Source organism: Ornithodoros turicata, chromosome 2 (assembly GCF_037126465.1).
Source record: "Ornithodoros turicata isolate Travis chromosome 2, ASM3712646v1, whole genome shotgun sequence".
NCBI lineage: Eukaryota > Metazoa > Arthropoda > Arachnida > Ixodida > Argasidae > Ornithodoros > Ornithodoros turicata.
The window spans coordinates 141993479-142065567 of NC_088202.1; the positions used below are offsets into that span (position 1 = coordinate 141993479).

Genomic DNA, 72089 nt, shown 5'->3' on the forward strand with positions numbered 1-72089 from the left:
CAAAAGGTACAGGTGGAACCCGTGGGGTCTGCCTGGCTGCAGATACGCCGTTCGGGCTTGTCTCTGAATATGTTGGCCCCGCTTGCAAATGTGGTGCGGGCGTGGATTACGACGGAAGGCGTTACATGCAGTAGAATGAGGTCAGCTTGTGTGCACCCCACAGAAAGAATTTGAGGAGAAGCAGGGCGGATACGACGAACAGGCGTGTCGCTGTCGTATATTTTGGCACAGCGGGCTCTAAGCCTGTTATGTGGCGAAGCACAACTCTAGGGTGTAGATGGGCATGCCGCGGAAGTACACCCGATAATTCTGTCTACACCTTTATTAATCGACAGAGAATCGACAACGTGAAACACCGTCACTCGAATTCTTCGATTTCCTCGCGAAAGTACCGGTCGTACTCTCTCTTGTAGCAGGGCAAACTGTGTCGCTCGGATACCATGACGTCCGGAGAGTTTTGGAAGCCGTCCTTGTCGACGCATCGACAAGACGAGAACGTGGTGCATTGGAGTGGAAGGTAGTTCCCGTTGCGGGCGCATCGATGTCGCAGGAACGTCCTTATCAGCATGGTCATCGGAACTTCCGCGTTGCTCAACAACTCCTTTTCACGCAAGCAATCTGAAAACATGGAAGTCAAAAGTAGGTATAGATTGTCGCGTGTACCTATAGGCTCCAACACCGGGAACTTGCTGCGTGACCCGTGAATGAAGGGAAGTGATGGTGGTGGTGGTGATGGCGAAAGGGCTTGCCGTTGTCGGCCTCACGTATGTGGGCAACGTCACGACTGACGCCCTGGGGAAATGTGCGTCCTGGGCCGACTTCTAGGGGAACTGTGCCGACATATGTCTGAAAGCGTCTGAGGAAAACCCAGGAGAAACCCCAGACAGCACAGCCGGCACCGGGATTCGAACCCGGGTACCTCCCAGTCTCGACGTGACATGGCTAGCACTAAATTAAACTAAACTAACTAGCACTAAACTAACACTAAAGGGAAGTGATGTGTGAATGAAGGGATCATGTAACATAGTAGCCGGGGCCAATGAAATACAGACGGACGAACACACCACTTGTGCCTCACAATACCCAGTTGCATATTTCAATTAAAGGCAATCCGTCTGCTGGTAGATTTCTTGAGTGAGACTGGTCTCATTACCGTATTGTGAAGACTAAGTGCGAACTCCATTTTAGTGTGAACTGCTGACACCGTATTTTGTAGATGTGAAGTGTGCGATATTGTTTTCCCGTTCTATTGATTGTGTGCCTGTGAGTATGTGAGGGATCCCGCTGTGATTTGTTTCGATTGCTGTATACAGCTCTTGCAATGGAGCAGGTAGCACCCATGGTGGGTTGCTGAAAGCTCCAGGGTTTACTTTATTCTACTAATTTATTAACTAACTGAAGAAGCAATGAGGTGACACTTAACATGGCCCCGAACCCTCTCACATTTGTCCAGCTGTCCATCGGGAGCCACCATGCAAAATAATTTCGGTCAGCGGTGTATTATAGCTGCGCAATCAGATATATAAAAAAAGAGTAAAGAACGGTCGGAGAAAGCTGCTGCGGACGGCCGACACGACTCCCGCGTGACGTACAGAAGTCCCCGTGCTTTTTTTTTATTCGTTTCCTTCTTTTCAGCACGCGCGTCACTGTGTGCGGCTCTACGTCACGAGTCACGTGCGCCCGGGGGACCACGTTACGTCATGACGTTCCGTTGTTCTCTGACGCGCTCTTTTCAAGAGTGGATGAAGTTTTAAAAGTGCGCAGAACAGATCGCCTAGCACGCCCTCCGTAGGTCACATGCACTCGTCGCTCTTTCGCAGGAGCTAACTTTATTCGTTAGAGAATACGCCACAGCGAAAAAAAATAGATGAAAAAGGGACACCTCTGTGCTCTTTTAAATAGCACCAACAGCAGTTGGTGATCCCACTGCTTGTGCTTTTTTATCTATCAGCTACGCCATTCTTCATCGAAGATGAGCATGACTTGGACCTTCGTTCTGGAACGCCTGGATGGTAGCTTTCTACTGGGTTCAACAGTCGGGAATATACAGTGAACCCTCGTTATTATGACCACGGTTGTTCCCGAAAAGTTTGGTCATAATGCGAAATTGTCATATTAACGGGAGGGATTTGCAGAGGTCTCACTGCATTGTTCCCCAAGAGTACGGTCGTAAAGCGCGTATGTCAGATTATCGGGGGTCATATTAACGAGGGTTCACTGTAATGCAATGCGCATAGTTCTGTTGTTTTGGGTTCTTTTACGCTGCTTTTGTTTTCGGCCTGTGTTGTCTATTATAATGGCAGCGATGACAGTGCTTGCAGAGTCGACGTGTCAGCGGTTATGGACACTCTGTGCCGACAGTACTTACTGCAAGTCATCTCTTGCTCTTCCAGTGAATACCGGGGAACCGTGTCTTGATTGTCGTAGGGTCTCCCATCCGGTCGAACGCAGTAACACCTAAGAGAAGCGTAATCGGGCTGCAGTCAACGGCTCCGGTTTCGTTCCACTTCATTCATTTTCAACTTAGTGTGGTCTGTGTAGTTTGAGATCTGGCATTCCTCCGATCCCTTTATCCGGATGGGGAGCTCGAATTCAATGTACGATGGAGCACTGCGCTCGCGAAAATAGTTATGCCACTATCAGACTTTACTGAACTTTCAGGATTTTTGCTGTGTATTTCAACTTTACCGTCACAAAGCCCTGTGATGAGGAGACAAACAAAGTGGCCTTTATGAACGTTTATAGATAGTTTCTGCTAGACACGTACGATGATCGATTGTGGTGCGCACACAGCGTAAGAATGATTGCGGAAACGCAATAGTAAAACATAAAACATAGTGATAATATAAAAATATCAGTAAAAATATAAATATAATAGTAAATAACATTATATAATACTAAAACATTAATAGTAATAGAATAGTATATAATATGATAAATGATTACTCGACTGTGATTTGGTATCTTTGTTGTCACGTAACAGCGTTGAGGTTCACAGTTTCTATCAAGTGCTGTTACATACCTGTCATCCTTGCACTGTTTTGGAGCATAACTTCCGTCTGGATCGCAATGCGGCGTATCCATACCAACAAGCGTAGTGTCATTGTCGCTTCGCATCTCTTTTTCCATCGCTCTCAAGTTCAAGAAGTCCACTATGCAGCGCGGCATCATGTCGTCGTATCGCTGATCCTTCATGACTGCAGTAGTGAAATCGAGACTATTGTTGAGACGAGAGTGACTAGAGATGATGCCGTTCCTTGAGGTTAAGGGAAGACAACGACGAACAAGAAGCAATAGGAAGAAAAAAGAACGCCGTGTATAAGCTTCACCTTAAAATATCGTCACGGTTGAACGCACGCGCACACTGGGCAACACAGTGCACGGAAACGTTAACGTGTGCAACCGCCCGTGGCTCAGTGGTTAGCGTGCTAGCCATGTCACGTCGAGACTGGGAGGTACCCGGGTTCGAATCCCGGTGCCGGCTGTGCTGTCTGGGGTTTTTCCTAAGTTTTCCTCAGACGCTTTCAGACATATGTCGGCACAGTTCCCCTAGAAGTCGGCCCAGGACGCACATTTCCCCAGGGCGTCAGTCGTGACGTTGCCCACATACGTGAGGCCGACAACGGCAAGCCCTTTCAACATCACCACCACCACCACCACCACCTTAAAATATCGTCACGGTTGAACTCACGCGCACACTGGGCAACACAGTGCACGTGTTAACGCGAGCAAACGTTAACGTGGGCATCCGCCTAAGGGAGAGGGAATTTAAATAAAGTAGGTAATGGTGACATAAGAACGGTCGTTGGAGAAGACATGAGCGGTATCTGATGATCCTGCTGTTCCTGACACCTGTGTCCATTGCTGCCTTCGAACTCGTCCCTGTCGTCAAATCTCCGTCCTTGGCACGAGGTACAACGACGTCACGAACCGTCTACTACGTCAGACAATTCACGTACCTACTGGAGGCCGTGCGGTCTTCTTTCCTAGCAGAGGGATCAGATCTCGCTCCTTGTCACTCAGTCTCCCCAACTGGTCATCCTGGCTGCTGTCACTTGAACGCAGCCTTCACTTTGGTGGCTGAGATGGTTTTGCCGATGGGCGACGTCGTTGGTAGTGAAATGTCATGTCTGCTGGACTCACGCTCGGCTTCCCCTTTCGTAAGTTTCCCTCCACAACAAGTCAATGCCACAACAGCACTTTATGACCGTGATAATTTCCATTTTGTTTTCTCCTGGATTGACTCCAGTCCAGTCCAGAACTTGCCAGTAAGAACCGAATGGGGCCCGCCTTGTTGCGAAAGGGATTAGACAGGCACAGTTTTGTGCCCTGGCTGTCAGATGGCTCCACCAATAGTATTTGCGGGCACAGAGACAAACTGGACCCTAATCCTTTTCCCTCTAAGTCAGTGACGATATTCTGAAGTGAAGTGAAGCGCAGCGAAACTTACTTCGGACGTAAAACTGTCCAAGTACAGGATATCCTTCCTATGATACGTACCACATGGTAGGGACAATAGAGAATTCCGTCGCGGTACGGGCTCTCCATCTAAGCTGCCGTCTTCCTTGAGACAGAAACAGTAGGCGTCCGTACACTGCAGAGGGTCAAGGTTTCCGTTACGAAGGCATCGAAGTCTCTGAGCCGCATTCAGGTCGAGAGCCTCCTGCTGGGCAACAAGTCGGGAACAATCTGTGAAAGGAACGCGAAAATAAATGCGCAGCAGCCGCCTCGTCCTTAACCACAAACGGATTAAGTGTATTACATATACTGCTGAAACCGTTTTTGAACTCGCAGAAGAATTTAAGACTAAGACAATGATAAGTCGAGCTGGAATGTTGCCTATAGGGGCTATAAAGCTTGTAGAACTGCTTGTGTGGCTCTTGCTAGCAAAGTTCTGCAAGTCAGTACGGTATGCCACAAATATTTGCCCACACAGGCGTAGACGGCGTCTCCGTCACGTTCCTCTTTCTGTTGCTCGCGCTCTCACATCCGACTACACTACGGGGTTATTGGTCAGGGGATTCCAGAGTTTGCACGCCTCTAAGCGTTTCATCGAAATTTGTAGTACATTCAGTATCTTCCAATGACACAATATGAGCACAAAACGAATCCTTGCAGCCCCGCACTTCTGAAAGTAGTAATAAATAATAACCATTAATAAAGAATCGCGGTTGATGTTCCTGTACACTCTTAAAAATGAACTTCACCACATAGCACGCTCCTAGCCAACCATCACCCCGTATGACGACGTTCTCGCCCTAGATTTGTTGAAAACGGGAGGAGGAGCCTATTTTGTGCCATGCATAATGGCACAAAATAGGCTCCTCCTCCCGTTTTCAACAAATCAGGGGCAAGAACGTTGTCATTCGGGATGGTGGTTGGCTAGGAGCGTGCTATGTGGGGAAGTTCATTTCTAAGAGTGTAGAGGTCTGTCTTCGCAAACGGACACACAGATCCTGCGTGCGAGCCGTATGTGGTTAAGCGAGTGTCCACAATTACACCCGGTACAGCGTCCCCCCCCCCCTCCCAGTGACATAACGACATAACGAGAGCTTATTGGATATCTCTAGGCATGTCGCGGGCGCTAAACATTGCAATGAGCGTCATCGCATGCTGTGGGGAGGAATACAGTCTAAACATATTAAAATTAAATAACTGATTCGAGGTGAGAGGGAGGCCTACACCTTTTTGTGCCAATGATCATACATCCAAATTGACACAAAAAGGCGTGCGCCCTCCCTTTCTTCGAATCAGAAGCGATAACCCTATCATTCGTGGCAATGGTTGGCGCAGAGCGTGCCACGCGGGGAAGCTCGTCGGTTAGAGTGTAGTATGCTCGCCGACGCTCTGGACATGAACGGTCGCCAGCAGCGACGTTCACTGAGGAGCATCTTCTCTTGCCAACCGTCAGGCAGAGCAAGAAGACCACAGCGGGAGGCATGCTTGGGGGCCTATTGCCACAGGGAAACAGGCACAATCAACTGTATCGCACAGTATACAGGCGTTTACACTCCCACGCAACGCACCCCTTTCAGAGAGGCTCAGCAAGGAGAGCGAGGGCAGACGTAGAGGAGTGCACGGAAAACGCACACCATGGACAGAGGCGGCCTGATGCTCAACCTTTCGTCGTTTCGTAACGAGCGATAAATGCATCACTTTCTTTTGAGTCGTCACGAGCGTCCGCCCAAAGGCCAATCGCAACATCTATCTAGAGTCAGCAAAACGGGTGTGCGTACGTGCCGTCGCCTGAAGTTTGGAGCCCACTTACGTAGAAAAATAACGATAACGAACGTCAGGGTCACTTCAGCGTTGGGCCCCTGGAGCCGGGAGATGCTTTCTCATGAATCGCGTTTGAGCCAGGAAGGTCACTCCCGGCGTCTGCATCTGCAGCAAGCCCAACCCCTCGGAACCCATCTGGTATGAAAATTGCAGCATGACGGTGTGCAGGGTTATGTCCGGGGTGTTGGAATTTCGTGTGTATGTTTGTGGTGATGGTGGGGGAGGAGGTTTCGTACAGGGTGTGCATTGTGAAAGCATGTCTGTTGTTTGGTTGAGTGCACGTTCCCAGTCGAACATGTGTGGAATGTCCTCCGACAACGCGTGGAACAACGTCAGCCGTATGCAAGAAGTATTCAGAAGTTGTCCAGAGCATTTGTGCCAAAGTTGTCGAACAATCTGGTTTGCAGCATGCAAGCACGGCGAGGCGCATGTGATGTGTTGCTGTGCGGAGGAACTGTACAGCTCATTCCAGCTACAAGCCGCCAGATAGGGCAAGGATGAATGATGCATGTTCATTCGACGCCTGCTGGAAGAATGCACACCCTCAAAATCTTAGCTTATCATTATCGTTAAACTTCGCGAAAAAAAGACGCCGTTGACGTCGAGAGGGATTAAATGTCGTTTAAACTCATGGAGGTAAGAATTTTTGAAATGTAATGTGGGCAAGCTTTCGCTTGTCCCATCCTACAGTTGGCAATGGAGGTAAGAAACCTCTGAGTTCCCATAAGCCCTTGCGCGCCACAGGTGGCGCTTGCTTTATTCTTGAAGCGTGATGTGGGCAAGCTTACGCTTGTCCCATGCTACGGTTGGCATTACCAGAAGGTTATAAACACGAAGGGCCGTGGGACTCCTCTAGCGGTCGCTCCTGGCAATGACACGCACATCTAGTTGCCCGGTCACGTGATCTCCACGTTTCGGTGTTATGGCGGTCTGCGCGGAGGATTTGAAGTTTAGCAAACCTCATCTTCAGCAAACCTCTGCCCTCTGGCCTTCGAGGAGTCCATTTGCACAACACTTTGAAGGTTATGGGGTATTTCAACATTTGCCGCGAGATAAATCACAGCAAAAGTTCAGCAAAATAGAAGAGAAGCTGTAGGCAATGTCACGATGACGTACGTACGTCTCCTAGCAAATTACTGATCCATTGCTTCCACACTGAGATAGTCTATTTTGCGTTTCAACGGGTATGATAACTTCTAACTCCAAAGCGGTTATGAAAGCGTAAACAAGTTATTCGGCCGCTGCTCGTCCCTGTATTCACGTAAGATACGCCACGGGCATGGAGGACGCCATGTTCGATGACGTGTTGCCGTGACGTTTATGGGTCACGTGTGTGGGCAACTAACCACAATGCCATACGCGGATCACAGCACGCTCCACTTGCATTGAGAGAAGCGCTTAGGGCATCTCCTTAGCTGCTTACCCACATGTTTAAATGTGTTTAAGCGTGCGGAGCTGTTCCTTCTTGCACCACCCCCGACAACACGTCGAGCGTATCCAACTTCTCTAGTCTCTAGTTCCAACGTCTCTAGTTCAACGATTGTTTTCCCTCGGTTACTTACTGCAGTTCATGCCTTCCGCTTCCTGATGAAGTGCCGTGCCAAATATCCTCTCACCTCCATCGCCTACGCAGTGACACCTATGAGAGAATCGGCAGAGTTTCGCCAGCGTAGCAGAAAGTAGAAGCGATTGCAACGATGTTTCCTACATGAGTCCCTTCTTGCATCTTTTGGGACGATAATCGCCGAAGAAGTCGCAGTCCGGAGCCGGTCTGCCATAGGCCATCTCGAAACCCGGTCCTTTCTTCAATTCTTCTTGCAGTTCTCGCACGCAAGGTTTGGATGTTTCTGGAAACAGCATAGTGTTTTATTTATGGACTCTGCTTCACGAAGCCTGACTTCGAGAAATATATTTGTAAATATTTTCGAAACAATAATGCACGCACTCAGTGATTCGGACAAGAATGCTGATAATGGTGGTTGCGTACGGTTGTGGGTGGTTTGTGTAACTTATTGGAAGTGTCAGTGAACGTAAGGGATGAACGGTATAAAATGTTCTGTAGCGGAGCTGACGTCACCATCGTCGGCTGCACACGTCGTCATCTCGCGCCGGCACGAACGGCATTTCATTAAAAGATCACTTGGGTACTTGCCACCATCCTGAATGATCATGATCCTTTGTGTCCCAAGAGTTCTTATAAGTAGTCGGCCCACATCCCCCCCTGCGAAAGCTGTGACGTTGCCCGGCTAAGAGTAGCCGACTAGGGCAAACAGTTCCATCATCATCACCAGCACCGGTGATGATGATGATTCGGGTTTTTATGGCGCACGGACAACTCAGGTCATAGTGCGCCAGATCATCACCAGCACCATCTTACAAGTACACTCTAAGAAAAAAAGGAGCACTTTTATTGGGGACTAAATGCATTGCCACAAAAAATAGTCCCTTTCGGGAGTAAATGCACGGGAGTAAATGAATGTCACAGTGTAGAGACTGCATTTCACACGCTGTTGTAAGAGTCCCGGGTACATAATTCGTGTGAATGCATGAAAATACTTTGAAGCAAACCGTCAACTTTGATATATCAAGTTATATAAACTCTTACGCCATATATAGGGCACAATTTGCGAAGAAAGATGCGCTAACTGTTTCTTACTCTGTGTGGCTGGAAAATTCCTACGTTGGCTGAGTTATACAGCTTTATGCCATCACATTGACCAATGGCACATATTTACGTAGGCTATTGCATTCAGGAACCATTCGCGAAGTTTAGTGACAATTTGCAGTCCTGGGGAGTAAACGTCGGGACTAAATGTAGGGTTAGGGGACTAAAATGGGGAGTAATTGCAGTCCAGGGGAGTAGAGGCTGCAATTACTCCCCGTTTTACTCCTTTTTTTCTTAGAGTGTAGCAGAGTACACGATAACTATACTGTATTAATTAATTGGCTCAGAAAAACACCACACACAGGTCACATCTGCTACGCATGTGTCAGATAACCTGTCATTTCTCCAAAAGATAGAAAGAACACACAGCTCTTCGGGAGCACGTATGATATTTTTAAACATTGCTATTCTCTACATTTCGATTAAAACAACGCTACGTGGCGCAGTGGTAGTGTGCAGTGCGATGCCGCATACAATAACGTTATGGCTTCCTTGCAGGCAACTGCACCTAGCGGTACCATGAGGCTGAAGACTTGGCAGGTGAAACAGCAGCAATTTCTTTACGTGATGTGCGCTGTTTAGAAGCTTTCCAGTCCTGCTATTGGCTAGACTGTAAAGTGTAAACAGCGCTCGTTAGCGCGTCGACGGTGGTTGGAAAAGAAAACTACTTCGAGAGCGTGCTCTACATACAAGAGGTTTCTTTCCTTGTGTCACATTGCGGTGCGCTATTCAGCAGCTAATCGCAGCACCATTCTCATCGGTGGTAGTGACGCTAAACCATGGGTGATGGCGTGTTCAAATCCTACCAACAGGTGCACTCCCTGAAAATTTCCCAGGATTTTGCCTTTGCGGCAAACTTTCCAGGCGGATGCCTGCACAGTCCCTCCTACCCCGGACGCATACTGACGCCCCCCCCTCTCCCCACGCCTGTCTCCAACTCCCTCCTGATGTCCTCCAATGACCTGTTCACCAGTCGGTCCCATACAGTTGCTTCAGAGTGTTGATATGGGACAAAACGAAAAAGACAGAAGAAAGGACTTACGTAAGGTACACCTCCCTTTAGAACAAGTCATCGAGTGGCCACATTCTTGACTTGGCAGTGAGGCTATCTCCGTGTTGTGACAGGGACTACCATCGGCTGAATCGAAAGGGGCACAGACTTTGTAACGCATCCCCACTCATGACTCCTTTCTTAATTTCCTGCTCCTTTTTCTCGGGCACCATCACATTTACCTTGCGTCTTCACGCAGATCGGACAGCATCCGCACGTCGTCGCATTGTCGATGAGACGGCCCGCCCCGCAATCCACGGACTTGCACTCCTCCATGCACGCACGCGGAGAGCAGGCGAAAAATATTTGGCCCTCCGCAAGAGTCACCGTCAGGAATACGAGGAACACTTCGCCGCTCCAGTGCATCTTGTACGACACCTTGAGTGAACATCTAGAGAACACCTGCATAGAAAGTATGCAGCCGTCCGCACCCGTTTCCCAGTATAGCCTACGGCGCTGCCTTATCTTATCAGTGTCGGATTTATGATGGGTCGCTGTCACAGCCTTTACTGTATATTATAGGATTGAGATAATAGAAAGGATGTCCTTCTCGTACCACGGTTTTGTATAACTCAAAACTGGAACAACAATGCGTCTAACACCATTGGGCCATGTCAGTTAAGGCGAGTTCCCACATATAGCGCTTCCCTCTATAGGGCTAGAAAATAGCGCTCGAAACCAGCGCTGTTTTTCCGTTTGCCGTTCTCACATACAACCGAGCACATAGCGCTATCCTGCTGGGGTCACGGGATATCTTTTTGCCACGTGATGCACCGGTGCTACCGTGATTGCTTACTGTCGGCGTCGGGTATCCGCAGCATCAAGGGGGATGACTCTTTCGATGCTGTGATCGCGATACCAGACTTATAACCAACACCCATGCATTGGTAGATGAAACTCGTGGCCATTTTCGCGTCGTCGTCGTCGTCGTCTTCCCCCTTTGCTGCTTCGAGTGATCGGAAGCAAAACAAACCCCAGCTTTCGCGACGTCACGGCTGAAAGAATCTCATGATTGGTTAACGCAGACTCATTGCTCAATATAGCGCTAGAAAAGTTGACCGGGGCTCTACTTCGACAAGAGGGGTTTTATAGCGGTTCGTAGCAATGCGAGGAGGAAAATATAGCGCAATTTTCTAGTGCTATGTAGCAAAGCGCTATATGTGGGAACTGGCCTTTAGGATAGTTTCGCGCATTAACAGTTTCAAACTTCGGGCGTAATAGGGTTTATTCACTGACGTCACCTCGCCACCATACTGTAGGTCCCTCGAAGTTATTTACCCGCATTCGTACGCTGCGATATGCTTTGTGGATTACTATTAACGTCGAAAACATGGGAATTACTTGGATATGCTGCAAATCGCACAGCACAATAGTTTTCAAACGCCAAATATACGGTGACTGCGATGCGGGTAATGACTTGGAAGGGACCTATACAATATGGCGGCCTACGGCAGAACATCTGCTTGCTAGCGACAGTGGCGGTCTCCTACGGATGACGTCATGTGAATAAACCCTATGAACTGACCTCATGAAAGTGGAGATAGGGTGCTCAGCTTTGGCCCTCTAAGGCGAACATGAATAAGGCCTTTGTAGTCAACATATAGCGTGTCATGTGTCAGGCAGTTCGTGCGCTTTTGGGAGGGACGCTCATGTATGGACGGACACTCTCCAGATTCCATCAGGGCCATGCATAAACCTACGCTTGTCGGAAGAATAAAAGCAGAAATATCGAATCAAGTGCAACGCGTGCCAAAACTGCCAAATGTACCCTAGGGGTAGTGAGCGGTGATTATTTTGCTAGATGATAAATCGCGCGACCCGTAGTAATGAAATGAACAAAGTTTTTATTTCATATATTATGACATGAAAGAAAGCAAGTATGAAAGCATGAAAGCACGATGACTCTATAGCCGTGTTTACGCAAAATATAGACGAATTTGAAGACAGCCTTTCTGAGAAAAAACGCTGCCCAAAACAGTGATTCTCTCATACACTACTTCAAATATACGGTGATTGCTCAGAGGAATTCACGAACGTAACGAAATGCATTATATACATCCAACGAAAGGCTGATATTATTATGCCTGTTTTACTATTCAACTTTTTATAATACCGAACCCAGCGAGTGTATTTAACAAGATTTGGGCAGGTTGGTACATGCTTGTCATGTGCGCGGTGAAACAAGAAGATTTAGGCTCGGTTTCACCAACACCAGTTAACATTTTAACCGAGATCAACGGTACCCTAACTTGAGTTGAACGCTTCATTCTGCTTCACTAAAAGGAGCTGTTGTAACTGAAACGTTCATCACGTCACGAACTAAAATTTGTAAAAAGAATCGAGTCTTGACTTCAAGCAATCCTTGATCTCGGTTCAAGGTTAACCAGCGTTGGTGAAACCGGGCCTAAGAAACACAAGGACAGCCTCGACTTTCAACCTCTTTACCTCATTATTGAAAACAAAATGGGGAATTTCATCGCCTGGGGTGATACTCACCCCATTGCTGGCGGGAATGTGGTCAAATGGAATAATGGGATCGCGTCACAGTCAGGACCGAAGACCTACGGCGTCCAAAAACTTTAGGAGTGCTTTTAGGGCAGAGTGTTGGTGGGTGGATTCGGCCATGGACCAGGGAGAACAACATGAAAAAAAAAAAAAAAAAAGACGATATGAAAACAAAGCAGTGTAAAGTATAATTGTTTTTACTTTGAGCTATTGCCATGAACTGGCCAATGCTTCTTGCCGATTCGGTGCTCTCGTTGACGGGTAGGCAGTCATAGTGTCTGATGAACTGAGCATGCTGTGCCCGTTAAACACGAAGCAAAGCGGCTCCTGAACGGCTCCAAGTCTAATAAGCGTTCCGAGATGTAGTAAATACGTCTGCATGTTAGAGAATGGATCTGAGGTGTGCCTTATAGGCCATGAATTTGGTTGTCAAGTGATATGTTCCAGATTTGGTTTTAAGAACTACAGATGGTGGTGGTGACGAAAACCGGCTTGCCGTTGTTGGCCTCACTCATGTGGGCTGCTTCACGACTGTAGCCAGGACGAGATGAGATGATGTGATAAGAACTACAACTTTCTTGAAGCCTGGACATTTTCCGTTGCAAGTTCCTAGTCAGGTCTTTTGAAATTGTGACACATAAATACTTGAAACTGCAATGGATTCCCGGTCCTGTGGGCCTACACGGTAACTAACGCGGGGAGATGCGGCTGCACGACGTGGTGCACAAGTTGTGACCCCTGTCACTGTATATCTGCTCCTTACCTGTTTCTGCCTGCCATCTGCCTATCCGCAGCCAGTGTGCCGCTCGTGCCCAAGCGTTTAGAGCTGAGGCTGCCACTTCAGCCACCTGCAATCAATCGACCCCTCGGTGGACTTCTTTATTACGTGTCGCTGCACTCGTCACGAGGAATCGCTCCTCCATCGCCTCCGTCTGAACGTCGCCTGCCCACCGCTGCATCTGTTCAAAATGGGTCAATCCAGCACTCCCCTGTGCACTAGTTGTGGCGTGGTGGCTGATATTCCTCACTGCATCCTACACTGTCGGCAACACCTTCTGCACCGCGACGTCCTCTGTCGTCGTGTATCCCAACTTGGCTACAGCACTATAACATTGGCAACCTTCGAAGAGGACGAAACCCGAGACAGGGGAGAAGACGCAACACACACATACACAAACAAACAAACAAACAAAAACAAAAATTCTAGTCTAGTTCTGCACCAGCTAGTCAGCACGCTTTACCTCTTTTCATTGGCTACATTACTGGGTCCCATTCCTCAGCCGACCCAATGGGCCATCACAACTCCGCTCCGCCGCTTTCTCCACGTTCTGAACCTTGTCAACTCCTTGTGATTGCTTGACCGTGTCTGTGAGTTTTCAGTTTTTTATCTGTACTTCCTTCCTTTCTTTTTTCCTTCCTTCTCTTCTTCTTCTTTTTTTTTTTTTTTTTTTGAATAGCAAGCCGACCTCTGCCTGACTGACCTTTCCTTTTTTAAAATAAATCTTCGTATCCCACCCTTGAAATTGTCCACATTCAATAGATCATGAGTCTTAATCTTGTAATCAAAACAAATAACTTCCTTTTCTCTAGCAGGCTTTCCTTTTGTATATTCATGCACTTACATTTCTTTCTCAATCAACACCATCTGCCGAGAGGCACGCCTAGAAACAATTTTTTTTGCAGGCAATCGTTTAGTGGGATTTGATTGGCAACGGAACGAATTGGGGCAGTGTAACTTTTTAATTAATACAGTGAATACATTCAACTACAATCACGTAAGATAGTGGGACCGCGTGATATGAATCCGTGAGAGGCCCCCTGAAAAGTTATCGGCCCGACCCATTTCAAGATATAAGAACACAATCTCGTCATTCTACACGACTACACACAAAGAGCGAGATCAAGGAGACCAAGTTATAAGTTGGTAACCCGAAGAGTTAATTTTTGCTCGGGCTATCGCCGAAATCAGGGACGCGTTCCTCGCTATTTCGTAGCTTCGCAAGTTCGATTTTGCTCCGCATTCGCCTGCGCTGCTCCGGAGATCGTTGAATGGTGAGGGGCTTGTGAGCAGTCAGGTTGCAGATTCCCAAGTATGCGTTAAGTCCACCCATCACCATAGCAACAGGTGAGTTACGTGACAAGCTTCGCGGGTTGAGCGCTGAAGTGCTGCTCCCTGTTAGCCCGTGCCTGTTAACCTGTGATCGTCGGCGTTGGGAGAGGAGATTGAACGATGAAAGCATGTTCGATGTGCGACGTTTGCGTTGGAAATGAATCTTTATGTGATCTCAAATAAAGAAGGCAACGTTTGATAACGACCAGGTGCACAAGTACCGCACTAGTAGTATAACTATGCAGGGTGTTGCAGGAGAGAGTGACCCCTAATTATTTAAAAAAAATCTACGTGAGATAAAAATGGGAAACCTTCTGCATGACATTTGTGAAGGTTTTTGCTACCCAAACACGAGGTTTGTATGAGTGTACCTCATTAATTCGGATAAGTGTCTTAATTGAACTCGAAATTTTCCTGAGGGAAGGTAGATTTTTTGCATTAATTTGAAAGTCCGTGGCCACCACATGCTATTCCAGTCGTAATTTAAAGTTACTTCAGCTATTCCCCAATTATTTGACACCTGGAAAACTTGCCATCCCTGGAAGTGCGCTTTTGGAGAAGGGCGGGGACCGGGCGCAATCATGCATTTTGCCTTCGCTAGCTTATCCGTTCGCAGCCATCAGCTAATGACAGTCACCGACATCGGATATGCTGTCCTGTCTTCTGTGTTGTCCTTTACTGCGTCTCATACTATAGGCGGGGCAACTTGGCCGATCCTGCGCCTTGACGAGCGATGGTCTTTCTGGCCGTTGTTACGTGTTTTCAGGTGTCAAATTTTTGTGGAAACATTGTGAAAGATCCTGTATGCGTGACAAAATTTTGAGTTCAGTTCAGCTAATTAGACTAATTAGTGAGGTAAACTAACACCTGTTTGGGTGGGAAAACCTTCACTAGTGTCGTGCAGAAGGTTTCCATTTTTAATCTCGCGTAGATTTCTTAGTAATCCTGTGTATACAGGGAGTGACTTTTTCGCGTTAAACCCGACTCTGCACGGTTATTCCCCCCCGAACTGACCTCCGACCAATTCAGGTTAAACCGAATAAGCTTAATCTGGCTTACTGAAAAAGGCAAGAGAAAAGGGAAAGTGGCGCAAATGAAGAAGGCCGACTGCACTGAGCTTCGTGATTGGGGGAGGGGGGGGGAAGAAACGAAGAAAGAACGATGAAAACGGCACGAGGACCCGGGAGGTCACAGCAAATTCACCAACTTAGTGGTTGCAAGAAACCGCACGAACAGCTGCAGGACTTCTATATACGTGTACTTGCATTTTAGCGCAGGCCAGGCACCCAGGACCTTCCTCACCTGAAAGATAATGCTGTACGGTTGTTCTCAGCGTTTTACTTACTGCTGCTGCTATTGGCTTCAGCGGTACAATTTACAGCAATGTGTGAGCGCTCATCTTGTGAACATATCAGCTGTCTTCGGTTGGGCTGCAGTTGGTGATGTAGCGCAAGTCGTGCACCGTATTCCATTCAGCGGAGGTCCAATCTTTACACTGGACAGGATAATTCGATTCGAGAAGCGCCGCATGAGTGCAGCCACGAGTAGACAAAATGGTGCTCCTTCTGCGACGCCTGCGCAACATTTCATGAACGGTGCAGACGGCAGGCGACGTCGCTGTGGAGTGAAGTGTGTGCCGACGATATTTTATGATTGATCAGGTGTTTAGGGGCAATCAAGGTGGTCGATGGTACAGGGCTCTTGTTCCCCAGGTCAATGAATAAGACAAGGGTTATTCAAAACGGATAACCTGGAAAAGCTTACCCGTTTCTATTCGATTGAGGTCTAGTGTAGTTTGCACGAGGGCAACACCTATCGTGCACTCCTTGCATTCATGCACTGTTATTGCTCCTTTACACTGCCCGGTGCACTTTTTGACTAATCGAAGACAGTTATCATAAACCTAATGTCGGTATTACAGTAAGACATAATAATGGAATAAAGTTTGAGCTTGTATTACACTCTTACTATGGATCGACAGTGCGGTAAAGATAGACGCAACGTGTAGTTTTGATCTATAAATCTGTATATATTTCAATAAAAGAATGCCAAGGTAGCTGGCGCCAGTGATATAGGTCATTCTCAGACAAATTTGATAAGAAAATGTAATCGCTGGAACCGAATCAGAATCACTTCCGTGCATGGAGATGCCGTTTTGGACAAAGAGAGAAAATTTAGAGGTGTGCGCCGATGCGGTCATAGACCTGTTTGTTTCTGCCGACCAGGTGGCACGACCCAGAAGCAACTTCAGCGCCCCCAAAATATGCAACGCGCGGTAGCAAGCAGACGACAGCGGCACTTTCAAATACATGGTCTCTAGTTGTTTGCACTTGGCAGGATGCACTCCTTTTTCTGTGGATTTCCTCCAGGTTTTATAGCTTTCCTTGGCACCATGCCCCTTGAAACCCCATGGAAAACTGAAAACCCGTTAACCTACTTACCGTTGGGTCCGTGGCCCTTGGGCCCCATATGGCGCTGTGCCCTACGCCCAGCCCTCTCCTTCCGATTTGTTTCGGTTTCGGTTTCAGTTTCAGTCTGTCTACTAACGTCATGATGACGTTTCCCTGGTAGAGGTCTATTCGAACGCTTTACACCTTATACCCTGTGGGTGCACAATGGTTCAGCTTCTTTTCAACGGCAGCGGTTCTTACTTCCTGAATAAAATACCGTCATTGATCGAATATCATGTTTTATGGCAAAAGATGCCATGAAGGAACCGGAAAGAAAGCAAGAAAATATGTGGACGTGAGTGAAAAACGAATTAAAAGTAACTTGGAACTTAGTAACTTAAGTTACTTTGGCAAAGTTACCTGAAAAAGAAACGAGTTCCTCTGAAAGTTACCATGGCGCAAAAGTACCGAGTTAAGTTACAAGTTATCAAAAAAAGAAAAAAGAAACTTAGTTAGAAAGTTACAGTAACGAGTTACCTCGAACTCTGCAACTAATACTGAGCTGAACTGCGTTATGGTCCGGCGCTACGAAAAGCATGATGTTCGGCTATTTTTTCTCATGGGATAGCCCCTGAATATTCCTGCCAATTATCATTAATTTGAGTAAATTAGACACGCCATTCACATTGGTTGGGTAAAAAAGTGACCTTTACTTGGCAAATTTCCGAGTTCAGTTCGCAAAAATTTACATAATTAAACTTACGTTACACGGCATTCACATCAAGAGGTGGCAAAAACCTAGTAAGAACAAATGCCGTTGACCGCATGATTCTATACAAGCGCAGAAAGTTGGGCTAGTTGGTGAGACAGCATACTGCAGATGCTTGTGTTTGTGTGCTTCCTTCAGTCCTTGTCTTCCGCGTCCCAACATCTGCAGTATGCATGATTCTATATGTGGTGTAGTTTTTTTATTGTAATTCAATGACACGTTTTCTAGGACACCCTATATGTGCATGGGAGCACTTTAACAGGGAGTGTTTCCCTCTGTCTCTTCCACACTATGCATTTGTGTATACGATGTGTGCATCATATAAAAAAACAATCAACAATAAAATTGTCGTCAGTTAAGTAAGCTGACAAACACGAGTCGTGTATATGGTGTCACATATTGCTTTAATGTTGCATGGGCTCATGCTATGAAGATGCTATAAGTTTCGGTTCATCACCTACTTGTGGTTTGTCGAAATTTTCGATGAAGGTGTAATTGCTGCACCCCATATCAGGATCCTCCCTGCAAGCTAGCGCCCACGCGTTCATTTTGTCCCACGTAACTGTGAAATTATCGCCATACCATTTTATCGTGTAGGCTTTGAAGAAATTCTGAGGAGGAAGGAACTGCCACTTCTTCGGCTCTTTTTTGTTGATCCCGTACTTTTCACATTTATAACCGTGTAGAAAATTACCTGAGTGGCTGCAAATACAAAGAGAAGCAAGAAAATCACTGCTACAAGCACGTACCCAAGACCAAGGTTATGCAAATGATACTGATTTGAAATGTTTGTTGTATGGTAACCACGGACTACCAAAACTACAGACTCACAGAATGGATGCAAGTAGTCAATACCTTATGCACTCTATCGGATATGTGTATGCAAAGCAGTGAACATGCACGGCGTCGAAAAATACTTGGCCGAACTCGTAGGAAAGTCTGGTGTTGTCATTATAGAGGCAGTTGAAGAGTTTCATGTCATCTGAGCAGTTTGTTCTGAAAAATCATGTGCATTACGTCACAATGTAATGCCAGGTTTCGTTCTAACTTTTGGGCATCACGTTGGTTACGTAAGACACACTGTATTTGCCAATTTACACTTACATAGTATATGGATACGGATTCTTCAACTGACTCTTCTCGTGATATCCATTTGCCAGTATGTAATCTGTGGCGTTATCGTGTTGTTCGCAGCACTTGTCTGTAGACACACCAGATCCATACGGCTCCTTAGCAGTGGACATATTTCCAGCGCCACACCATTTCGTACCTGGAGGGTTTGTGGAAAGGGGACGTCAAATACACGTGCATGAGATTCGAACCTCTCAAAGCGTATCTTCATTGTGACTAATCCTGATATTTGGAGGATTGCGTATTTGAAAAGTATCGCCAGACCTTGTACGTCTAGGCGACCACAAACAACAACTTTATTACGAGACGGTAGCTACGATTACGCAACGCTGGCTAAGCAATCGTACCAAGTAAGCAACACGCTTAGATCGTTTTCATTTATGTCCAACAATTTGAACGCTTCGCATCTTAGTCCCTGTGGAGGCACATGGTTTAGCTTCATTTCAATGGCAGTTTGCTTCCTGAATAGAATACTGTCATTGACTGAATATCACGTTTTATGACATATGGCATGAAAGAACCGGAGAGAAGCAAAAAAATATGTGGACGTCAGTGAAAATCGAATTAAAAGTAAGCTTAGCTTACTTAGCTTAGCACTTAGCACTTACAGCTTAGCACTTAGCTTAAGTTACTTTTGCGAAGTTGCATGAAGAAGAAACGAGTTCCTTTGAGAGCTATCACTGCGCAAATGTACCGATTTAAGTTGCAAGTTAGCAAAAAAGAACTTAGTTACAGTAACGAGTTATTTATAACGAATTATCTCGAACTCTGGGTACGTTGTCACGGAAGGTGTGCCAATTTTTCAGCGTTTCCTGTCCCGCTTTTGCCCTGATTTAAGTAATATTTTTGTCCCCAGCTCTACACATCACCACTCACTCCACAAACCATAAGGTAGTACTCGTCACTTTAAAGTAGCTTGCCATATGTCAGCAATAACAGTCAACATCCACACACAAATTTGCGTTACACAGTCGGAACTGTCCTGTATTTTTATTTCTCCCGTTTACAGCAAACAATGAAGCGATGATATTGTGATAGCTTCTCCATGTACTGAGTAGTTTTGAAACACACGTCAACCACAAAATTACCTTGTTACAACGATAAGTATTAATAGGGTTCCAACCCAACCATTCTATGCGAAAAGTGAAAAAAAAAAGAAAAGAAAAAGTAAAACGATGGCTGAGGTGATGTTCATGCTCCTTCTTTGACGCACTTGCAACCAGGCTATCATCGACGTACGCGAAACAGAAGCCATGTCCGCTTAACACATCGCCGATTAATCTCTGGAAGGCATGAACCGTGTTACGGTGGCCAAAGGGCATGCGGACATACTCAAAGCGACCGAAAGGTATGCGTTCCGCGCCAGGTCGAGCTGGTTGACCATCGCCGACTGTCAGGATAAAATAAAAATAAAATCAGACTTCATCGTGTTGGTAAATTACCATCAGGACTCATTCATCCATCTCATCCATCAGGACTACCTTCTAATAAAAATTCTGAGCTGTTTTCTCAGCGATTTAGGTGTACGACTACAAAATTTGTAAAATCGCGAAAATCCTTGAAAAGTGCATATTTCAGTGAGAAAATTTTCAACTGCAATAACAAACTAGAAAGACGTGCCTTATATACAACGGTAGAAGAGTACCTCTTTTATGTGCGAGGACAAAAATTAGAAAATAAGTTTTTGTTAAATTGTAATTTTTTTTTCTCTGTGGCATGCTTGCGACGTAGGCTTCCCAGTGCGGTCATCGAGTATGAGCGCACCTTGCTCCTGCTCACCTCGAACAACATAGTATAAAACTGAAATTATTGCGACTGAGATGCTGGAGACTGTTCTCTAAGCTAATTAAGTCAACATTAAAAAGGTGATCTGCATATTGACTTTTTTCGACAGTCTCACTGTCGGAGTCCGCTGAGGTCAGAGTTTGTTGCGGTACGAACGTGAAGCAGATGAGCTCGGAGGCAATCTCCCGCGCTGCGCTCCCATTCGTGCGCCTGGCTTATGTCACAATGATGTTACTACCGGTGGGGCTACTTTAGCTGCAGAGGGGGTGAGCAGGCCTTAACAATTCATTTATTTAATATGTAGCCTGTTTCCAGAAGAAACCTTGGCCAAGCAGACTATGATGCGGTGCCGAACATTACCATATAGGTCCCATACACGTGTAATGGATGCAAGAGTCCCTTTAAAGAAAAAAAATAACTTTTCAACACTATACGTACTATCTTATTTTGTAAATCCCCTCCACACTCTAACAAAGCAGCCATTCACTCCGGCCGTAGAAGCCCGTACGGACCCTTTCTTCCCTCCGGGCTGTTGACCCACAATTCGCATGAACCTTTAAACACGTCACACCTAACCCTTTAAATACCACGCCAATGATGAGGACGGTGCCCAGAAGAAGAACAGTTTCTGTTCGAAATATCGGCGGCATCTGTCCTGAGGCAACTCCCTTCCTATATCTTATTTTGTAGTTTGATCCTGTTCCACTCATCTGTAAACCCATGATTTTGCGTGCCCCATTTACCTGACATTTATGCGAACATTTGAGGAGAAATTTGCATAGATCGAGAAGTTACCCGTCAAAAAGAACTCGTTACGAGTTAAGTTACTGTGTGAAAAGCATAACTAAATTAATAACGAAGTTCTTCAGCCTGAAATGTAACTCGCAGTTACGGAGTTACTTAAAAAAAGAATGAGTTACTTCCAAGTTACTTTGGACACAAAATAGCACTAAACAGGTGCAGCGCACATGAGCAGTTTAGTTCGACCTTGAGTTGCCTGCGGAGGAGTGCAACACGCTAGATCGTTTTCGTTTATATCCAACAAATCGAACGCTTTGCATATTACTGCATGTGGTTTCTTACGGCGTGTGGACGCCGGTCACTACTCGCAATCTTCAACGCATCCTGGCTCTCAGGCTCCCTTCCAATGGAGTGGAAGCAGGCAATGGTGATCCCCATTCTCAAACCCGGAAAGTCACCGCAGAACATAGACTCGTTCAGACCGATTGCCCTCACAAGTTGCGTTGGGAAAACCCTTGAGCGAATGGCCTACTCACGCCTGACCTGGTACCTAGAAAGCACGGGGTACTTCCCGGAAACACTGGCTGGGTTCAGGCATGGAAGATCTGGCATAGATAACGTCGTCGACCTCGTTTCTCGTACGCAACAAGCTCAATCCGACGGCTAGCTTACCGCAGCGGTATTCCTGGATGTCATGAAGGCTTACGACAGCGTACTGCACAGTGCTGTCGTGGCGACGCTGCAGCAGGCTGGCGTGGACGGTAGCATGCTCCTCTGTATCCAGGACTTCCTCTCGTCACGGTCCCTCTTTGTTCGCACCTCTGATGGTGACACCCGATCCTTCTCCGTCTGCCGCGGGGTCCCACAAGGCAATGTGCTTAGCCCTCTTCTTTTCAACATCATTATGGCTTCCCTACCAGCCCTCCTACGCGATCACACCAATATCACAGTCTACGCGGACGACATGTGCCTCTGGACGTCCAGCCTGCGCCGCGATGTCATCCAACGCCGTCTCCAAGGGGCCCTCGACACGGTCGTAGCATACCTTTGTGATCGTGGGCTGTCTGTCTCCCCAACCAAAACTGTCGCCATGGCATTTACCCGCCGCTCCTTCCTTCGCTTCCCACTCCACGTCGCAGGATCGCCAGTGCATTTTGCATTGAGCTACAGGTACCTGGGCATCATTATCGACAGGGGCCTGAAGCAGCTCAAATATCTCTCTTCTAAGGTAAACAACATCGTCAGCGTTCTTCGTCGCGTCTCTGGAATGTCGTGGGGCCCTACTTGTGCTGACCTTAAGTCTGTCCACTGCTCCCTTGTACTTGGAACGCTGCGCTACAGCCTCCCCATTTTACATGGACTAAGCAGAGCTAGTGAACGGGAGCTCCTCAACCTCCAGGCCCGCAGCCTTCGCGTCTGCCTGGGCGTCCCTAAGACGACAGAGACCGTCTCCGTTCTCGCAGAGGCGAGGGAGTCACCGATGCCCACCTTGCGTGACAAGGAGACCCTCCGCATCTACACAAGGTACCTGACACGCCACCCGCACCACTACTTGACAGATATCGCCATGGAGTGCCCATCGTCCGCTTTCGGGTCCTGCGTTCTGCGACTGAGGACGTCTATTCCCTCGCCCTCCAACATGCCGTCTTCCCCCTCCCATGTGGACCCTCGCTACTCCTCCCGTGTACTCCAGCATCCCTGGCACCTTCAAAAAAGGCGACCACCCTCCAGTCGCTTTGCTCCAACTCGTGCTGGAACACCTTAATAACGTGCACTCCCGAAGAATAGCGATCTACACGGACGCGTCGGTCTCCGCGGGCACCTCAACTTTAGCCGTTGTTGTGCCTTCAGAAAATTACGAACTAGCGCTCAGGCTTCCTCACGAGACATCCTCCACCGAAGCAGAGCTCGCCGCCATCAATGAAGCCCTGAGACTTATATCAACAAGGCCCCCAAACAACTGGACTGTGCTTACAGACAGCAAGGCGGTGCTGCAAATATTATCTTCTCCTTGCTCCAAGATCGTCACAGACATCTGCTCCCTAGCCCTCACGACATACAGCCGTCTCACCGCCTCCGGCCACAGCGTGTGGCTTCAATGGGTCCCCAGCCACATCGGCCTGCCGGGAAATACCCGCGCTGACGCTGACGCGAGAGACGCGCACGGGGCAGCTGCTACCACAATGACCACCACCATTCCTCTCACTCCATCGGCCTGCTTGATACAGATCCGCTGCCAGACGTCTCGCAGCACCCTCGCGTTTAGCTCAAACGCTGTAGCGGCAAACACGTTCCCCCACTCCATCGACCCGAGGATAGAACTCACCCTCTCCCAGCGGCTGTCGCGACAGGAGGAGTCGATCCTCCATCGCCTACGCCTCGATGTTGCCCTGACCCCGCTGCTCCTCTCTAGGATGGATAGACGGACGTCCCCGATGTGTCCCTGCTGTGCTGCAGTCGCCGACACACGCCATCTATTGCTGCACTGCAAGCGGTACGCCGGCCCCCGAGCCGCCCTCGCCTCAAATCTCACTTCCCTAGGCCACAGGGAACTTTCCCTGGCGACGCTGCTGGGACCTGTTCGGCACTCCAGACAGTGGGCAGTCACCCGAGCCCTCCTGTGTTACCTGAAGGACACTGGGCTGCTCAGCAGTCTTTGAGCCTTGAGCCACCCCATCAGCCACCCCATCATCCGCTGCCACTTTCTCTTTTCCTTTTCTGCTTCTCTTTTCTCTTTCTTTCTCTGTTTTTCTTTTTTCTCTTTTGGGAATAGCAAGTCGGCCTTGGCCTGTCTGACCTTTCCTCCTCTCTCTACCTTTAATAAACATATCCCCCCCCTTACTGCATGTGGGCGCACAATGGGTCACCTTCATTGCAGCGGTTCTTATTTCCTGAATAGAATACTGTCATTGGTTGAATATATGACGCTTTATGGCATAAAACGCCATGAAAGAACTGGAGAGAAAGCAAGAAAATAAGTGGACGTGAATGAAAAGCAAATTAAGAGTAATTTGGAACTTAGCTTAAGTTACTTTGGCAAAGTTACCTGAAAAAGAAACGAGTTCCTCTGAAAGTTAGCTCGGCGCAAAAGTAATGAGTTAAGTTACAAGTTACCAAAAAAAAGGAACTTAGTTACAGTAACAAGTTACCTCGAACTCCAGAAATTTGAACCTAAATGAGCCGGGCTATACGACGTTTGCACAGTTATAGTAAGGCCAAGCTCCATTTTTATGCTCGTGTTGCATCTATTCTGCTCTCAATTTTCGTCGCGGAATGCCTCTCCGGGAATTGAAATAAGTTACAAATAAATAAAGATTGAAGCCCCACTTGCCTGGATATATGAAGTTTCCATTCGTATTCCATTTCACAAATGCAACCATCTGTGGTATAGGGCCCGTCAGTGGATTAATGCAGCTCTCTGTGTACTTCCCAGCATTTTTAATCATAGGTTGGGTTGCAATGTATGTTGACCCGAGTGCTAACTTCTGCCCAAAAATGTTTAAACTGCAATACAGATGAGGGATCATGTTAGATGATGAGTGAGAATCAGAGAAATTCTTTTATCAACTCTTCAAGCGCGAACCTGAACTCAAGAACACAATGTTATTAGATGAAAACAGTCATGAGTAACCAACCGTGTCGCTATGTCGTACCAAACAGGCCTAGTTGGACGTTCTACGTAGTCATGAGTAAGTAGCATTAAAAATTCAGTGGCGATTTAATGCCAAGTGTGAGATAAATGCGTCAGCATTGAGAGCATTGTCCAGTCCATGCTTGACTTCCGGGTGTCCGCTTCTTCCGGTCTGAACCCCACTTCCGGTTGTCCGCCTATCGTCTATACTTGATATCCGGTATCTACTTCAGGTCTAACCTGACTTCCAGATGTCACTTCCGGTCTATACTTGACCTTCAGGTACTTACTTTCAATGACATGAAAAAAAAAACTTTAAGTACCGAAGGTAACCGTAGGTAACCTGTGGTAATCTTGAAATTCATTTACTCTAAAATGTCAGTCACATTTTCGTACATGACATGATACTTCCGTGACCGATACCTCGTTGATGGAAAGACTTCCGTTGCTTCAGGGTGAAGAATTTATTGGTATGAAACATATGAAAAAATTGTGGTTACCAAGCGCTGTGTAACCTTAGACACCTGTGGAAAAACAATCCTTAAATCTGCTGTGTCAATCAAAAAGGGTAAAAGCACTAAAATACACCTTGTGCCATGAAAAACAACAAAGCTAAACTGTACACAGGATGTAAACATGAAGCAACATATATACAAAGTATGGCACCAAAATGTGTTTGATATGTGTGTGTCCCTTCTTAGTGCTTGTCAGGATTGTACTGTTACCACCCTTATCCTTTTCAATATCGTAGTCCAACATGCCCAGCAAGATGTTTCACGCAATATAATAAGCAGGGTGGGACTTGCTCAGATAAGATGCTTTTCTGAATTCAGGCGATATAATATGGGGTGCTAGTTGTGGAGAAACATGCATTTCATGCGAAATTCAGCACAAAAGGAAGAGATAGACGCAAGATTTGATACAGAATTTACAGTTTCTTTTACTCTTCGACACGACTTAATGCGATACTCGTATATAACTGTACGATTACATCAGCAACGGCTTCGTGATTCCTGGCTATCTGGCTACCGTATGAAAGTGATAACCAATTCCCCTCAAGGAAATTGAAAAGCCACGTAGCTGTACCTTTTGCCCGTTGGAGCAGGAAGTTGCATAGATAGCATAGGTTTGGGGAAAAGAGGATGCTCCATAATGCACTAGAACAATGTGGTAGTGCACGGGGCCTGCTGCTCGGCAATACATGTCCCAGCTCCTCTGGCTACAAAACGTGCAGAGGCAGCTGTTGTGCTGTTGCTTGTGAAGTGGGCGTCTGTCAAGCACTGAATCGAGAAGCTGCTTGTAACTGATAACGGCGTGATCGTCGCGACCAGTTTCGTATCCGTATCTCCAGTATGCAGTGTCATTGCAACGGATCCATAGAATAAGGACCATTGTCCTCTATTACTGCATCACTGCAGTCCTCGAGGAAATCTCTGGATAGCGACGACAGGTAACATTCGCTCGCGTCGGTTGGTTCTTGGATAAATACGTTTCCACGCTTTTGAGAGAGGGATTAGCGGAATACATACGACATCTAGCGTCTGCTGTTGTCGTGTATTCCATCAAATAACACCCGAACAACGCCTTTCTATATGGAAATGCGATGGCCCGCCGTGGTTGTGAGAGCGCGCGGGGACATCGCTTGGTGATTGACGGCTCCCAGGTGGCCGTCGCGGGTGTTGATCTAGTTTGTAAGAAACACTTGTTACGTTCCCATTCACCCTGATTTTTCTTCTCCCCCTCACGATACTACTAAGGTCGTTTTCGTCTTCTCACCACAACTGCTGGTGGTCTTCCAATGTGGGGCGGAGAATGAAGACACGAGCTGTAGCTAGGAAAGAGACGTCCCATTGACGTCGCGTATCCCTGGAGAATCCGAAAGTATGTAGTATTGCGTGTTCTCTCGAAAATTCGTAGACGCGCGTAACGTCCACCAATGACATGTACGAATATTTTGCATCCCTAGTTTGTGTTCGACGATAAATTATAACACGATTTACCACGCAAGTTATTCCCGGAAATCGATGTGTCCTGCGTCCTTTGTGATTCCGTGCTTTATGACGAACAGTTTGAGATGTTCACTCAAGATTTAAGAACAGCTTTTTCATGTACTGAGCTGCTACCAATACTGCTTCGCGACTGTTAGACCGTATTCCAAGACGCAGGCTAAGCCGGACCGCGTGGTGATTTCGCCCTGAAAAGAAGAGCAAGCTCAACTCTAACCCCCATCTCCTCCACCGCGCACGCGGATTTGAGGGGAGACTGGAACATTAAATACTTTCTTACAAGGATTGGAGAGGTCCGGAGCTCCCTTGTTCTAAGCCTTTGCAGTTTTTGCTCATATTTCGCATGAGCGGCAGAGTAATCAGTGTGCCGTTGAGGTAGTACCTGGAACCAACAATTGTTGCACAGCATAAGAATCGCCTACGTACAGCTAAGATTGATCGTGTTAGGCAGGGACAAGTGCTTATACACCTCGGAGGCACAGTGCTAAATAATAAACTGGACTTGTATACTAATACACCAAAAGCTTCCGCGGATGCAATGACATGGATTGGAATAACAGAACTCCGCAAAAGCGTAACATTGAAAGTCTTCTCGGCTCAGGCTTCGGAATTCGCCACGCGGGAACGTTGCGACAGTGAGTGACCGCACCATCTCCTTCCACAGTTTACTAAAACCCTCGTCAGTCTCGCGCTTTGTGATATCTGCCATACATACCATGTAGCGTACCTAGCCGGTGGATACCAGCGTCCCGTAGCCAAGGATAGACAAAGACAGATAAACAAAACACAACATGATGGCTCAAATTTGCCATCTTTTTAACCATCGTGTTGTGTTTTGTTTACGTGTTTTCGCCCATCGCTCAGAATTGCCTATCACGGAGTTTATCCAATAGCCTGTCTGCATCTACGCGATTCTGTCTGCTACCACCAGCATCTAGAACAGATTAAAAAACGCTTAAAAATACACCTATCAAGGCACATTTTGTACAGGATCGAAGTTAAAGAGTGTCACAAGGGAAACACTAATAATGAATCAAGGGAAAGGGTGCAGGCTAGCTGGTACAGATCCACGAAGAAGACCGAGAGACACGGACGCACAAGACGACACACGTAGAACCTACGTGTGTCGTCTTGTGCGTCCGTGTCTCTCGGTCGTCTTCATGAAAGAGTGTCATACCGACGTATGGCGGGCCATAATAGGCCACCGACCAAACCCTCCCCGGACACAAGGCCAGCACGGCAACATTACTGAAGCACATGACACATCATGATCTGGAACACTGCTTGCATTAGCGAAAAAAAAAAAAAATACGTGTCCAGCGTTGCACAGGTAGGGGAGTGGAGAATGTTTGTAGGGGATAACCGTTAATTTGGAATCCTGTAATAATAAACACGATGCCCCCCTCCAGTCTCGTTATTGCCAACGTCACCGTGACGTGACCATGACGTTGGTTGATATGGCGTAGCCAAAACAACGCGGGCGGAGAACACCGCCGTTTCACTAAGCCGTATTCCTTCACGCTTCCTTGTCCATTATGTCCAGACCACTGGTCTCCATAGAACTCCCATAATAACTAGAAACCAAGCCAGCGAAGGGGGGCATCTCAACATGTGAGCCGCCATGATCGATACGGTAGGCCTAGCGTGTTACGAAAGCTGGCACCTACGAATTCCCTGCGCTGTTGTTTCATGTTGCAGCACAAGGTTTAAACCGTACCATACTCATTCCCTAGAGAATCCAAGCGCACAGGCGATGGCAGACAAAACAAACACACTTCGCATACGGCATGGCACGCGGAGCAGAGCGGAAGCGGAAGCGACTTGCATTGGATTGGATACCATTGCGCCGAACGTGCCTGGTCTTCACACGTGGAAAGGCTGTGGCGGAATCCGGCCCAATCCACAATATCGATCATGGCGCCTCTTGGACTTGGACAGTGGGAGAGGGTCTTGCCTCGGTACAACTCATTTGCTCTCCCCCATCACTCTCTCTCCCAGCTTTGCTTCTAGCCTTTCTACTTATGATTTCTATGCTGGTCTCAGCAGCCTTTGATGGCGCTGCTTTAGTGAATGCAAGGCGACGCCCACGCCGCTGCATGTCGACACTTTCGACGCCTCCACGGTTTTTATGGGTTGCGCCGTGAAGGGTTGCCCGTCGTTCCCCTCGTTTACTTACGTGGTATCAACGTGACATAAAACATAGTTGTGTCTTACTTTCTCTTTGGTCTGTTAGTCGTCGAACATAGCACATGTGCACATCCCACAAGCATGAGAACAGCGATGAGAAGGGAATGCCTGATCGCAGATGTCATCTGAGCAAAGGAATGGTAGGTAGAATTAGGCCAACGCGCAAAACACGGGTCATATGCTTTAGTTGCGTCATTATATATAATTGGGGGTTTACGTCGCGAGACAACTGAGAGTTGCGTCATTGTGTTACTTTTATGTGCCCCTGCATACCATTTCTTTCGTACACTTAGGAAACAGAACACGATCCTATAGTCGACCGTCATACCGGAACACATGGTTGCATAAAATTGCTTGTACATCAAAAGAGCAAACCAGTGGCGGCAATTCAGAAGACGGGCATGCGACACATTACGCGTGACGTATGCTGTGCCCTTCACGTATCGCGCGAAGAGCGCCGTGCATGTGTTTTATCGCTTTCTCGGCGAGTAACCCCCCCCCCCCCCCACACACACACACACTTCGTTAGCTCCTTAGACGTTCCTCAACATGTTCAAAACGGGTGGCTTGTGCCTTTTTGCACTTGTGGCATTTATGTACTTGTGTTAGTTTGAGGTCCGAAGGGATAACGTATCATTGGGAACAGTAACATTGTAACAGTATTGTGCAATGATCTGCCTGCAGCGTGTTATACCGTGAAGGTTTGTTTTAATAGTGTAGATTAAGGCGCTTTACGCAGGGTACCATTAAAGAGTGCGCATGTCGAGCATACTGTTTTAAGTTCTTTTTTTTAAACATCGCTTTATCGAGTGGAACACTATGGTTGGCATTGTGCGCGAGATGACTTCGAGCCAGTTTTTTTATTCACTCTTCCAATAGCGTCGAGTTGAGGCTATACTATGTCTAAATAGATACATGAAGGGCGAAGTTTTAATTAAATTGCCATGATAACTGTGAATTCAGAAAGAATTGTACGGTAGGTAAGAATTGTACCGTAAACTGCTCAGCAGAGACGTCAATAAATAATATCAAATTCATACCTTGATAATTGTTGCCGCAGATAACTGTTGTAACCTTGATTACTGTTGCAGTTGCAATTTCCACTTCAAACGTCCGAGATTGGATATCACGTTCTCTCTAGTCCCTTTCACGACCAACTGTATTGGCTACGCGACCATAACGTACACTCTCACCCCTGCGCCGCCCTCTTTATGTTTCTCCTCAGTGCCACTTCGCGATGTGGCGCTGATAGCGCGCCATACTTTTCTGTGAACTTGCGGCCGGCTCCGTCCGTGCGCGTCTGAGTTTGCGGCTTTTACAAGTATTTGCAGTTGCGTCAGTAGTGCTTTCTCGGGTAAATGACAGATACATCATATGCTAAACATCGTTAACATGGTGTACTGCGTTGTTCCGCAGTGCAAAAGTCAAATCATTAATGGAACAATGACGCAAAAATTTCCGTCGGAGATCGCCCATACAGTTAACCCTGATATTTTCTTTCAACATTCTTGAGAATCAGTAAAAGCGGGATTGGAACCAAGCACCTCCCAATTACCGTCCTACAGAATAATCATCTTCCATCATGTTAACCATGTGCTTGCCACGTTAATAACGAATTGATGTCTGGACATTAAGCATAACGTATCTCTCAAATGCAGTTCCGTATAATTGTAAGTGATTGTGTCTACGTTCCATTGTGTGTTTTTATTATATCTGTGTAGCGAAAATTTTCGTGTAAATGCTTTCGAGTGAACCTTTTTGCTTGATAGCGTCTCTTTGTACATATCCATCAAGCTCCTGAATGTATAGAAATGTACGTTTGTACAAACGCGTGCTTTTAAATAATTGTACCACGAAAAGACAATTACTCACTAAATATTTTGACCTTATAGCGGGGTGCGGCTTAAGCTATTGCTCACTGTGCGGTACAATCGTACAGTTTTCACGCCTTTTTCCATTCTCAACTTTTAATATCCAAACCCCAAATGAGCAGCTGTACGGACACTATGTAACGCGCGTTGAGCTATACAGCAGGGCGGACATATTTGTCCTGCAGAGAAGAAAGAGCTGCAAAAGCTTTTTTTTCATCGTCAGTGAGGTTACTTCCCACAAGGACCACAACAGTGATGAGGAGGAATTGCAGAATCGCCGATGTCACCTGAGCAAAGGAATGGCAGGGGAAATTAGGCCTTCGCGCAAAACACGCGTCACTTGCCTAGCTTTGTCATTGAGAGGATATTTTTATGTGCTTCTGCGCACCCTTCCTTCTATACACTTCAGCAACGAAATTTCATCGCATAGTCGAACATTTGTCCGTCTCGTCTTGTGACTCTCACCCTCTCAATATGACAAAATTGCTTGGTCCAAGACCAAATCCAATCCGTCGAAGCTCTTCCTAAAACAACGTAAGAATTCGGTCTTCACTGTGAGGTGGCCATTATTCCAGTTGCCACCACGAACTGCCGCCAGTAGTGTGACAGAGTGTAACGGAAGAAGATGAGGACTGGCCGAGAAGCACGGCTCGTGTGTTTGGTCTTCGTCTCGCGAACCTGAGCTCAGGCTGGTCGTTCAACTGTGAATTAAAGGGTTTTTCTACTTGTTACAATTTGGTGGCAGCGGTGGGATTAGATGTCTACGCCGGCCGCCCAGAGCCTCTCCCTTGCTCCCGGGATCGTCCTTCCAGCACCGTATGATGGTACCAGCGATTTCACGGACTGGGTTAGGCAATTCGACACATGCGCCACAGCAAATGGTTGGACTGACGCCAAACGTACAGCGTATCTACCAACTTGTCTTCGTGGCAGGGCGTTCCGTGCCGTCACTCATCTCCCGACCGACGATGCACGGGACTACACTGCCCTGAAGACTTTACTCGCTGCCAAATGCACGTCACCGGCTTCTCGGGATTTGGCATAATTTACCTTCCGTACCAGAACATATCTTCCTGGTGAGCCTTACGATGTGTACGTCTATGATCTCTTGGATCTCTTCGCTAAAGCATATCCTGATGTGCCCATGGAAACTGGCGACGCGATGACACAAGACCAGTCATCGGACTCCCGTCCTCACTACGAGAAAAAGTACTCCTGTCGAAGCCTCAGACGCTTGAAGATGCTCTGGCGCTCGCTGTTCGAGTTTCTTCCCTCTGCACCGCCTCAACCGCTTCGGTGTCACACGGCCGCCACGCAGCACGCTGGCGTCACGCCCTACGACCACAGTTGACGAACGTGTAGATGACATAGCCAGTCAGCTGGATGCACTGGCCAAAAAGGTCTACGACCTCCTCTCGAGGTGCTTTAACTGTGGATCGCCGAGCCACTTTGCTCGTGACTGCCCGAACCGGCGCAACGCCCACCGGGCCCCAACGCAGCGGGGAAACTAGAGCGTGTTATCCGCACCGGCCCTCGGATAACACCGCACGAAGACACAACACGGGCCACCGCCTTTTCGCTTTCAACACCATCGCTGTGCCCACAGCAGCATGAACATGCCCTCCCTGTTTTGCAAGCCCTCGTCCAATGCACGCCGGTAACGATGCTTGTTGACACTGGCTCTGCCGTCACTATTCTGGGCCACTCTTGGTGGGCCACTCTCCCTGCAGATCGACGCCCGGCCTTGTCGTCCGGTGCCCCTCATGTGCGCGCCCTTAACGGCGCTGCCCTCGATGTACGCGGTGCGTGCACAGTAGAGATCACTGTGGCCGGCATCTCAGCAGAACATTCGGCGCTCGTCGTGGCTGGCATCGCTCACGATTGTATCCTCGGCATTGACTTCTTGACCCTACACCGATTTCGCTTGGATTTTAATAAAGGTACTTTGGAAACGTGTTCTGGCCCGTGCAAATCTCCATCAGATATTAGCTGGGGTCAACTTTCTGTTGCCCTGGCTGCGACGGTCACTGTACCTCCACGCACAGAGATGTTCCTCACAGACCATGTACGCTCTCCCAGCGAGATATTCTCTCATCGGAATTATGCTCAAGCCCTCTTTGAGCCGCCATCCGACCTCTTCCAAACCAAGGGTGTTATTGCTGCCACTGCAGTCGTCAACTGCACCGCACCAATTCCAGTCTGCGTAGCCAACGTGTTTGAACCGAAGATACTCTACAAGGGCATGACCCTTGGGCGTCTAGATATTCCTTCTCACGTCGCTGCAAATTCTCATGTATTTGCGGGTGCCGAAAGTACCCCTGTTGTGTATGCAGCGGCTCACCACATCTCACAGCCTCGCAACCTTGCAGACTCGCAGCCTCGTAAACCGTGGAACCGTACCCGTCTAGCCGCGCTCGTCAAGACCACGACCACGGTGTATGACACCCTCGGCTCACCCCTACTCGCCCTTTTGTACAGCTTCGAGGACGTCATTTCCCAAGGGGACTCTGATATCGGACGGACCACTCTGGTCACGCACCAGATAGAAACCGGCACCACACCGCCCATAAAACAGACTCCTCGTCGCGTACCATCGCACTGTCGGCAACTCGTCGAGCAGAAAGTAAACGAGATGCTCGACATGGGCGTTATTCGACCCTCCAGTAGCCCTTGGGCAGCACCTATTGTACTGGTCCAAAAGAAAGACGGCACCCAAAGATTTTGCGTCGCCTGCAGACGTCTCAACGCGGTGACCTGCAAGGACGCATTTCCTCTGCCACGCATAGACGATACGCTCGAGCTCCTCTCCGGTGCAACGCATTTCAGCACAATGGACCTTGCGTCAGGCTACTGGCAAGTGGAAATGGACCCCGCATCGTGAGACCGTACCGCGTTCACTACAGATTACGGCCTGTACGAATTCAACGTCCTTCCGTTTGGGCTCTGCAACGCCCCAGCCACCTTTCAAAGACTCATGCAACACGTTCTTGTTGACCTACCATTCTGTATCTGCTACCTTGACGACATCATCATATTTAGCACATCAGAATCCGAGCACCTACAACACTTACGGGCCGTTCTCCTGCGCCTCCGTGAGGCCAACTTGAAGCTTAAGCTTTCCAAGTGTCGGTTCTTTTGCGACCAGGTCTTGTACCTCGGGCACCAGGTATCCCGCCACGGAGTATCCGCTGACCCCTCCAAGATAGAAAAGGTAATGACATGGCCTACCCCTCAGAGCACCGCGGACGTCCGCTCCTTTTTAGGCTTGGCATCCTATTACCGCAAGTTCGTCCCAGCCTTTGCTGCTATAAGCGCCCCACTCAACAAACTGCTCATGAAGGGAACCTCTTTCAATTGGAACGAACTTTGCGACACCGCTTTCAGAGAGCTCAAACGTCGCCTGGCGTCTCCTCCTGTATACTGGCATAGCCTGATTTCTCCCTACCTTTCATCCTGGACACCGACGCCAGTGACGCCGGTATTGGCGCAGTACTTTCTCAAGTCCAGGATGGTAACGAGAGAGTTATCTCATACGGCAGTCGGACACTTACGAAGCCTGAACGTAAATACAGCGTGACTCGCAAGGAAATGCTCGCTCTCGCCTACTTCACGAAGTACTTCCGCCACTATCTTCTCGGGTGCGTGTTTGTTTGTCGCACTGACCACAGCGCACTACAATGGCTTCAGAGCTTCAAGGAACCAGAGGGTCAGCTTGCCCGGTGGATCGAAATACTGGCGGAGTTCGATTTTAAAGTGGTACACCGGCCGGTTCAGCAGCATAGCAACGCGGACGCGTTGTGAAGACACCCAACACCGCATATTTGCAACGCGCCACCCCCCACACCAACGGCCAACCACGCAATTTCGGGGCACGAATTCTCACACCAGCAACTCTGTACAGAGCAGCGCAATGATCGGGTACTCGCAGAGGACATCAGCGGATGCTCTCAGCAACTTCCTACGACTTCCGTACGTGACGTACAGGCGCGCTGTCTTCTTCGACACAGGAAGAACCTCCTACTGAAGGACGGCTGCCTCATTTGGCGCCAACCTGGAGCTCGAGCGCCCATCCCAGTCCTGCCTACTGCGATGCTCCCTCAAGGCTTAAACGCGACTCACGATGGCCCAGACGGCGGCCGTTTTGGCGTCAAAAAGGCGTTGGAGAAAGTACGTCAGAGGTGGTTCTGGATCGGAATGAAAGCCGGCGTCCAGAAATGGTGCTTGGAGTGTCTTCTGTGTTTGGCCAGGAAGCGCGACCCCGTCACACCGCGAGCCCCTCTGACCTCTGAATCAGTCACCAAGCCATTTGAGCGGCTTGCTGACGATCTTTTCGGGCCCCTTCCGGAGACACCGCTAGGTCACAAGTATATCATCGTCGTCAGCGATTACTTCACCAGGTGGCCCGAGGCGTTTCCACTGCACACGAAGGAAGCTCGCGAGGTGGCAGACTGTCTCATAACGAATTACTTTAGTCGGTACGGCCTGCCCTCCGCTTTACATTCGGACCAGGGCCGTACCTTCGAGAGTAATGTCTTTAAGGAAATGTGTTCCATCCTGGGCATCAACAAAACCAGAACCTCCCCTTACCACCCGCAGTCGGATGGCCTGGTAGAGAGGCTCAACCGCACGCTCATTAACATGCTGAGCCTTTAGTGGGTGAAGATGGGACCGACTGGGACACCCAGCTGCCGGTCAGGTTGATGGCGTACCGTTCAAGCTTCCATGAGTCCACAGGGTACACCCCACATTTTCTGTGATCACGCCCAACTTTTTTGACTGTTTACCAGTGAACTTTGCACGTATTCGGTCACCTAGACACGATATCGACGACGAGTACACCTGTGTAACTCAGGTTTCCCGACCACTTAGGTCATTAACTCCACAGCTGTACCTGGCTGTATGTCTCCGCAGCTCTCCTGGCTGCATGCTTATCTAAGCATCCCCATTTGTCCGAAACTGGGCTTGTGGGGTTTACGAGGTAGAGAGGCTCAACCGCACGCTCATTAACATGCTGAGCCTTTACGTGGGTGAAGATGGGACCGACTGGGACACCCAGCTGCCGCTCATGTTGATGGCGTACTGTTCAAGCGTTCATGAGTCCACATGGTACACCCCACATTTTCTCCTCTTCGGAAGGGAAATGACGGCTACCCAAGACGTACTTGTCGACACTTTCCAGCACATCCATGGCGATGACCCTCAAGCAAAACACTTCAGGGGGCCCTTTGACAATCTCGTCGAGGCACACCGAAACGCTCTTGCTAATGATATTAAAGCGAAGCAAAGACAAAAGTCATACTACGACCGACGTGTGTCAGAGAATCCCTACAACTTCAGGGACCTGGTACTGCTTCATTCGCCAGCAGTGAAACTGGGTGCGTGCCGCAAATTTCACCTGCCGTGGCAGGGACCGTACAAAATCTTCGAGAAGCTACCAAACGCAATATTCCGTATTCAGGACGAGCAAAACAAGCGCAAGCGAACCGTAGTTCACCACAACCGCTGAAAACCTTTACACCTCGGTCCCACATGGCCAGAAAGTAGTGTCAAGCGCGAGCGTCGGCATAAGGATCACGGTGGACCCTCTTCATGCTCAGGACCCGAAGACCCGTATGAACCCAGCATCATTCGACCGGCTACACGGGTGACAGGAACCGGCGCAGTCGCCGACCAAAGCGAAACCTCGTCCTCGGACATAAGCTTTCAAGCTGACGAACCAAGCTACATCATTCCGTCGTCGGAAGACGAGACGGAAGACACTGACATGGACAGGAACGTACGAGCTGACGATCCAGAACACCCCCAAGATGATACCGGACACACTACACCCTCATCAGGAGACGCTGATGACACGACTCCAACGGCGTCCCAAGAGGATGCAGATTATACAGATTAAAGGGTCAGACACTACGACCACCAGCTATCATTCGCCTCCGCCACTACCTTCCCCGGATGTGCCTCGATGCTACAACCTCCGGCCACGGTCATCGTTACGCAAACCGCCGTGGCCATAGTCTTCGAGGAAGCTTCTTCAAGGGGGGTGATGTAACGGAGAATACGGAGGAGGAAGAAGATGAGAACTGGCCGAGAAGCACGGCTCGTGTGTTTGGTCTCGCGAACCTGAGCTCAGGCTGGTCGTTCAACTGTGAATTAAAGGGTTTTTCTACTTGTTACAAGAGTATCGCGCCCGGCGCGATGAAACTCTCCGATCATCGTCATTGAAATAAAGTTGTTGTTGCTGTTGTTCTCCCCCGATTCATTCAAAAGAAAAGGCATGCACCTTTCGTGTAACTTATGCACTCGTGTTAAACTGTTGCGAAACGCTTAGCTCCGCGATTTCTAGAGTCTGAAGTGATAACAGTATCATTCCGTGCAATGACCGACCCTGAAGATGTTATGCCGTGAAGTTCTTTTTTCAGAGAGCAGATTAAAGCACTTTAAAGACAGGCGAGCTACAGATGTAAAAGAATGCGTCAGTAAGTAATGCGAAATTCATAACTTGCAAACTGCTGCCGCACTTGCAGGATTCACTCAAACCCAGGGTCGGTGAGAGAAATTACTGAACCCGGGGATAAGTCATGCCCGGGCACCTTCCTCACGTCTCGATAACACAGTCTAATCATTTCTTCTTTATATGATTACGACAGGCCTTGGGTGCCGCATGCCGCTGAAGTGGCCCATGCCCCACGACGCCATCCCCGGCTGCCCGACCACCTCGACGGCCCTGCTTGAACCCTCCGAGTTTGGACATGACAGCTCTGATAGCTGTGGACTAACAAAGCCTTGTAGAAAGCTCAGCAAGGCCGTCAATACGTAATGTCAAATTCATACCTTGAAGGTTGTTGCCATAGTTCTAGGATTCTCCTCTAACTTTCGTGTTTGAAGATCACGCTCTGTCCGGTCCCTTTATACTGCGTGGTGTGGGACACGTGACTATATTCGATTACGCGCTTTGCGGACAGGATATTATCGATGTCAGCTGTCATCAAAAATGTGATTTTATGTTCAAATTAAGGCAGGTGCGAAGTGAAGATTAAATGATCAACGGATGCCCGGGCACCTGGGAATTCAGAACCGTGTACACAGCTCAATGAGAGTGTCAGTAATGTGAAATTCATCAATTGAAAAGCGTTGCCGCAGCTGCATGATACGCTTCGGTCCTTCGAGCTAGGAGATTATGTTCAACAGGTGTTCTCAAACAATTCTCCTTATACTGTGTGGTCTGGCATATGGCTATTTTCAATTACGTGCACCATATTTTGTAATCAGAATATTGTTCATGTCCGCTGTTCTGGAAAGTTCTCCATTGTTCAGATTAATGCACGTTTCAGATTAGTCCACGGATGCCATTTCCTTTCCTTTCCTTTAATAACTTGCCACTAAAAGATGACAGACCAGTCACAGATAGGAATTCAAAAAGCCCTGTAGACAGCACATAGTAATGAAAATGGTACAAGATGACGATAGCACAACGGCGATCCTAGTATACCAGGGTGTGCTGAAAAGTTCTCGGCTGACGAGAAAGAACGCGGCCTAGACTAGAGTCATAAACCTTTATTACAATTCGACCTTGAAGTTCAATGCACTTGGCACATCGTTCCTGAAACATCTCCAACCCTTGAAGAGAGAAATCGGACGTGTGCTCCCCGAAATATACTTTGGCTGATGGTGTTGGCTCCGAGTCCCATGAGTATCTTTTCCCTTGCAAACATGTTTAGGTTCGGAAACGAAAAATAGTGCGATGGGACAAGATCCGCCGAGTACATTGCATTCGAATCTCAAGTCGAGCAAAACCCGTGTTGTCTTACCCGCTTTGTGAGCCGGTGTATTGTCCTAACAAGTGAGAGCACCTTTTCGCAGCTTCCCGGAAATCAGAAGACCCAGGTTTGATTCTTGGCGTCAGCACCTCTTTTCCCTGAGTTCTTCTTTGCATTCGTTGATTTCTAGGCGTTGAGGCTTACATGTTTGTGTCGTCCCCAAGTGTGGTCATCCTCGGCCAAATCTCGTTGTTTTCGGGACGTTTTTGTTTTAAAGCCTCCTTTAACCGGCACAGCTAGCTGCAGTCCCAGGTGAAAATCTGGTGCGAAACGAAAAACTTCCCTCCAGACTAGCGTAGCCACCCTCTAGCGGTCGCTCGATTCAAAATCGCCATTACGTCCTGTCCACCACGTGATCATCTCTAAAGTTTCGGTTTTGCAAGGCTTTGTTTCTCGCGCTGCGCTCCCTGTGATTTCGCTTTTCGAAAGTCATTTAATGTGAAAATGTGAGCACCATCTAGAAACGACGTATCGTAATGTGTCCCCCTCCCGGCTGTGGCTCTCGCTGAACGGAAGGCAGCTGTGTCGCGGGAACACGTTTTGTTCGTAAGTACACGATCGGTTGTTTTAGTCGCCTGTGTGTGTTTGAGTCATCTTGAATCGTTCGTTTGGGACCTGACACTGTGCCGTAGATTCATTTCATATAATCTGTTGTTGCAGCATTCTTTACCACTTAATCAAGAAACGTGCATATGTTGAAAGTCACCGTTGCCACACGTGATGTTTCCGGTCACGCGTACTCCCCAAGCAGCACAATGTACTGAAAGTCGAGTGCAATAGGGGTGGACGGGTAGGTGGAAGCCTTGAACAGACTCGTGAAACTAAAGAACTTTGATAAGACGCATACCGTCCAACCCCTATTGCACTCGACTTTCAGTACATTCTGCTGCTTGGGTCCTTTTGTGTTCTGCACACCGCGACTGGTCTTCTAATAAAAGAGAACATGCAGAAATATAAGTGCAAGCACGCGTTCAACATAATACAGCCATCTGAACTGCGACACAACTACAGCTCGCGTCGTCTGCTTTGTTGGCGCCGTGCTGTCTGGAGGGTCACATGAGCGGCCACGTGGTAACCAGGAGCATCCCAGAATGCAATGCGAAGGCGGCCACGCTCGCCTCGATGGAAAACTCTCGGAGGGGCCGCTCCTCTGTTTCCTTCCTCCATGGTTTTTAAGAAGAGAAAGAAGAAAATCCTTGCGCTTGTTTAGTGTAGTGCAGTGCAGCCATTCTGAGTTTAAGTTTGATTATAGAGAGAGAAAAAAAAAGTTGCAGTCATTCGGGGTTTGTGGGAGTAGTCTGCTACTCCCACAAAGGAAATGAAATGAATGAAAGGAGAAAGAAAACTGAAAAGATGAAAAGGTAAAAACAGTAAGACATCGACCCTCCCAGTATTTCTCATCGTTCCTGGGTCTTTTCCCATATAAGCATATAGGCTCACTCATTGACCGAAGGATTCCATGGATGGGAGAATGTTATATAGTAGCGTTAGAGTATTAAAGATTCCGACTGTTTCCAGCCAGAACGAGAGCCGCGCATGAGCTGTGCATTCTCATGCAAATGGTCCGTTACGCTAGTGAGTAGTACAGGGTGTGTGCAGATAAACCTAACTGGCATTTCCACGTGTAACTCGTTGTCTACTTACCTGAGGAACTTCCGGTGGCGCACGACGGTGTATTTATGCGTGCGCAAGTTACAAAAAAAATCGTGGAAGCTATACTCAGCGTAAAAATAACTAAATAAACAGAGCGCGAAAACATCGGCTTCCATGGATTAAAACAGGACTACATGGTGGTCTCAGGTGAATTGTGTGCAGGTACCGCTAGAGGCACTACCGGTGAGCATCCATGTAGGACATAGTTTCGGTTTCACAGCGATAACTCCCCTAGCGGTACCTGAATACAACTCTCCTGGGGCCGCCATGTTGCCCTATTCTAATGCATATGGCAGCCGACATTTTCGCGCTCTGTTTATTCTTTTACGCAGAGTATGGCTTCCAGGTTTTTTTTTTTTTTTTTTTTTTTTGTAGCGTTCGCACGCATAAATCCGCCATCGTGCGCCTCCGAAAGTTCCTCAGGTAAGTAGACAACGAGTTACGTGTGCAAATGCCAGTTAGGTTTATCTGCACACTCCCTGTATAGTGATTGGATATCTATGAACGTTTATCTAAATGTGTAGATCTACTCCCTGCTATTACTGTTATTTGAAATAGCGTACGTGCAGGTTAACTGGTGTGGGAACTCCAAGAACTCCTGCTCAGGCTTGTAACTGACTTTGTTACGTGTCTTGTCTTAGCTGGCAGTTTGTCATACAAATGGAGAATACTTGCACGATATACTTATGAATCGTGCAGAATAAGATCCAGCGACTGAAGGGGACCCATGTCATAATCTGCAACCCCTATGGGGAGCCCGTCCGCACGATCCGCTATAGGGGCGCTACTCATCGGCACGCCACGATTGGACGATGGAAATTTGAATTCTGAACGCGCAGAAGCGTATGTACGACTACCGTAGCAGACGACAGCAATAGCTCCTATAAAATTGCCTAGAATGATGATGATAATCAACCTCAGAATTAAACATCTGTTGAACATCCACCGCTTGTACAGAAATACTAAGGTAAGCTGAAGTACAAAGTATTGTAGACGTTGAGGAAGCAATAACTGGGACGATGAGCAGCGCCACCGCTACCTTCAAAAAATGCGGCGCTCGGAAGGGGTGCCTTTACGACATGGTCGTTATAAAATGGTAGGTCGTGGCCAGGACGGGGCCGACAAACATGTTTCATGGCTTGAAAATTGATTCCGCAGTTGAATGGTTCACTCCTATCATTCGAGTTTAAAGCTTACGTTCATGCAGGTGTTCTCACACGATTCTCGTTATGCGCTGGGGGTCTGTGACATATGGCTATTTTCAATTACGCGCACCATAGTTTGCAGTCAGTATGTTATCGATGACAGCTGTCATGAAAGGGTCATCTGTTCAGATTTTGACAGGAGCCCAATCTCATCATCGTCTGTCTGTCTGCAGGTGCCTGGGTTTGAATGTGTGTAAGGCAAGAGAGAAGTGATGGTTAAATGGTCCACAAATGCCCTGACATCTGGGGACGCAGAACCTTGTAAACAAGAAGCCAATAAGTAAAGTAAAAGTCATCGCTTGAAAGTTGAATCCGCAGCTGAATGGTTCACTCCTATTCTTCGAATTTAGAGATTATGTTCATGCAGGTGTCCTCAAACGATTCTATTTATACTCTGTGGTTTGTGGCGTGAGTATTTTCAATTACGAGCACTGTAGTTTCCAGTCAGCATATTATTGATGTCAGCTGTCATGGAAAGGTCCTGGTTTGTTCAGATGAAGGCACACGTGAGATCAACCCACGAATGCCATTTCATTTCCTTTCATTTATTAACTTGTTAATAACTAGTGACAGAGCAGAGAGGGATAGGAATTTAAAAAAGCCTTGTTGTTACGGGGAACTTTATTATGTAATACACAAGCTGTACTCTACACAAACTAAATCGATGGCAACAGGACAATTTAGAGACTAGAATGATTATCAGTCAAACTCCTTTACAACGAAGCTCAGGGGACAGCAAAAAAAATTCGCAGTAAAGGTATTTTCGTTAAAAAGGATGTCCATTATTGGACATTAAGGCTACAGCGGGACCGCAAAAAAAATTTGCTGTAATGGTATTTTCGTTAAAAAGGTGTTCGCTATAAAGGAGTTTGACTGTATACGACACGCAAAAAACACAGCCACTTTAAAGGATATAACTATGTACACTACATACATCTAAAATTCATTGGTCATATAGTCTGTAGGCTATACTACCTATGCCTGAAAGTAGGAAGAAAAAGAATTACACGATGCACACTATGTGCAATCAAGGCAAGACTCCCTCGATTGATACGTGGCCGTCCTCTGCACAAACTGAGGGCTGTGTTCCCCATAGCCTATCGAACCGATCATGTCCAAGCACGAAGTAGCTCCGCGCTGTCCACAATATCTCGGCGCCGCAGACAGTTACAAGAACACTAAGGCGGTGAGGCGGACGGCGAACAAGGCCGCAAAAGATCCTCGCCGTGTGACACTCGTAGGGCATATGATTGTTCGTCTCGGCATGACCACAACAGGGACGACGGATGACCAAATTAGAATGGTGCGAGCGATCTGGTGTACTGTAGAAAGAGGTAAGATTTCCTTGAGTTTGAGAAACACACAATATGCCCTCAATGTCCACAACTCTCCTCTTCGTATTGTGTGTTCCTCAAAGTCAAGGAAATGTTAACTTTTTCTAGGGGGCAACCGTTTGTCGAGGCAAGATTCCACAAGAAGGGGTGGTAGCGTGTAGGCAGGATATCCAAGGCAAACCACCACATCACATCACGCAGAGGTCCAGGGAGCCACGAGCCCACTAGCGTCGCCCACGGCGTGTTTCTTGGGCGTTGCCCGCTTTGGACCCATTGCTGTCCACTTCTTGGCAACCGCTGCTCTCGAGAGTGTATTGGCATCAAATGGAAGGCCGGCCACAGGGGCAGGCTTCCTGCAGCATCTCAAATAGACTCGAACAACATTCTGAATACCAACTCTCGCCCAGCGACTAAGGCTGTTCAGACATTGCTATACGTGTCCGTTTCGCCATGCAACAGTCCATGACACTGGAAAGCTGCAAGTGGGAGAACAACACGAGGACATGGACACCTCATAGGTTAACATGGAACTTGCCATTGTCCACCCTAAAGAGTATGTCAGAGGTCATCCAGCGACGGTGAAACTCAACTGCTCCAAGCACCGCACGCTCCCTGCAAAGAACTTTGCGAATACCGGCGTTAACTAGCCGACTCACCTCCTGCACACTGCGGCTCTCCTGCGCGTGCACTCGACAGCACGCTACGAGAAGTAGCCAGTAAATGGCTTATTAGAATAGAGGACAGCTTGCGGTGATAGGAGTGCACGGTGGCATGAATAGTGTGGAGGTGACCCAGCCGATATAGCCGAGGCATGCGCGAACAGTTCTTGTGCGAGGCGGTCCGTACAGTATTTATTTATTTATTTATTATTCCAAAACCCAAGGGACCACTAAGGGTCATTACATGGGTAAACGATAAAGAAAACCTAACGAGAGCCTTTGCACACTATTAGTTTAGAAGGAAAACGAACAAGAATTATAACAATAATAGCAATAGTAGTTCAAAGCAATAACGATGATACACTGGTCACAGTAGACTGGCAAGGAAATCTATATGACACCAAAGTTATTAATGAAACAAATGGGAAAGTAAATGCCTGCAGAAGGTTAGGGGATCTGCGATATCAACAATGTTCTGTGGGAGGGAGTTCCACTCGGTTTCGGCGAGCGGTATGAAAGAGTGTCTGAAGGACTCGGTGCGAGAGGTAGTGGGTGATACTTTCTGACTGTGATCGCTGCGATGAGAAATATACCGGGCACGAATGATGTATAGCTGACTCAGGGATGTAGTGTAGAAGATTTTATGGAATAGGCAGATCAGAAGGTACTTCCTCCTTAATGTCAAAGTGGGAAGACCTAGATTAAGTTTCATTAAGGACACGCTTGATTGAATGGAATAGTCCGATAAGATGAAACGGACGCACCGGTTCTGGACTGACTCAAGCGTTTCCAAATATGACTGATGAGGATCCCATATCGAGGCTGCATACTCCAACTGGGGTCGAATCAGAGTATTATATGCAATTATTTTAACATTTGAGGGCGCTTGTCTTATGTTGCGTCGAAGGAAAGCAAGCGAGCAATTGACCCTCTTACAGATGGCTAAGATGTGATCCTTCCATGAAAGGTTAGATGAAAAAGGCCCAGGTACTTGCATGATGCGGAAGGGAAAAGAAAATGATTGGAAATAGAGTAGGTAACAGTTACAGGTTGTGAGGAACGGGTGAAACGAACAAAATACGCACTTCGGCAAGCTGAGTTCCATTAGCCAGGCTTTGCGCCATTCACCAATTAAGTTAAGATCGCGTTGTAATATGATCTGGTCTGATATACTCGATATTGCTCGGTACACCACACGGTCGTCTACGAAAAGCCGAACTTTCGAAGTGATGTTGGTGGGGAGGTCGTTAATGTATATGAAAAATAATAAGGGGCCAAGAACGGTGCCCTGAGGGACGCCCGACGTGACAAGAACAGAAGGATGATAAGGTACCGTTAACTATCGTGGCTTGTTTACGGCGAGATATGAACTGTTCGATCCAAGTTAAAAGAGATGGGGGAAGGTTTAGACGAGATAATTTATAAAGAAGACCCGTGTGAGATACCTTACCGAACGCCTTTTTGAGGTCGAGGAAGATACCCAAGCAGCAAAATGTACTGAAAGTCGAGTGCAATAGGGGTGGACGGGTAGGTGGAAGGCCTTGAACACACTGATGAAACTAAAGAACATTGATAAGACACATACCGTCCACCCCTATTGCACTGGACTTTCAGTACATTGTGCTGCTTGGGTAGCATCTGTCTCCACCCCCTTATCCAGGCCAGTTTGTAGGTCATGAGCGAAGCTGGCAAGTTGAGTTTCACAAGAGTATTATTTCTTACGGAATCCGTGTTGGTGTTGATAAAAGAAAGAATGGGCTTCCAAGAATGAAGAAAGATTAGAATAGATTATGTGTTCAAGAATTTTGGAAGGAACACTTGTCAAAGAAATGGGTCTGTAATTCAATGGTTCACTACGGTACCCGCCTTTAAAAATTGGGACAACTCTCCCCAAGCGCCAGACGAGAGGGACTATGCCGGATAAGAGAGACTGCGAAAAAATAACTGCCAGAAACTCGCTAGATATCCATTTTGTACTTTTGAGTATTTTGGCTTTTATACCGTCAAATCCACAAGCCGAAGATATTTTGAGACCGTCAATTATCTCAGCGATCGCGTTTGCTAAGAGTGAGATTTCGTTCATTGGCGCTGTAGGATAATTTCTTGAACAGGACAATTTGCACGGATATTACTCGAGATAAACACAGTTGCGAAACTTTCGTTAAAGATTTCACAGATGGTATTCTCGGGAAGGCTGTTGCCTTCATCATCACTTAACTGAATTGTTTGAGTGGTAGCCGGATTTAACACGTTCCAAAACTTCCGTGGATTTTGTGTCACCATTCTGGGTAAGGTGTCCGCGTAAAAGTTATTTTTGCTTTCTTAATCGCGAAGGAGCATAGCTTTGCACATGCGCGGTATGCGGCCAGGCGATCATTCGGAAGGAGTTCATTATCCGTTACATCAGGGGCTAACCACGCTTCGCACAAGCAATGATATTGCATTGAGATGACATGATTTCATCACACAAGCTATCTCGCTTTGGGATAAGACTGCTGACGTTAGAAACTAGAAATGATAGTTTTGTGCGTTCCCTGCAGCTTGTCGAGTAGTGTTATCTTTGCACTTGCTTGACTTCCGAAGCAGCACAATGCACTGAAAGTCGAGTGCAATGGGGGTGGTCGGTATGTGTCTTATCAGCGCTCTTTAGCTTCACGAGTCTGTTCAAGGCCTTCCACATGCCCGTCCACCCCTATTGCACTCGACTTTCCGTACATTGTGCTGCTTAGGTTGGGATAGTGTCGGGTCGTACTTGTAGCATTTTTCATTGACAATCGATTTATCATACCGTAGTTTGAAGGGGGCGTTTTTGGACCTAGCGAAGGCAAGTAGGTGTTTCCTCGAGGAGCTAACGGCTGCAGAGAAGTCTTCAGAAACAGACGTCCCAAGCAGCACAATGTACTGAAAGTCGAGTGCAATAGGGGTGGACGGTATGTGTCTTACCAATGGTCTTTAGTTGCACGAGCCTGTTCAAGGCCTTCCACCTACCCGTCCACCCCTATTGCACTCGACTTTCAGTACATTGTGCTGCTTGGGGTGTTTGTTTCTCTGAAGCCGGAGCAATGTTTGAGGATTTCTTGCTTCGTTTTGTACGAGGAGAACTTCACGATAATAGGACGCTTTTTTGATGGGTTAAATTTCCCAATGCGATGCGCACGCTCAATTTTGTTCGGCTCCAGCTGTATTGACAGGTGGGTGGAGCAGGCATCTATAACCAGTTGTTCAGAATCACGCCAGGATTCACCCGCGTTGTCTTCGAATCCGTAGAATATCAGGTTATCCCGACGAGACCTGTCCTCGAGATCGTTTACGCGGGATAAGAGTGTTTCAATTCTTGAATTTATACTAGGCGTTGTTCTTTGGAGGCTGTGAACCTCGTTAACAATTGGCTTCAGGAAAGTTAATTCTAATTCTATAGTGGTGACCTTTTCGGACAGTGTTTTAATGGCGGTGTCAGTTACTTTCTGCGAACTTTGTAGTTTTTTCAGTTCACTGAGCAGTAGAGCCAGAAAACTTGAGTTGGCGACGGCTCGCCATTTAGAATACACAGCGCAGTTCTCATGGCGATTCCTTTGTTCATAGTAGTAGTATGCGATGGACATAGACTGCCGCCAACGCACAGCTGACGATTAAATTAACAATTAGAGATAACTGGGACCCCCGACAGTAATCAGAACCCTCCAGGGAGTCAGCACACTAACTGGGGAGTATCTAACACGTGCCCACATCACACTCTGTGTTGGCGGCGACCTGTGTCTATAAAAAAAAGAAATCGATAGAAATAGGTTGGAGAGAAACAATTCATTCGAAAATCAACTACGCCGTGGCGAAGAAACCGCTCCGGAACGTCCGAGTGACCAGCGACCACCATGTTGCTTGTTGATGGCTGGTAGTTGCAGAGATCGACGACAGGTGGCCACCTATTTGCAAGGCATCGCACCAGATGGCGCCACCATCATAGCTCTATGCGAGATGAACAGAGAACAAGAAAATACTAGCGGTAGCTAAAATTGCAACACTGCTCAACAAGTGTAGGCATGCCAGAGTGCGGGGAAAAGGCCTAACCGCTACGACAAACATGTGACAGCACGGAGAAAACACTATACATAGGGGAAAAGGTTTAAAGCGATCGATTAGGCCTAACCACAGTGTCACCGCACAACGCTACAAAGTTAAGCGGCTAACACAAGACGACAACCGCAAAACGCTGGGCGCAGAACGATAAACGTGCGGCAAAATGGAGAAAAGGCTTAGGATGCTATGGGTCAGTGCTAAACAAGTTTAAACATGTGCGTAACACAGGGAATAAGGCCTATCCGTTATGGCAAAGATGCGTTAAAAGGCTTAACACATCGGGAAAAACCGCCACGGCAAATCACTCATCTTTTACCCAGCGGCGACTGAGCATTCGATCCCGACGACAGCCAAGTCCCAACTGACGCGGGGACGGCGCAGCGAGTGACGGCGCGTCCTCACTGCACGACAGCCAGCGCGCGAGTCGCAGGAGCGCCCCTCCGCTGCCGCTACGCATGGCGTGCGCGCTCCTAGCGGCTTCTGCGCCGCCGCTACGCACTGCCGCCCTGCATCGAGCGTTCTCCACGCTCGCGCTCCCCGTTTCAGTCTTGCTCTCCCTTTTACTGTGTGCGTGCATTCCTAGCGGCAGAGGATTGCTTCTCGGTTTCGGCTTCGCTCTCATTTCTTTGTGCGTGTTTATTTGAAAACGCTGTATAAAGGCAGCGCGCACTGCGCTCGCGTCATCAATACATGAAAATGTTCAGCTACCATGCTTTACACAATTGTCCCCGTATCCACGCTTCTTTGGAAGAAGTGGAGAATGAATGTTTCAACAAGGAGAGTGCCCGTAACGAGCTCGCCATCACTGCTTTTCGCTACGTAATAGAAATGGTGGGCTTTGGCAATATAGGAGAGATATCTCCCGGGCCACTGCAGGAGATGGTGCGTCGTATCTACGTCCGTTACAAGATCGTCTGTGTAATGGTTCCTGACGGTTTCCTGGGACTGATGAGCAAATTTGTGAGCTCGACCAACACCGAATTCAACTACGTCTCTGCAGACATCGTGGACCTTCTCACTCGTCTCATTGCTCATATTAAGTATGCCCTGTGGAAGCAGCAACATTTGCAAGCAGTCTACATCGTGAACTTAATCGCCGATTTATTGAAATACCATTTGGTTATCGAAATGCAACGCATTAAACAGTCCAAACAACATTTGACGAGACTGTGTTTTTTTACGGACACATCTTTATTGAATACATACAGAGACGACTATTGAGTTGATTGATAGATGCCTGCACTTCGTTCCATGGTCACTCGATTCACAAGGACGTTCATGGGCTCTTTTGCCCGATGCTGCACAAAGAGGGGTCGTACTGCTATATAGACAGGTAGTTGGGCTATCGGAGAGGTTGCTCGTTGGGAGGAGTCCCGAGTGTTTCATTAGATGCGGCTATGCGGAAAAACAATACCAAATATGGAATACACTCACCCAGAGCAGAGCTGGAATACTTACATTTTTTTCCCCTGGAGCGGCTCACGGCGTGGATTGATGGATGCCCCCTGTGGGCTTTCGTTCCATTGCCGCAGGACCGATGCGCCTTCTCCTCCTCGCATTACGACGGTGTCGTCTGTACTTTGGACCCTGCACCATGTCTTACTCGATGTCGTTGCGATGTTGCATATGTCGTCGACGATGACAACCAGACGAAAAACGAATGAAGGATTTCACTTACCGTAATTTCATGCATATAAGCCGCACCAGATAAGCCGCAGGACCCGTTTTTAGGAACCTTTAGAAAATTTTCGGGCAGATAAGCCGCACTCGCAGATATGCCACGGGCAATACGACGTGACTTATTTGTGGGACAAAGGTGACCATAGAGAAGGCCATAAACCCTGTGGTCCATACTCCAGGGTCGGCAAGGTGTACGACAAAGGAGGTCAGTTCTAGCGTTCTACGGAGATCGGATTGTGCCCTTGTTGTATGTTTTTCATGGACCGAGGGTCAGTGGCCTTCCGGAAGACATGAATCACTGAAACCACTTCCCTTAAAACTGCTTAGGGGAAGGCATCAGGAATATCAGTCTACTCGAATGTGGACGCGCCTAGATGCGCCTCTGTTACTCATGTTTCTGCATTGGCAGCGCGGTGCTGTTCCAGAGACACTATCGGCCCTTTCGTTAAAACCAGTGTATGGGGAAAATACCAGGGGAAAATAGGCATCAGATAAACCACACTGGTGGTTAAGCTGCAGAGCGCCTGTGAGAAAATCGCGCAGAAGCCGCGGCTAATACGCGTAAAATTAAATAACCCCAATTTGAAAGAATTCTTCCTAGGAACTCCTTAATTTTGCCCCAGCGCATGACCAAGAGGAACGGAGGCAGCACAACGTGGCATTGTTTGTATAGCTTGAGTGGAAGCGTCAGCTGCTTCCATTCCTCGTGATGGAAACAATTTGAAATAATTTGATAAAAAACAAAAGAAGGAGTTCAATTTTGAATAAAGCCAGATTAAAATGTTCCCCCAAATCTTCCACATTTACTCTAAGAGTGATGTTAAACAGAAGGAGCAACTTATTTATTTACACATGGTAACAAGACTTTCGTGCACAAGACTGCACTTTTTCAGGTTACAAAAATATGAACATGGTACAGGAACATATACGAGGGGTGTTCAAGTCAAACTGGGACTTTCTGTCTCTTGAGTGTACAAATGGCTCGCGCAACATCTTTTTCGTCATTTTCACACGCGACAGGCCTCCGCGTTCACCACGTGGTGGTCCAAAGTTTGTGCAAAACAGAAGGCACGTGCTGGACAAGATGGCCGACAACGAGGTGAGCGCGCATATCGAACGCGAATTGTCATGAAGTTTCTCGTGAATGAAGGCGTAAAGTCATCTGAAATTCACAGAAGACTTCAGGCTCAGTATGGCCACGATACACTTAGCCGCAGCGAAGCATTTGAGTGGTGCAAACGGTTCCGAGACGGCCGTACATCAGGGCAGGATGATCCAGGCCGGGGCGGCTCAGAGCTCAGTGTCAGAGTTCCTGAGAACATCCAACTTGTGGAGCGCCTGATCCTCAAGGAACGATGGATAACATGTTTCGATATCAATAGTGCATATTACTGCCAGGTTCTCAGGAATGTGCATAAGGCGCTGAAGCAAAAGCGGCCGGGCCTCATCAGCAAACGAGTCCTCCTGCTACAGGACAACGCACGCACCTTACAGAAACTTGGCTGGAGGTTGCAGCCACATCCCCCTTACAGTTCAGACCTCGCCCCCAGCGATTTCCATCTCTTCGGGCCACTGAAGGCGTTCCTTGGGGGCCGCCACTTCGGCTGCGATGACGAGGTCAAGAATGTGGTCCGTTCATGGCTGCTACGCACCGACGAGGATTTCTACGCTGCTGGCATCCAAGCCCTCGTGAAACGCTGGGACAAGTGCATTAGTGCAGCTGGGAATTACGTTGAGAAATAAAACTAATTTCTCGCCTGTAAGTTCATTTTACTTTTGCAAAAAATGAAAAGTCCCGGTTTGACTTGAACACCCCTCGTATATAGTTGACGGGGGAGTTTTGGTATGAGAGGAAAACAGGGTGATGGAAAGGATGCAAACAGGTAAAAATGAAAAGAACATAAATACAAACGAAGGGGGGTGGTATGAGCAGGACAACATAACGCGAGTCCAAAGGCTTACACAGGAAACGAGAACGCATGTAGGTGACGTTCCAGGAATTAAGGATAAAAAGGGGGTTATGGCGACGGAATGAGGACGCAGGTGCGGAGTACAAAGGTGTCCAGTGGACGTTGAGAACGTGAAGACACAGGTGGGGGTCTCAGGAGAGTCAAACGAAGAGAATATGGAAAGAAAAATGAAAGGAAAAATATTGAGTTGTTTTACAGTTTGCGTGTGTGCGTGTTTATCATTACTTTATTTTATGCGAGAAATAATATTTACAGGTTAAATAATTGCAGTGGGCCAGCGTGGATGTTCAAACCGTGCGGCTTCAGAGACTGGAATTTTGCGATTAAAAAGGATCCGCGATTTATGCGCTTCAGGTCATTGTTATAACCCGATTCAAGGATAACGATTTTGACGTCTGTACCCAAAGTGTATCCAGAGAGGTTAAAATGTGTAGAAACGGGTGTAGTGTGGTTATTAACAATATCGGACTTACGGCCGTAAAACCTTTCTCTCATGGTGTTCGAGGTTTCTCCGATATACTGAATACAGCATTTAGTGCACATAATAAGGTAACTTATGTTAAAGGAGTTGCAGTGCAACCCCTGTCGGATTTCGAAAGTAAAAGAATTTGAGGTGCTCGAGGTAAATGTACATGGGCTAATGAAATGACATGTTTGGCAGCGTTTGTTACCACAAGGGGAACAACCAGGATTTGGTCGGGCTAGACGGGATGAAACTAGTAAGTTACGAATGTTACGTGATCGGCGGAATGGGATATTGGAGGGAGCAGCAAAGATTATTTTAAGTCTTTCGTCGCTGTGAAGTATGTTGAGCTGGCGGGTGAAGATGGATCCTGCGCCACTCAGTGCTTTGTCATAGGCGGTAACGAAGGATAAGGGATTTTGTTGCTGCCGCGGTTCATGTGAAATTAATTTGTCCCGATCTAGAGATTTGCACTTGGAGAGAGCATTGTTTAAAAGGTTGGGAGGATAATTTCGTCTTCTAAAATCGTTTGACATTTCTTCAGCGCATGCCTCAAAATCTTCTGGGTTAGAACATATCCATTTTAGAGTGTGAATTGACCAAATGGGATGTTCCTTTTCTGAGTATTAGGATGGTAGCTGTCAAAATGAAGGTACTGGAGTTTGTCAGTGGGTTTCTTGTATAGGCTCGTGACCAGCTTACCAGACTGTATAGAGACAGCCACGTCTAGAAAATTCACTGATGCTTGAGAAAAGTTACAAGTGAACGTGATGGCCTGATGTACGGAGTTAAAATGCTCGAAAAATGCAATTAAGGATGGTTCATCACTCGACCATACGATGAAAATGTCGTCAATGTACCTTAAGAAGACTAAAGGGGAAGGGGAAAGGGGACTATCGGGAAGGATGCTAATGTTTTTTCTTCAAATTGCCCCATGAAAAGATTCGCATAGTTGGGAGACACGCGTGATCCCATTGCTGCACCTTGAGTTTGAACAAAATGTTTCTCGTTAAATATAAAGTGTTTATACGTGAGCACAAGCTCAAGAAGCGAGAGGACAGCTGATCTCTGGAGGACGGCAAAGATTCAAGAAAACTTTCACCGCATCCAGACCCTCATCGTGTGGTATATTTGTATAAAGGGATGTAACATCCATAGTAGCCAAGATGACGTTGCTCAAATCGCTGTTCTGCTTATTAATCGAATTGACCTTAAGCAGAAAGCCATTGGTGGCTTTTACGTAAGAGGGGAGAAGCGAAGGAATGACGTGTTTAATACAATGATCTAAAAGGGGAGAAATATTTTCGGTGGGTGTGTTTATTCACAATATTATAGGCCTGCCGGGGTTATTTTTCTTGTGTACCTTAATCACTAGGTAAAATGAACCTGGAGGAGCATTCTTGGGTCTAATGAACTCCGCAATGTTACGTGGAATTGAATCATTAGAGATTAGTGCCCCGATCTTCTGGATAATTCTGTGACAAAATAGTGGAGTCGGGTCAGAGTCAAGGGGCTCGTATAAACCTAGCATTACTCAGGTGCTCATTTGCTTTGCTGATGTAGACTGAAGTATTCATCAAGACAATTCCTCCGCCTTTCTCAGCGGGCTTGATTGTGATGTTATCACGAGATTTAAGATTCTGTAATGCTATCCGTTCTTCCTTGGATAAATTAAATGATCCGCGGTTATCACAATTGTGAAGAAGGCTTTTAATGTCATTGGATACTGCTTTAATATAATTGTCCATCATAGGGCTAGTTTTTGATGGGTCCAGGGTCCAGACAGAAGATTTCTTAAATGGCATTACTTCAGTGTGTCCACTGGCGTGAAAAAATGTTTGCAAATGCATTCGTCTACCTAAATTTTGGAGATCGTTTAGAATTTCAAATTCATCAGTACCATGAGGAGTGGGGACAAAACTCAGTTCTTTGGACAAAACGCTAGTTTCAGCTTTGCTTATAGTAAGGTCTGATAAGTTAAAAACAACATTTAGCGGTGGGCCTACAGAGGCCTGTGGTTGGTCTAATAAAGCAGTCATAGGTTAAGGTTGGAAATGGCGGTAAGGTGGATATTATCACGACAGGCTTTCTGCACTTCGCAAGCTGTACTTGGGCGAGCTTATCGGAAGAAAAACGATTGAGTGTGAGCACGTCTTCTAGCGTCAGAGCGTGAGCTAGTTGACGGAGCTGGTTGCCTATGTCTTTGATTATGAAAGAACGTTCTGTTTGCAAAATTCTAATCAGTTCTATAGAAGCATGCGTTAATATGTTATGCTATTTCTTGGAACTTCGCGAAGAGTGAAAAATAAATGTTGGGTGAATGTCTACCATTAAACCTTTGGGTGCAACATTCTGTGCTATACAATCAGAGTAGAAATGAAAGTGAGAAACAAATCTAGCTTTTCTATCTAACAACTTACGTGCCCTAAGGAACGTTGTAAAGTTTATATTGTCCGCACATAGTCAATGAGAGCTCTTTGTGTTGTACTTACATGTACTCTAATCAGAATTCATGTTCCCCATGAATTCTCTCTCCCCTTCCCAATTTTGACTGATGCGGGGGACGCTCCCCAATTCCCCATTAAGTCTAATCAGAATTCATGTTTGCCATGAACTCTCGCCCCAATTTTGATTTGTGCGGGTGAAGCTCCCCCAAATTTGGAAATTGATGAAGCCTAATCGGACCTCATGTTAGGCATGAAGTCCCTCCCCACAATTTGAAACAATTCTCCCATGTAGTGAACCTACGGAATAGAGAAAAAGAGGCATTACTCAAAAAAAGATTTAAACACAAAAATGCACTTACCTCCTTGCAAGTACAGACAGCATTTTGGTGTCAATGTCAACATCATCTTTAACTGCTGATTATCCCAAGCTCGCTTTTATACGCAGGATCTGCGGTTCCCTATTCTTCTATTGTATTGACAGATAGAGAGAGAGAGAGAGAGTCATGTGATGTGAAACACGATACGCATTTATTTCCTCTCGTGATTACATGGAATTTTCGTGGTGCTCCTTAAGCGCTGGCTCTATTCCACTGACGCACATGGGAGTAGAGGAAGTGCTTCACCACACCAAAACTTAAAGGGGCAGTGCCTTCTAGTGGCAAAGTCTGCTCCTCTAAGCTTCGGGGCACTCTGAAAAAGAGCTCCCCCTCTAGTCCACGCTGCATGACGATGTCTCGCCACCCCGAGGCGTAGCGCGGCATGAGCATTCTGTTGTTGCTGTTTCCATCTCCTCTTCGCCTACTAGTGCAAACATTTGCAAAAACGTTTCCATATCCAAACGGGGTACATCGCCCCGAACCGGGTATCAGTTGAAAGAAAAGTTGCACATTGTGCGTCAAAAATGCCAGGTATTAGAAAGGAACTATTTCTAAACAAGAAGAGATAGAGAAACACTCACCAAATGGGGGGCGAATACGCACCAGAAGGTCCAAAATTGTCTGGAACATCTGTATCATTGTTGCAACGGGCTTGATTCGGGGGATGGTGGACAAGGGGCTACACGGGGGTGACCATCTGAAGGATTCTCACGCTCGAATTCGCCCATTTACGTCACATCCATCGATTACGTAAATCCATCACTTTGCTTCTGTGAGAGGCGTCGCCATTTGTTTCTCCAATATCGTGCGACGAGGATGGGGAGACACCTTCTTCCTTTCATATGATGGGGTTTGAGACCAGACACGTACAAGAACTACAAAAAGAGTGAGAGGAACTGCTGGCACATCCTGTGTAGACGTCCCAGACAAGAAGACCCAGAGTGGGATTCGAACCTCCCGCGCTTGATGTGATATATGCTAACCACTAGTCGAATGCATACTGCATGACGTTTTCGTACCGCGGGGTTCGTGTCTAAACACGTCCAAACACGTTAAAACATGTTAAAACACGTCCAAACCTGTTCAAACACGTTAGTGAGTGAGAGGAACTAGTGCGTCCAGGGACGACTTCGACGGCTCGTGCGTCTGCGCGTGTCTAAACACGTTCAAGGACGTTATAGAGAGTGAGAAGAAAAGCTTTACTATAAATGTCGACGCGATCATTTGATCGTCATTCTCACTTCCATAATGCTCAGCTCGTGGATCCTCGTAAGTAATACGCATGCAGTCATCATCGTCGAAATGTTTGAAGAGTTTCATTTACACACACTTTTGCGGTACGTGAAGTCGGTTTTTTCCCGCCTCACATATTTCGGGAGATTAGCAGCGCCCGCTTCTTCTGCACCAAGTGCGGGGGATTGTGGTCTAGAGGTACGTTTCCTGATTATTTTTAATACGTTCTATAACAGGTCACTTTTGTAATGTTCCTTCCCGAAGGAACCCAACACTAAAACTTTCCCATCTTCTTTCTTGCTCGTGGCCCCTCCCTCTAGTCTTCCTCGTTGGCACCTTACAACTTTTTTTCAGAGGAAAAACATTGGACGGACCGATTTATACGCTCGTTTCTCGGCTGTCAGAGCGTACCGTTCGACGTACGTTGCGAAGGACCACGATTATTGAAGGAAGATGGAGAAGATGGGCCATAAGGTGACCTTCTTTTCTTGGGAAGGATGGCAAGGTCCTTGTCGATGCACATGAGCTTGGGACACTCGGAAATCAAGAGAATGGTGACCGCGTGTGGCAGGGCTTTAGCGAAGCGTAATTGCAGACTTACGTTTGCTTTTCACCACACGTTCAAATGCGAAGGAGAAGAACACTTGTCCACGTCCAAGTTGAACCAGAGAAGGAACTTTTCGTTTTAAATCGGTCGTAGCTGTATTTGAAATGTTTCGCACCCAGTTCTTGCAAAATGTTAAAGTAGGGAATTTTGACGAGGTCGTTCTTAAAGTCGTACTTGGCTCGCACTTGCTGGCCGTTCACGGAGAGCATCGAATGATACAGATCATAGCGGCGGAATGTGCAGGGGTTTGATTGGATGTCACCGAGAAAGTCGGACGCGGCGAGCAGGGCGACGCATAATTTGGAAGGCATCCTTTCGGGGTAAACGTTTTCAAAGTGGGCGTCCAAGCTCCCGGCACTCATACTTCGCACTTTGGTTTCGAATCCACGTAACACGTAGATGGCTGGCGTGGTCTAAAGTTGCCACTCGTATTCCAAAAACAGGGAAGGCGCCAGCGTCACCTCTTTCAAGTCCACCTCGAAATTGTATGTTTTCTTGTCATTGGGAACCGATATGAGTTTAAATTCGTCGTTGTTTAACAGGAAAACGAGTGCGAATTTCGACGGAAAGTACCACCAGACGCGGCTGTTAGAACAGGTCGGTATTGATCTGTCCGACCAGGTTAGAGTATTTTCCACCCTTCGTCGCTTCGTAACGTTGTTTCGGACCGCGAGACGAGACGTCGTAATTGTTTGTTAATGTTCGTTGCCCTCGACAAAGAGTCCAACCGCGTGCACGGTCTCTTGAGCCAGGGACGTGGAATGAAGCACGACGTCCAAAATACTCTGTAGCCGTACAACTTGTTGGAACTGACGAGCTTGTTATTCGCATAAACGGTGACCATCTTAAACATGCCACTCAGCAGATGGTTTACTGGGAAAACGACGTCTTTCTTATCCATTTCTTCTCAGTCCTCGCGAACAATGCGCATGGTCAAAGACACGAAGCTGTCGTAGCGATCTAAGTGTGCCCTTTGCGGATTTTGAATAGTAAATTCGATAACTGTATTATTTACCCCGTAGCCCGGATAAAAGAGTTGTAAAAAGTATCTTCCACGCTGTATTGAATGGAAGGGGGTTCGAATATCATCACGTCACTCGTCAGACAGAGCGGCGACCATTGCGACTGTTTTTTGTCTTTCGTTGACGTCATGATGTCCGAAGCGCACCGCGGATGCGTGACCCTCACGGCGAACCAAAGACATCTGCAGGTGCGTCGTGTGTCGGCGCCTTTTCTTGTCCTTCGCGACGTTTCTTTCTATTGTTGTTTCCAGAGCCCTCCATGGAATCCAGCACGTCTCGCCCCATTGCTATGGCCGTCTTTTATACTGCACGCGATATTCCTTGCTGTCTGCCAAATTCCGCGCCAACCGCTTCAACGTTTTCTTGGCGATTGGTTTTATTTGTTGCCAGATGGGAACGACAAACTTGGATATGTGGCTTCACCGCACGACCTGCACCACGCGATGCTAGGGACGCGTCGAGCGCTTGTGCGAGCCGACGGTCCAATTCCACGGCTTTCACGTACACAGGTAAGACGAAGTCGTATCGTGATTTATTGTACGCGAAAGAAACGTTAAATTCCGAAAGGGCTTTTCCCAAATCCCTCTCGAGATCCGAGGTGACGCGAAAAGTTCTCCCGGCTTCGACCGTGTCCTCGAAAGAAACCTCGATTTTCGCATCTTGCCTTTCGTATCTGATATTTAAAAACTCGTTGCTTATGCTGAGATCCATCAGGCCGACTTTATAGTCATTCGAGAGCAGAAGCGGACTATCGAAATCTACCGTGAAGGCGTTCAGTTTATTCGAGGGAAACTTATATATTCTGGCGTTCTGAGGAGGTGAACGCAGATGTCTCACGTCATTTCCCAATCTTGACCACGTCGCTGCTCGGAACCCAACTGTCGTGTTCTTTGTCGTAACCGAACCAGCGAACCAAGGAGAAGCTGTAGCCATTCACTTTCTTCTTTCTCAGCACTTTCGTGACTGGCCAAGGCTGATTGGCGTCTTGGGGTACGACGAGTACCTCCTTGGGGTAGAAAGTTCCGTCCACTTCCTTACCCCGGTAATCTTCCAGGTGCACGACGGGAGGGGAGGTGTCTCTCAGGCGGGAGACGGTGAAAATCTGAGGCGACCAACTCCCTTCCGAGCTATTATGAAAACCTTTTCTGTGTAGTAGGACCCTCACTTTGTCCCCCACATTGAGCTTCTTTTTCACGGAGGGTATGACGGGCCTCCCATTTATCTTATTGAACAGCTCCAATTCGTTTTCGGGTGTGACTTCGGACGGGCTGATGCCCAAAGTCCTGTGTTTGGTGTTGTTGTAGTCGCGCACGATCTTGGGAAGCGCAGAAACGAAGTGGTATTTTCTGGTTATTCTAAAAAAGCGGAATATTCTGTCGCGTAAAGTGCGTATCACGCGTTCTGCCTGCGATGCTTTGATTACTGGAGAGAAAGTGGAATACATGTGGACCTTCTTTCGTGACAGATACTCCTTGACGGTCTTGTTGTAGAATTCCCCTCCTCTGTCGCAAAAGATGTGTGTAGGTGCGTTACCTCCCCGAAAAAGTCGTATCATAGCCCTTTTCATTTCGGTGGGGCGCTTCGTCTTTAGCGGGAGGGTGTGCAGAAAGCGGGAGAGGGAATCGATCGCCACGAGAATGTAGCGGTAGCCGCCGTTGAATCTCTTGTATTTTGAAAAGTCTGCGACGTCCATTTGCCACACGTCATTGATCTTGAGCGCGATGATGCATCTCCTATTAAACTTTCTTCTGACCAGATGGTGAAGCGTGTAGGCATCCAGCTTTCTAAGAATGGCGAGAGCCTTCTTTTTGCTCAAGTGACGCGCTTTTCTATAGCGGTCCACACACCCCAAACCACCTGCTGGCTTCTCATATCCCTCCATAAGTCGTCCACGCAATGGAGGCTTGCTGCTGCTGCTGTTGAGGCTCGCGAGATTTGGGCAGAGAAATCAGACGCAATAGTTTCGAGACTTTGGGGAACCAGGAAGGTTTCTTAGGTTGCAACAAATAATTGACGAGTTCGTAAACGGAGGAGTGCCTGACGGGCTTGCCCGATACGGAGACACAACCCTCGCGATCCCAGGAAAGAACCTTCTGTAATTCCGAGACGACCCTTTCCGCTTCCTCTTCATCCACCTCTGGAGAGAGGAGCGAATAGTCAAAGTCATTTGTAGCGTAGGACGCCTTGTTTTTATTGTCGTAGGGGTCGAATCCGTACTGCTTGAGTATACGACACAGTGCTTGCAGTATGAGTTTCACTTTTACGTCGTCACTCTCCTTCGAGGAAAGAATGTTTCCGATGGAGGAGGTGGTCACTTCAATTCTCTTGCCCATTGACGAAAAGGTTCAACACGGCGGAAAGTAGGAGAGGAACCACCGACGAAAGAACGCCCTGTCCTCGCTGCTGAGACAGATAGCGCAGACAGACAAACGTTGCGGATTCTTGTGAATCTTTTTGTAGGCGAGCCGTCGTAAAAAGCGTTTGTGCTTCTTCAAACGCGCGAACGTGTCTGGAGCTAGAGCCACGTTTCCGTTCAATACACTGAGGCAAATTTCGGAGAGATGTTTAATGTCAGACGAGGAAGAACGTCTCAAGACATCGCGGAGGGGTAGAGTGGAGAGTACTTTGAGTAAAGTGAGGTGAGGGCGGAGATTCGTTTCGGGGCGTAGATATATTGACGTTCTCCCGGAAAGATACTGCTACACAACCTGTGATCCTCGTGCGTATAGTTGTGAAGATCCACGAGTAAATAAGCGTGGGGCGACGACATCGCTGGTTTATATGAGTCCAGAAAATACTCCAATCTTTTTCTGCCAAATAGCTGTTGCATGTTCCATCTGGTGCACGCTGCGCACGGTGCGCCACAGGACGACGTAACTGGCGTTGTAGGATATAGTTCTAAAATGGCTACTGTCGAAAAAGATGTTTTGAACGAGTAAGAGGATCGACGCGTTGGCGTGGTGAGAACCCCGAATGAAAAGATCGGTCACCTCCTTCAAGGAACCGGCGTTGGTCATGTGATCGTCGACGACGATCAGCGTAGCGCGCGACGTGTCCCACTCTCGCAGTAGCTCCTTGGTAAATTTTACGGAGTCCCCAAATTCGTCCTGCATGCTGGTCGAAGCATATTTCTGTACGTAGAATATTTGTGACGGAGGCTTGTCCACCACGTCGTTCAGGTTCCTCAGCACGTTCGCAATGAAAGTAGATTTGCCGCACATGGAGGGGCCGCTTAAGATGCAGCGAAAAGGATGACGGAAACGAAAAGGTTCGGGGGAAGACATGTTGCGTGTGTACACGTTGCACGAAGAAAAAGAAGAGACTGAGACTCGAAGAGGGATGCATCGCTTTTATTTACACGTCATCGTCGTCCTCTAGATCAGAACTGCGTTCCCAATACAGATTATCCAGGCTAAAGTTGGACTTCTTTTTCGTCAGTCTGTCCGCCGCTAAGATGCGGTCGAGCGTCTTCATCTTGTCCTGACACATTTCTTGACGTGCTTGCAACCATTCCAGGCGGCGGACTTGAAAGGCTTCCTCTACGATGCCGCGAATAAATTCGCGAAGTTCTTCGTTTTTTGTCTTTCCTCGCCAACGAGAAAGGCAGGAGAATAAACTGCACATGGCGTTTTCCACGGCGGGCGGCGCGGAGGGCGCTAGGAGCGCGCGTCCCAGTCAGTTGCTGGCTGGCTGTCGCGGAGAGCAGACGTGTGCTCGGTTGCTCCGCAGTCCCCGCGCCTGCTCAGTTTCTGCCTGGCTGATGAGCAGTCGCCGCGGGGGAAAAGGTGAGTGATTTGCCGCGTTGTTTTACCGCGCTCCTTTTCTCGCATGTTTGCCGTTCCCCCTTGTTTAGCGGTGACCAACGAGTGATTTGCCGATGTTTGACTGCGCTCGTGTTAAGCCTTTGCGCGCATGTTTAGACTTGTTCAGCAGTGACCAAGCCTTTTCTCCGTGATGACGCACGTTTAGCGGTTCCCGCCTTGTGTTAGCTGCATAGTGTTGTGACGCTGTGGTTAGGCCTAGGCGATCGCTCCCCCTAAGCCTTTTCTCCGTGCTGTTTAGCAGTAGCAGTAGCGGTTAGACCTTTTCTCTCGCATGCCTAGACTTGTTCAGCAGTGTTGCCATTTTTTACCTGCCGCTAGTGTCTTGTTCTGTCTTTCTCACATAGAGCTACGATGGTGGCGCCATCTGGTGTGATGCCTTGCAACTAAGTGCCTGCTTCGTGTATGTGTCCTATCAATGTTCTTTAGTTTCACGAGTATGTTCAAGGCCTTCCACCTACCCGTCCACCCTTTTGCACTCGACTTTCAGTACATTGTGCTGCCTGGGTTAACAGCATTTCTGGCGCTTGCGATGGCCCGATAAGTCGCGCCTGATAACGATAACAGTTCCCCCTTTCTTTTTAAAGTTTTCTTTCAATCCCTCATAGACGCCCCCTTACTTTGCATCTTCTGCCGATTCACGTGATATCCTAACCGATCATCGTCATTTGTCACTGAGGCTGGTGACGTCGAGCACGCATGGGTATATCAAGTGCCGCGTCCGAGGTTAGGCCACTTACTCCTGAGTCGCTTGGTAAGTTGCTGTTCGCTTTTGTCCTTTCTGAAGGTCTTGTACGTCTTAAAGGGGGTGCGGCAATCTTAGGTGGGTTGTTGACGGTAGGTTTTGCTAGAATTTCGCGGCGTGTTTTGTACGTTTGCTTGTCGTCAACTTAGCGTTCCCAATGTCGCATCTTTGGGATAGCGGGGCTAAAGGAATTTTAGGAGTGCTTAAAGCCTTAGTATTTTTCAGGATGGCCGATTTATCTTCTGTGTGTGCCACCGCATGGATCTGCGCTGGATGTGCTGTCCATGTGCTCCTGTGGCATTGTGGTGTCCCATGGGTCGTTATTAAAAAGTATAAGCACGTTTCGTAATGGTTTTCTGTCAATCTAGAACACGCATTGTTATTGTCTGTTTACATTTAGGAGAGCCCCGGAAGCTTTCTTTGTTTTCTTTTTGTCAACGACAGGGCGTGACGTATGAAGGTAGGCACAAGCCCTTACCACTGATTTCTCCAGCGTTCTCTCACTGCGTTACGGGGACTCTCCTTGTTGAAACATTCACTCTCCACTTCTTCCCAAGAAGCGTGGATACGGGGACAATTATGTAAAGTGTGGTAGCTAAACATTTTCACGTATTGATGACGCAAGCGCAATGCGCATTGCCTTTATACAGCGTTTTCAAATAAACACGCGCAAAGCAACGAGAGCGAAACCGAAACGGAGAAGAAACCCGCTAGGAGCGAGTGCCCAGTAGGAGAGAACAAAACTGAAACAAGGAGCGCGATGGAGCTGAGGTGACCGCTCGATGCCGTGCGGCCGTGTGCAGCGGCAGTGCAGAGGGCGCTAGGAGCGCGCCTGCGTAGAGACCGCGGAGGGACGCCCTTGTCAGGCCCCCACAGCTCCCCCTCTTCGCGGCTCTAAAAAAATGTTTGCACGTCATAAACACGTGGTATTACTCCGTCAGGCATCATAGTTGATACCCATTGGCCGAAGGACATTGCGCGCTCCGCTATTGGTTGGCAAAGTTTCAAAGGAGCATTCTTTCGCGGGCTGCCTGTCTGGCGGGCAGTTAGGAGAAGAGAAGGGAGAGAAGTGGCAGCGGCGTCTCGCGTCTCGACGATGTCAGTTGACACTACGGTATGATGGCATTGTTGAAAGAGAAGTCCCAGATATGTTCGTGTGTCAAAGTGACTCAGCGCGTGTTGTGATGTTTCCCGACACAAGTATCCTACGAACGAACAGTCTCTCGAGTTCAGAACTGGAATGCAGTGGTGAGCCGACGCCTGAGGAACACTTGTGAGCGCCGTCGCATTTTCAAATGCAGTCACAACGGAAGCAGGATTCGCTGTCCGTGCGACAAGCATTGCCCGCTTCGTTGAGACCTTCGCACTGCAACCAACGAAAGGTGAAAGGCTCACCGTGAAATCGCATACACTCGTGTGAGCGTCGCTCACTTCTGGGAGTAGAGTGTGTGTGTTTTTCGAGCTCGAACTTGGTCAACGAACGCAACGATTTGGACTCTGTAGGCACGGTGAATATTTGTGTCACACTATTGAATCAGTACGATGTTTCAAATAAATGTGTATTTTGTCAAAAATTTGCCTAGTTGTTCTGGAATACCGAATAACAAGCGTCGGGCATGAAAACCAGTAAAAGTTAAAGCCGATGGTAGCCAGTACTGGCCTGTACCAGGCCGAAAGGCGAGCCAAACTGAGAGACTCCTGATTGGCCGAAAGGTAGGCATCATAGTTCATTTTCATTGGTTGCATGTCCAGTGTTGACTGAATTATCTCAAACTATGGGCTCTATGGGGAGCTGTGGGAGCCTGCCCTTGTCACTTGCGCGCTGGCTCTCGTGCAGTGAGGACGCGCGGTCGCTCGCTGCGCCGTCCCAGCGCCGCGTCAGTTGGGACTTGACTGTCATCGGGATCGAACGCTCCGTCGCCGCTGGGGAAAAGGTGAGTGATCTACCGTGGTGGTTTTTCCCAATGTTTGCGCGGTTTATACCGTGCTCGTGTTAAGCCTTTTCTCGCATGTTTGCCGTAACGGATAGGCCTTCTTCCCTGGGGTTTGTAAGCACATTTTTGAACTTGTTTAGCACTGACATGTAGCGTCCTAAGGTTTTTCTCGGTGTTGCCGCATGTGTAGCTTTGTGCGCCTAGCGTTTTGTGGTTATCGTCTTGTGCTAGCCGTTGAACCTTGTAGCGCTGTGGTTAGGCCTAATCGATCGCCTCTTCCCCGTTTTCTTCATGCTGTCGCATGTTTGTCATAGCGGTTAGGCCTTTTCTCCACGCTCTGGCATGCCTAGACATGTTGAGCAGTGTTGCAATTTTACCTGCCGCTAATATTTTGTTCTCTGTCCTTCTCGCATAGAGCCGTGATGGTGGCACCATCTGGTGTGATGCCTTGCAACTAGTTGGCCGCCGTCGTCGAGCTCTGCAACAATAGGCCGTCAACAAGCAACATGGTGGTCGCTGGTCATTCGGTCGTTCCGGAGCAGTTTCTTCGCCACGGCACCGTTCATTTTCCGAATAAATTGTTTCTTTCCACTCTATTTCTATCGATTTTTTCTTCTTTTTTTATGGACACAGGTTGACGCCAACACACGGTGTGGTCTGGACACGAGTTAGATGCTCCCCAATTAGTGTGGTGACTCCCTGGACGGTGCTGATTACTCGGGGAGGGTCACCATTATCTCTAATTGTTAATTTAATTGTGTTTAGACCAGATGTGTGTTGGTAGCAGTCTGTATCCATCGCACACTACCACTACGAACAAAGGAATCGCCATGAGAACTGCGCTGAGTATTCTAAATGGCGAGCCGTCGCCAACTGAAGTATTGTGGCTCTGCTGCTCTGGCCGCCTCGCACAAGATCTGCCCGTGCATGCCTATGCGGCTATATCGGCTGGGTCGCCTCCACAGTTTCATGCGGCCGTGCACTCAGGGTTCGCCGAATGGACCCACTTTAAAAAAAACCACCCGGGTTTTTTTTGGGTCCACCCGGGCTGAAAAAACCAATAAAGCCCACACGCGGGTGAAATACAGAAACGAAGGGAAAAAAGAAAAGAAGGAAGAGGGACGACTGCTTCGGAGATTCCTTTACCGTAAATTCTACAGCGGCAAACAATTATTTCTTCCAGAAACATGAAAAATAGGTGGAGAACGGCTGTTGCGTGTCATATGCAGCAGTTCGGAAAAAAAATCCCAGCACCCGAAAAACCAGAAAAAACCCACTGGGGTGGGCTTTTGTAAAAAAACCCGGGTTTTTCCGAACCCTGCGTGCACTCCTATCACCACAAGGTGTCCTCTATTCTACTGGCTTCATTTACTGGCTTCTTCTCCTAGCGTGCTGTCGAAAGCAATGGCTTGCCAAGAAGTGGAGAACAATCGGTCCAAAGCGGGCAACGCCCAAGAAACATGCCGTGAGCGGCGCTGGTGGGCTCGTGGCTGACTGGACTTCTGAGTAATGTTATGTGGTGGTTTTTCCTGGGATATCCTGCCCACAGGCTATCATCACTTCTTGGGGAATGTTGCCTCGAAAAACGGTTGTCCCGAGAAAGCGGTAACATTTCCTTGAGTTTGAGGGACACACAATACGAAGAGGACAATTGTGGACATTGAGGGCATAATGTGTGTTTCTCGAACTCAAGGAATGCTTACCTCTTTCTACAGTACACCAGCTCGCTCGCACCATTCTAATTTGGTCATTAGTCGTCCCTATTGTGGTCATGCCGAGACGAACAATCATATGATCCACGAGTGTCACACGGCGAGGATCTTTTGGAGCCTTGTTCGCCGTCCGCCTCACCTCCTTAGTGTTCTTGTAACTGTTTGCGGCGCCGAGATATTGTGGACAGCGCGGAGCTACTCGTGCTTGGACATGATCGGTTCGATAGGCTATGGGGAACACATACCTCAGTTTGTGCAGAGGATGGCCACATATCAATCGCAGGAGTCCCGCCTTGATTGTACATAGTGTACATTGTGTAATTATTTTTCTTCCTGCTTTCACGCACAGGTGGTATAGCCTACAGACTATATGACCAATAAACTTTAGATGTGTACATAGTTATATCCTGTAAAGTGCCTGTGTTTTTTGCATGTCGTATATAATCATTCTAGTCTCTAAATTGTCCTGTTGCCATCGATTTAGTTTGTATTGAGTACAGCTTGTGTATTACATAATTAAGTTTCCCGTAACAGTAATGCTTTTTAAATTCCCATCTCTCTTTCCTCTGTCACTGGTTATTAGCAAGTTAATAAATGAAAGGAAATGAAATGGCATTCGTGGGTTGATCTCACACGTGCCTTCATCTGAACAAACCAGGACCTTTCCATGACAGCTGACATCAATAATATGCTGATTGGAAACTACAGTGTTCGTAATTGAAAATACGCCACAAACCACAGAGTATAAAGGGAATCGTTTGAGGACACCTACATGAACATGATCTTTAAACTCGAAGAATAGGAGTGAACCATTCAACTGCGGAATCCATTTTCAAGCGATGACTTTTACTTTACTTATTCACTCCTTGTTCACAAGGTTCTGAGTGCCCAGATGTCAGGGCATTCGTGAACCATTTAACCTTCACTTCGCTCCTTTCTTACACACACACAAATACATGCACGCACAGACAGACAGTCGATGATGAGATTGGGCTCCTGTCGAAATCTGAACAGATGACCTTTTTATGACAGCTGCCATCGATAACATACTGACTCCAAGTTATGGCGCGCGTGATTGAAAATAGCCATATGCCACAGACCACCAGAGTATAACGAGAATGGTGTGGCAACATTGGCATGAACATGATGTTCTTTAAACTCGGATGATAGAAGGAATCATTCCACTGCAGAATCAATTTTCAAGCGATGACTTTTACTTTACTTATTGACTCCTTGTTTACAAGGTTCTGAGTCGAAGATGTCAGGGCATTCGTGGACCATTTAACCTTCACTTTGCTCCTTTCTTATACACACACAAATACATGCACGCACAGACAGACAGACGATGATGAGATTGGGCTCCTGTCGAAATCTGAATAGATGACCTTTTTATGACAGCTGCCATCGGTAACATACTGACTCCAAGTTATGGCGCGCGTGATTGAAAATAGCCATATGCCACAGACCACCAGAGTATAACGAGAATGGTGTGGCAACATTGGCATGAACATGATGTTCTTTAAACTCGGATGATAGAAGGAATCATTCCACTGCAGAATCAATTTTCAAGCGATGACTTTTACTTTACTTATTGACTCCTTGTTTACAAGGTTCTGAGTCGAAGATGTCAGGGCATTCGTGGACCATTTAACCTTCACTTTGCTCCTTTCTTATACACACACAAATACATGCACGCACAGACAGACAGACGATGATGAGATTGGGCTCCTGTCGAAATCTGAACAGATGACCTTTTTATGACAGCTGCCATCGATAACATACTGACTCCAAGTTATGGCGCGCGTGATTGAAAATAGCCATATGCCACAGACCACCAGAGTATAACGAGAATGGTGTGGCAACATTGGCATGAACATGATGTTCTTTAAACTCGGATGATAGAAGGAATCATTCCACTGCAGAATCAATTTTCAAGCGATGACTTTTACTTTACTTATTGACTCCTTGTTTACAAGGTTCTGAGTCGAAGATGTCAGGGCATTCGTGGACCATTTAACTTTCACTTCGCTCCTTTCTTATACACACACAAATACATGCACGCACAGACAGACAGACGATGATGAGATTGGGCTCCTGTCGAAATCTGAACAGATGACCTTTTTATGACAGCTGCCATCGATAACATACTGACTCCAAGTTATGGCGCGCGTGATTGAAAATAGCCATATGCCACAGACCACCAGAGTATAACGAGAATGGTGTGGCAACATTGGCATGAACATGATGGTCTTTAAACTCGGATGATAGAAGGAATCATTCCACTGCAGAATCAATTTTCAAGCGATGTCTTTTACTTTACTTATTGACTCCTTGTTTACAAGGTTCTGAGTCGAAGATGTCAGGGCATTCGTGGACCATTTAACTTTCACTTCGCTCCTTTCTTATACACACACAAATACATGCAGACGGACAGACGATGATGAGATTGGGCTCCTGTCGAAATCTGAACAGATGACCTTTTTATGACAGCTGCCATCGATAACATACTGACTGCACGTTATGGCGCGCGTGATTGAAAATAGCCATATGCCACAGACCCCCAGAGTATAAAGAGAATCGTGTGGCAACATTGGCATGAACATGATGATCTTTAGACTCGGATGATGGAAGGGAATCATTCCACTGCGGACTCAATTTTCAAGCGTTGACTTTTACTTTTCTTATTGACTCCATGTTTACAGGGTTCTGAATTCTCATATGTTAGTGTATTCGTGGACGATTTGGTCTTCACTTCGCTCCTGCCTTATACAAACAAACACCCACAAACAGACGCGCGCGCAGACAGGCAGACGATGATGAGATGGGGCTCTTGCATAAATTCGAACAGATGACCTTTTCTTGACAACTGCCATCGGTAACGTACTGGTTGCGAATTGTGGTGCCATAATTGAAAATAGCCATATGCCACAGACCACACTGTATAAGGTGAATCGTTTGAACACCTGCATGGACATAATCTCAAAACCGGAGGGATAGAAGTGGATCATGCAACGGCGGAATCAATTTTCAAGCGGTGACTTTTACTTTACTGCGGCAGCGTGGATGTTGGTACAAGACTTATTTCTATTGACATACTGGGAAAACATTGGCTTCCAAGCATGTGGATAAGTTACCGGACATCGTGAGCACTTCCCATCCTTGCGCAATGACATACAAACAAACTTAGGTACTCTTCCAAAGTAGATCGTAATATACATGTACACAAAGCGCAGTGCTTGTATCACTGGTAGCTGCAAGCAATGCCTCTGTCTTTGGGTTCATGTGGCTGTCTCATAGGGCATGGACTGCGTCTCACCTCCTTTCGTTCACAATGTGTTTGAACTCATATTTTACACGGAGACTTTCCATTTAATGTATCGCAGACAACAGGTGTATACGAAAGCATTCTTGGGGGGGGGATGTGTTAAGTGGGCTCCCATGATCACCGAAGGACGCTTGCCCACTGCCCATATTTCCCCAAGGTCGCATCCCCATTGAGGAGGGCTTATAGGTGAACCCCGGCGTTGTACGGAGAGACATTCTCTGGCCCCCGCTATGTAACCTTGTTGCCTGTTTCTGTAAATAAGTCGTCGTGTAATCTTCGTGTAACGGGCTGAATGCCGAAATAGCTCTTTTCAAATAAAACGCTTAAATTTACCCTTCAAAATTCATTTTCTGAAATCATCCGCTTAAGAATACACGCCATCGAAATAAACGATATGAAAATAAATCATGGTTAGCCTAAGCAAGGTAATGTTCCACATGATAGTTTAGGGGCGACGCGATGTTCTTCTCGTCAGAACAGGGTATTATGGGAGTATTATCTCATATACAAGTTCAACCCTCTTCACCCGTCCGGTATCAACAAATCACAAGGCACCCTAGAAACACTTCACAAATAAAATATGATTTTCCCTTCTATCTCCGTTATCATCTGTTACGTTCTGCATGGCCACTGCTTTTTGCTTTCTTTATTGCATGCCACAACTTTGTATTACAAATATTTAAAAAAATACTTTGCTCGCTCTGGAATTTTCCCCACGTAACCACTAACCTCCTTATCTTTCGGTATGTTTGCCAATTCTTGCCTGTTGTCCCGTTTCGTCCACGTCTTCGTGAGCCTCCCATTTTTCTGTAACCGGCCTGGTGCCAAGATCACTCCATTCACATAATCCCTTCCACACTCTAACAAAGCGGCCATTCACTCCGGCCGTAGAAACCCGTACGGACCCTTTCTTCCCTCCGGGCTGTTGATTCGCAATTCGCATGAACCTTTAAACACTTCACACTTAACCCTTTAAATACCCTGTCAATGATGAGGACGGTGCCCAGAAGAAGAACAATCGCTGTTCGAAATATCGGCGGCTTCTGTCCTGAGGCAAGTCCCTTCCCCCACCTCTACCGGTTCGCTGGATTTCTACCCATCTAGGGTATTATTATGTTTCTTACACATGTCCAGAGGTGGGGAAATTACTTTTATTTTGTAATGCATTACCATTACTCATTACTTGTATAAAAAACTAATGCATTACATTACTCATTACTTTTTCGATATTAGTAATGCATTAGTAATGCCATTACTTTAACGAAGTAATGGCATTACTCTGGCATTACATTTACGTTTTAGGGCATAAGCCTCAAAGGTGCTATGCATAAGGTTTTTCCTTGCTTTTCTTGCTATAGGCAATAGCCACCCTGGTATCCCCAAATCGGTGCCACTAAATCCCCGCAGAAGCGAGTCTGATAGGCTAAGATTTATTGAAGATGTTGCCTTTTCTTGCATTATGGAGCCGGCGGATCAGACCCAGCCTACAGCTCTGTCCTGGCAGAGAAACTACCTCTGACAGCACAAGAGAAGCTAACACGGTACCATACCAAAACAGTGAATCCCTACAGCAATTGTTACGCATTACCCTCATAGAGGTTATATTTCTATTTCATTGATTTTCCTTTACTCCAAATGCGCACAAGAGAAAATCTGTGATATCATCATGTAGACACTTGTGACACACACCGCCGACTGTTGAACTCTTGCAGAATTCCCCAGGCTGCACCTTTCTCTTTCCTTGTTGCCCTGTGCTCATTGTTAAAGGCGGGTTGAAGAAAACCTGGATGTTCCCAATCTTCACGTGGCGCAATGAACATTCGACAAAAGTAATGAGTAATGCCACCCTGCATTACTCAGTCGAAATGTAATGCGTTACCATTACTCATTACTTGCTGGTAAAAAGTAATTCATTACCATTACTCATTACTCAAAATTAATGCATTACCGGTAATGCATTACTTTGTAATGCATTACTCCCCACCTCTGCACATGTCTGTACTGTTGAAGTACATTTTTTCAAATAACTTTGGATTTCGAAATATCCAGTTTAAAAGTGATGACGACGATGCGCGTATACACACTCTTGACACTTGAACGAGATAGGAGCCGAGCTGTGAACGAGGATAACAGGCTTGGGGGGGGGGGGGAGATGACTATGGCATTGTTGTGGACGGATTGCACGGCGACGGTCATTCGCACTGCATGTCTCGTATTATATGCCTGAGAGAGATATATAAAACCGGCCAGGATACACCACCAATAAAATTCGCAGCAGCCCAGTCACAAAACATCCCCCAACTAAGCTGGGAACACTGACCACGGTTCACATACAGACAGACAACCTAGTTCCGGTGCAGCGGAATCCTGGTTCACAGTTCTAGCCATGGCTAGCCCCAAGCTCGATGAGCACACTATATTTTCCGCGGCGGACGTCGAGTTGACATTCCTCACTTATCCTGAGGATGTCACTCTGGGACAGAAATGACATCCTGAGAACATCCGCATGGGATCCTCAATATGTTAGAAAAGTGCAAGATTGAGGCTCCAGAGATGATCCTAGGGACAGCATCTGGAGACAGAAATGGGATGGTCTCAGGAGCACTATGGGATAATGCTCTTCTGCATGTAGCAATAGTGAATCTTCTTTCATTTCTCTCTTTTAGCACTGAGCAGACGTTTACAGTAGAGACTCACTTTTTTTTTTTTTTAGTTTTTAAACCTCGGCCACCAGCTTGTCACTTCTTTTTTTTCTCGTCTTCAGTTGTTTTCGATGACAAAGAATGGGTGCCGTGGTACAGAAAGCAAAAATATAAGAGGCCGCATTGCCACCTGCAGGATGGGACAAGCTAAAGCATGCCCACGTCGCAATTCGAAAATAATACTGCTC

The 72089-nt window shown here is 47.3% G+C and overlaps 3 protein-coding genes across 3 annotated transcripts; 2 read left to right on the plus strand and 1 right to left on the minus strand.

Annotated features, from left to right (window-relative positions):
* Positions 1-323: 323 nt before the first annotated feature.
* LOC135385102 (uncharacterized) lies at positions 324-19013 on the minus strand. Its single transcript, XM_064614278.1, has 10 exons — positions 18874-19013; positions 18687-18765; positions 10178-10397; positions 9987-10082; positions 7988-8126; positions 7842-7918; positions 4501-4689; positions 3023-3197; positions 2369-2457; positions 324-618 (listed from the first exon to the last, which is right to left on the minus strand). Exons 1-10 carry the CDS (start codon positions 19011-19013, stop codon positions 359-361), a joined length of 1464 nt encoding a protein of 487 aa, XP_064470348.1. The 3' UTR covers positions 324-358.
* A 3107-nt stretch (positions 19014-22120) lies between these two features.
* Positions 22121-24086, plus strand: LOC135385103 (uncharacterized). The gene is made up of 2 exons (XM_064614279.1): positions 22121-22950; positions 23120-24086. Exons 1-2 carry the CDS (start codon positions 22121-22123, stop codon positions 24084-24086), a joined length of 1797 nt encoding a protein of 598 aa, XP_064470349.1.
* Positions 24087-32784: 8698 nt separating this feature from the next.
* Positions 32785-34002, plus strand: LOC135385104 (uncharacterized). The gene has a single exon (XM_064614280.1). The coding sequence runs from the start codon at positions 32785-32787 to the stop codon at positions 34000-34002; it is 1218 nt and encodes a 405-aa protein (XP_064470350.1).
* Positions 34003-72089: the final 38087 nt, after the last annotated feature.

Excerpts from the sequence above, each read along its gene's own strand:
- LOC135385103 (XM_064614279.1), top strand. The coding sequence starts at position 22,121 with ATGAAGGCTTACGACAGCGTACTGCACAGTGCTGTCGTGGCGACGCTG. Across the intron at positions 22,951-23,119 it reads ACCCTCCGCATCTACACAAG|CATCCCTGGCACCTTCAAAA; the intron begins GTACCTGACACG and ends CGTGTACTCCAG.
- LOC135385104 (XM_064614280.1), top strand. The coding sequence starts at position 32,785 with ATGCTTGTTGACACTGGCTCTGCCGTCACTATTCTGGGCCACTCTTGG.
- LOC135385102 (XM_064614278.1), bottom strand. The coding sequence starts at position 19,013 with ATGTCCACTGCTAAGGAGCCGTATGGATCTGGTGTGTCTACAGACAAG. Across the intron at positions 10,083-10,177 it reads GATCTGCGTGAAGACGCAAG|CCGATGGTAGTCCCTGTCAC; the intron begins GTAAATGTGATG and ends CTTTCGATTCAG. Across the intron at positions 2,458-3,022 it reads AAACAGTGCAAGGATGACAG|GTGTTACTGCGTTCGACCGG; the intron begins GTATGTAACAGC and ends CGCTTCTCTTAG.